Source organism: Saccoglossus kowalevskii, chromosome 5 (assembly GCF_978046115.1).
Source record: "Saccoglossus kowalevskii chromosome 5, keSacKowa6.1, whole genome shotgun sequence".
NCBI lineage: Eukaryota > Metazoa > Hemichordata > Enteropneusta > Harrimaniidae > Saccoglossus > Saccoglossus kowalevskii.
In genome coordinates, this window is record NC_140645.1 from 40556376 (window position 1) to 40628464 (window position 72089).

A 72089-nucleotide genomic window follows, 5' to 3' on the forward strand; every position below is an offset into this window, starting at 1 on the left:
TGCAGCAACTCCACTATTCATTTCTTGATATGCAAATTAGTGTATATATTTGTTTTAATTCTGACATCAAACTGATCAATCAAATGAGTACTACTCAGCAGGCACACATCAGGTCTTTTCACTTTTTTCGGGGATTGTTGATGGAATTTACATAATCATAGGAATCATAGCGATTTCTTTTATTTCACTCTCTGAATTTAAACAACCGCTTCCACCGATGCAAAAACTAAAAATTTGAAAGAAACAAACTGTTGTGTTTCTAATGTTTTATTCTATATTGTGGTTTCATTTTTTTACAGTACTCATTTGAATCTTCAACAAAGCATTCATTTACATAGCAGTCACATGACCACATGAACATATATAGTTTGATATGATTTAAAATAATTCTTCTATGTAAATAATTTGTGTGAATTTTACTCGTAAATTTTACTAATTTTAAACCTCTACTATATCCTTAAACCGGCAATAGCTGTCGATCTTTTTTCTCCGATTTGTATTTTTAATAAAACATTCCGGGTGTCATTAGTGTCTAATTGTAACGGAAATCGCAAAAATGTGGAAACGGAAACATAGTATATAGAGTATAGCGGCGTTGTACATTAAATCACTTGCAAGTGAAAAAACGAGGGCTGTAGGGTTGCGTCAGGGTCTCCAGAGGCGTAATCTATTGAAATACATTTTTTTCAAGCGAACCTAAGGATTAAAGTACAAGATTACAACTTACCGAAGGCCCTGGGAAAATGTTAAATGTGACTTCATCTTGAGTGACTAAGCCTCTGTCTGATGGCCTCTCACTTAAGCGTGTATGTGCATCTAATGATGTGCGTTGTGCACATATTTACGAACCCAATCACATGACGACAAAATGAAGACTACTCGAATCTTAGTTTTCACATAGAATTCCATGCGACATAAGCCTTGTGTAGGGTCACATTCAAGTTATCCTTGCAATTGTGTCTAAAACAATATTCCGGTTTGACGGTCATAGTCAAACAAAAATGTCACAGTTATTTCATCTCTGAATGGTGAAAAAACTGATCACAATTTTATTATTGAATGTTGGACAGATTCAGTTCCTTTTCAAATATTCAGTCATAACACTACACTTACAGCGAAAATATTATCGAAAACAATCGTTTTGAAAAGTGTTACGAACTCGTCCTTGTCATATTTCAATGCCCGACCATGAAGCACGTGACTGAAATATAGCACGTCAACGAACGCTGAAACAATGGGGCAGGCATCAACCTTTGTCGTTGTCATTTCGGGCTATTATTTCCAAATAAATTATTGGTACATACAGGATATAATATAATAATACGGTTACCATGAGAATATCGCAAAATATGAACTTGTGCAGTACGGGTTCTCATCGGCTAAGGCGTACATTCCCGTACGATGGTATTTGTAAAATAACCTCATACGATATAGAGATGACAATATCTGACCTTTTTTATTTTCGACGAGTATTATGTTCAGGATTATATATCCTAGCGTTAATAATCAGTTTAATGGCTGTGTAGAGCATTTTGATATTTGCAAAGAGGATTATTGGTAGTTTAATGATTATTTTATTACTATCATTGAGTCTTAGGATTATTTATTGAAATATTGATGGGCACACAAGAATAATTCCAAATCCCTATATTGTCATCCATACCGCCTTTCAAGTTATCAATGATTTGATATTGCTCTTGTTGATTGTAAAAATAATAGCTACTCTATGAAAGCTGAATAATATACAACACATATTTTCAGCTTGATAAGATGATTGGTCATCAATAAACCGTCGATTGTTGCCTCATAACTCACTTAATGCTATAACAACCCGAATATATATTTCCGTAATGGTGTATGCATAATTTATCGTTTAATTTTGGCATAGTCATTTACGTGGAAAACACGTGAATATAAATAGTAGGAAATCGCATGTACAATAATAATGACAATCCAACAGCTGTCGCTTTGTTAGTTTCTATGTTGATTCTGATGATTAAAATTCAATGAGACAAACTCGGTATTTTAATTTTTTGCATGAATAATTAATATTATTTAAATCGACTCCATCAGCATATCATATTACTTAGATATACATTACTATCTTTCCCTTGGACGTATACAGTCAAAGGATTGACCAATCACATGCCAACATAAGGTGAATATAGTTTTACTTTGAAGTCAAATTTGAGACCAACAGTCTCCCATCATCTTTTTCTTATTATCATGTTTTTCTCATCGAACTTTCATCTTGGTAAAACAGCTATTGTTCTATATCAGTCCTCCACCTTATCCCAATTTGGTAACATGGAAGGTTAAACTCTTTATTATCAATATGCGGTGTGTGCTATAACTGTGTCATAGATTTAAACCATGATGGTCTGATCAATTATTTTCTTGTGAGCCGTCATTGATCACTTTAACTTGCATTTTTGCACTTCAATAAATATATATATATATATGATATGATAGTTGTTGAAAATTGACAGGTGTCTGCAATATCGTTACCCTGTACAAAGACGCGCATCCATATTTAATTACCAACTGTCTTAGTGTTCAATAACCATTTAAATGGACCATATACCTTTCCCCGGTGAATTCCCCGGGATATCTTAACTTTATTTCATGGCCTCATCAATTATATACATACAGGCTTTTGATACAGTTCTCTGTTCAACCAAGTCATCAATTATGCAAACATACAATTTAAAATAGCAGACACGGCATACACGTCACGCATGATATAAAATCGACCGGAGATTGTCTGTCAATGATAAATGGCCCAATAAACACTTTCTTTTCTCAATTACCTGCCATTATATTTTGCACAAAGAGCAGTGTATCATTTGTCAATGCTATAGAGATGTTTTACAGGAAAGATCAATCTAGCATCGACTGGACATCTACTAGTAACCTCACACTAACTCATAATAAATATGTAGTAACCATTTGAATTACATTTAAGTTTGAATTAAGTTTAAGTTTGTTTGGATTACCTTTTTCACTACCGAAATTGATATAATTAGATGACGATGAAATAGTAGAGTGAACACCACAACTGTCAAAAAATACTGACTGTATAATCCAAATTGAATTTTATATTGCTAACATAAACAATCATTAACAATTTTATATTGTAGATAAAATATATACTAACTAATGTATTAAACAGCTTCTCTTTATGGATGATGTGTAACTTTAACGACGTCAACGCTCGACATTTTAGATACTGGAATTGATGACCTATATAGTGTATATATGCTAAAATATGTTTTGTTTTTGACAAGAAACTGTAACAAAACGTGACATCAATGTAATTTTCGAAAACGTTAATGAAAATCAGGAATTATATCGTAATACCTGTCAATGTAATACAACCCTAATACTATGCATACATTATACATGTTGTAATTGTTAGTATTTGGATTCCGAGGCCAAAACCCATAAACTAAGTTGACGCTAAATATGTCTGTCCACGTATCTGTACACCCCTAATAAGATCATGTGGCTCCATTAACCTTATGTGTGTCTAGTTACAGACTTCAATTAGTGTACAGCTTAGTTTTTGGTAAATTGCAGAACCATGTATCGATCTATTCGGTTTGATAGATAGATGGTTTTTCAGTGATAATATAAAAATAGAAACACTCGAAAAGGTAATATATATATAACATCATTTATCTATGGAAGGCAACAAATAATCGTTAATTTGTTAATCTGTGATATTTCCTAAAAAATGTGTATAATATTTGAAATCCCATACATTTTGTTGACAAATGACATTTTCCTACAAGATTAGGTAACACGAACTCAATTAATCATTATACATGTATACATACATGTATTATACCTTGATTATGGTAGTAATAACGTACTTTATTTTATAGGCTTCATTTACTTAAATGAATATTTTATGAGCAATGGCAATCGTTCGTAGTGAAATTATACGTATGAATAAACACAATTTTAAAATCTGAATTTGGGAATTTCTAAGGCTGGACAAAACCCATTGGTGAGAACCCTTATCGCTGGGTTGCCCAATTCTGACTCAATGTTTCGTCCAGATAGTTGTAATTATAATTGGTATAGTATACATATAATAGCCGTCATGCTTGCGTGTCAGAAATAATATTGTGATAAAATATTAGCATGACGCATAAGTACACTGCTTTTCTGTGAACCTTTGTGTCTATGAAGATATATTATATTTCATTAATTCCTATACTTTGTGACCAAGACTGTGCAAATTATACGCTCTATTAGAATGGATGTATCATAAGGAAATCAAAGTCTAATCGGACCTTATAGTGAATGAATCTTTTAACGGGTAAAACCCAAAGTATCTGACCTGCATCAAGCAAAGACAAAATACTCAGTTTTATGTAAATTGTAGCATGTGTATAGGTTAAATCACCAGAACAAACTTGATACGTAATGTGCACGTGACATGCAATTAGATGATTTGATTGGATGGTTGAGGGTTTGAATATATAGAACGCACTTCGTGACTCACGTACAGTGTTCTTTTCATAGATCTATGTTCGTTTGTTGAAAAATCACACAATACAATATGATTTTTTTGCACGCACCCGTGTGTTTTGTGTGTGTCTGGTTGATAGTACATACATGACAATACACAATTGTATACGACTAATTACAGTATGTGTAGTATTTATCAGTTCATTATATACATATCATATATTTATTTATATGTATTTATTCTTCGCGCAAATTTGAGCACGTCCTGATTGATTTGATTAAGCCATTCTCTGACCAACCTGTCAACAAACCCGGAATTTCTGAAATATTTTTATTCAAAAGAATAAATTTACCTCTATCGTTATGAAGATGGTCAGTTGAATAATTTTTCACTTTTACAGTTGCTCGGCCACTGAGCAAAGGCCTACAAAACTCAACGCGAAAACATCCCTGTTTATATCCTAACTCAAAAAGTCTAATATAACCGATGAGAAGTTAATATGCAAATATATCGACTGCAAAATGCGCGAATCTGATTGGCTGATGGGGTTATGAGATATATATTAAATATATTAATATTAATATATTATCCTATATTAGTTATACACGTTCACGTGCCTGATATGTTTATGATATTGCACAAGATAGTCTATATTGACAATGTCACTACATTATTTAGCATATATTGTGAAGATCATGATTATTCTGACCTAGAATAATAGTGTTGATCAGATTATCTAGGAACAATAAAATCAGTTGATATCATTGCTCATAGTAGTCTATGGGCAAGGCCTAAATCAGTCATACGAATCAGATACTTGGCTTCTAGCTTAAATTGGAGAATGTGTCTCAAATTTCTACTACATTATGACTTGCAAAGTAAGATTTGGGAAAGTTTTTTTAGACTCATGACTAATGCTGATGAAAATATACAATTTGTTCCAACAAAATAACTAGTGATTTGATTTTGTGAAAAGCTAGTTGTGTATGGTCTACACCATACACATTCTCATTCTATAACCAGGTCATCATCAATATTTTAGTCACACTAATTGCAAAATTTAAACAATTTAGCAAACTGCACATTAATAGACAATTAGTAAAATATGGTGTGATAAATATTTTAATGCTTATTTACACACAGCGTTCTGGTTGTGACTGGTATATAGCTTATACCCGAGCCACTATAATAAACGGTTCTCCGTGTGACATTTGTAATTCAAACGGCTACCACCCATAAACACATCAACAGGCGCGAGTGTTGAAACACCTGAATAAATCACCTGACAGTGTTTGAAACATTGCACGTCACGCCACATAGTCAATAAACCCGCCAGTTACTGATTACTTACAACAATACTGAGTAATATAATGAATTAAAAATGCAGATAACATTTAGGCAAATATTTCTATCTCGCGGCTGAGACGAAGCACATCATTTCGTTAAAAAAATCCGTCTTGGTCAGATAAACATCCAAATTAAAACTGTCATCATCCTTGGTTACTTCTGCATTCTGAACATTGTAGCCGCTCATATGAATATAGCTGTTGCCGGCTAATAGTAAATATCCAGAAAAAATATTAATTTGATAAAAAAAATATGTGCGCCTTTGAGGAAATATTATGCAAAATAAAAATATAGTCTTATTACAAATACATATTTAGAACAGAAAATGTAGACAAGCATACAGACTAGAAACTATACTGTGAAAAAGAAAACGTTCAATTGTAGAAAATAAAACTCCCATTCCTTGAGAATATGATTGACACGGTACAGCAATTATTAAACCCATTAAAAATAAAATTATTTTGAAAAAGTTATCTCAGGACTGCCGTATAGCAGAGCAACTGGATTCACCGTAGTTATATAGCAAATACACATGATAAACGGTATAGGTTAATGTACACATCAAGGTCACATCAACTTGAATATCAATAAATCATACTTGACTTTATATATATATATATATTTATATATATATATATATATATATATATAAATATATATGTACATACGTGGACAGAGAAATTAAGACACGACTACATGAGTAAAGTTCACTCTACAGTACTGTTTCGTAAGGTACATGAAGTACCTCACTCATCAGGAGTTAAGACTTTATTAAATAAACCACCGAAACAGACTACGTTATAAGCGCAACAGATTTGCATAACAATGGAGTGTGTTTACGATATTAAAACTAGTTATTGCATAGCAACGATTTGGCTCTGTGTCTACAGGAAGAAAACAGCTCATTTCTTTTATTTAAACTACAGTAATGTGGTTGGAAAATTATAATATATTTCTCTCTAATACATAAGTTGCAACGTTTGCTTGAAGTATTGTATGGTGCAGCACGCGATAACACTCTCCATTTGATGTCGTAATCGATGTTATTGTCTTTTAATGACCAAGCGTATTTACTGAGCTCTGTTGCGTTTCTCAATGATTGGTTGCGTAGCGATGCTGTGTGGTTTCTGTACCGGGTTTTAAATTCATTTCCTATATATATATATATATATATATATATATATATATATAAATATCAAGTGACTAATACACATTTTGACTAATTCCAATCTCTGATCAACTTATCCCCGCAAGTGCTACAGTAATCACACTTACTGTAATGGTTCAGTTGTCGGTCGATGCCAACATCGTTTGTTATTCTGCTTGCTTGTTGCAATAGAAATAGTCCTACCTTTCAAATTAAATCCGTGTACTTAAGTCCATGTAATCACAAGATTGGAATAGGGTATACCTAAATTGAATTACAAATTAATGATCTGCTGTTCAAAGAAGTATCTTGATAGCTTATATAACTCTACTCTTCAAGATGTATAGTGGGAAAGTAATCTGATCAAAAGTAAAGTTGATAATAAACAGAGAGCTCTATATGTATGTTATATGTCAAAAGCAATTGATTGTACAAGAGCTGAAAAAAATTAAAGATGTCATGATCCAAACTAGTTTATTTAGAAATTGTTATGATTGTAGTGTTATGCGTATACAACACCCACAGTCTATGTTGATGATATACATTTCATAACCCATTCGGTTAATTTCTTGACTAATACATCTTTGCGTGTGGGTGTGTCCATAGTAATCATTGATATATCAATAGCAACATGGCCCATCACTTGCAACATGATTGCTTGCAAGCCGATCACTGCTGCATGCAGCTGTATTTTACATATTAAAATTATTATTGTTATTTATATGTCATTATATTCCAGCACACAATAGAATAATTTGCTCCAATCTAATGTATTGGATTCACACTGCTGAAGGGCAACAATGATTGAAGGATCACTTAATCAATTATTCCTTGCAAGTCATTGTATTTTATTTCCTTCCTAGTCCTTTTTTATCTCTGCGTCATAGAATCCCATCATGCATAACTTCTTTATTAAAACGACAAGGGATGATCACGTGACTCGGTTAGAATTACTCGACGCATGCATGTGAGGCTTGTTGCAGATATCTGCTTGCAGCTGTGGACTCCGTGGAACTACGCCACGCTGGGTTGTATCTATTTGTGTCTGATGTTGTCGAGATATTCAGTCACAACGATACGGAAAATTGTTCGATATTACATCACCGCCGTCTGCTGTACCACATTTTACGGAGGGAGCTAGGTATTCACGTACGCATCGAATATTCAAACTGTGAGTACAACTTTATGTTATTATATCGTTCTCATTGCAAATGGAAGAATAATTCACCAAAAATCAACTCTTGCCATGCCTAGCTATGTAATAACAGTAAATACAATATTAACACAATACTCGGCATGGCGACGTTCCGTGTCCATGACATCGCTACAATATATTTAGTCATCGATTTTATCTAGTTCACCGCTATACGCGTACCATAGTAGCTATGTAGTGTAGAGTTGTCTATTGTTGATATTTTAATGCGGTAACATGATACATACATTATTGATGACTTTTCATGCGATGCCATTCTGTGTATTTGATAAAATTAGAACAGAGGAAACAGCCGGGCTTATCAGGGTTAATATATGCACATGTCGTCGGATGTGTTGTGTGGTACACGGTGCATAAAGGTCAGTGCGTATTTCAATAATAGAAGCGTTGTGTCTTTGTTACACTATTTTAAAGTGAATTGAATATAACATAGTATCATGTCAAATTAATTGTTTTGGCAGCACGTGTCATACCATATAACTCACATAGAGGTAAATTGGTCGTGGAATAAACTTGTCATGCGTTTTTTTATCCTTGTAAAATTCTGTCCTTATTTGGTTGATTGAGGATGAGGGGGGGGGGTCTAGATTTCATATGCATCGAGACTGGCTAAAATAATATATATTATAATAACCTCATATCAACCACGAATGTGGTGGAATCCTTGGTTATTGAAATGTTAGTTTATTCAACAGATCCAAGAGAATATCTAACAAAGGATACTCTCAGTGTAATTTTATTGGATTACAGAGTCAGTCAATACAGAGTGAATAGCATATCACATATGATATAATGACACATACTGAGTGTTTCCCGCGTGGATGGAGACGTGTTAATTCACCTACAGCGTGTCTCATGATGATTGAACTATATATCCGAAATATACGTAATACAGCAGCCAACAATGTCAATACGTTTCACATTTAACGATTCCCATTATATTGCGATGCAAAACTCTTCTTAATACCGTCTATATAAACAACTGGTGATGTATTTTGTATCAATATCATTTAGGCATGCAGTTGACAATTGTCGAAGAATCATTAATCAGAAACACATTCCGTACAGTGTCGGGAGTCGTTTCATGAGCCGTAAAATTGTCACTGACATGTAGGGAAGATATTTACGGTTAATAATACCTTTATATCAATTTTACGGAAATAAGAACGGATTTATGATAAGCCGAGTTGCGTCTGCTATGTATTATGCTGCAATATGATATATTGCGTTATATGTTTGGACTTTTTTACATTACCTGTATAAAATTCATCAGTCATGTAATTCCAGGAACCTAGCTCACACGTGACGTTAGTTTATGACGGGATCTCAAATAAGATATTTACAGAGTAAATAGTAGACATATAAGTAGGCGATTCAGAGTATGGTGCATGATATACAGTGACTATCATCATTGCGACGCGATCTTTTGAATTTGAACGACGCGAAGCCCAGAAGTAAAATAAAATATAAACGAATGCGAGAAGAATGCCTAATTTGGGTATTTTTTCAAAGTTTGTTCACGCTAATGATTACAGTGTCTGTAACACTTACATGAGAGTTCCATGTTTGTATATATGTAGTAAATAATATGAAGAATCTAACGTCTTATGTTTATACTGACTTACAATTTTCAGTGGTTTATTCCACTTGTTACATAGTTTTATGATTTTAATACAGTGACGCAAAACAAAAAATTGAGGCCTAGGAATCGGAATTTCTGCCTTAAGAAATTTACAATTTAACCAGACATATTAATGAGGAGCTTCAGCATTAAAACACACACATATAAATTCATACATTACTAATTAGTATGCATAGCCACGTGTAGTAAGAACGCTACATTTCCTACCTGGAAATAGCATTCATATTTACTACCCACCATGCGTGATAAAATGATATGTATAGGACCATATGTGCAAATAACCTCCCGTCGTTGTTTGTTTAGTTCCACTGCAAGTGATTGTTAACACAGAGTGCAATCACATTTAAATTGTTAATAATGGCTTGTATCAAATTATAGTAGTTGACCCAGTTTTAGTTATACGAGGCATAATGAAACTGAAACAACATTGAAACATATTAATCGCTATGGTCTGTTTGATCAACGATAATGTTTTTGAGTTTTATAATTACATCCATCTAATGAAGGTACAAGAGTCGGAGATATTTAAATTGGCAATTATTATTCAATATCCCGGATTATGCAGGATGTACTATAGTATGAAACCATAATATTATTTTATATAAATATGAAGGTTTGCATCGAACATTGGTAATTAATTGCAATATAGGCGCGATATACTTTACTCTAAATTCCAATTACAAATAATCGCCCGCGGCTTTTATTTCCAACAGATACACATAATAAAAAGAAACGAGGACGTAAATTAGCTTCCATATAAAAAAAATCTCAAGTAAGATTCCGTGTGACAGCGTAATGTCCATAGAAGTAACTGCTGGCTAAATTAGTATCAATGGATTGTAACCCATGGTTTAAGTCGGCGTCTTCATAGCGGGGGGGGGGGGGTCCGCGATTAAACATTGTAATATAATCGAAACTCAAATAAGATGATTTATATATTCATGCATGCAAGGACAGCTTACTGAATAATGTTGTGTCGAATGTCGATAGATTGTTCACATTATCTGGTGCAGTTATATTTTCGACACTCTTGCATTGGGGCAATAATGCACTGAAATCAATGCAATAGCTATATATCATCCTTGCCAATAGCGAAACGTTGCCAAGCAGTTCTGTTGATTCTTTCTGATTTCTTTAATCAGGATATCATCAAGTAAGCGAATCGGACGCGGGATTCATCGAGGATTAAAAACATGAGCATTTTTCATTATTATTAGCCTGACTTTACACTCGGTCTGAGTTTTGAGTGGCTTCCCATATAGCAATATAACTTTTGAATGTTCAGGATGGTAATTTTACTCATCTTTGAACATCACGTACTTCGTAGGTTGTTCGAGTTTGGCGCGCACCCAAAGCAGACAATGCATGACGGAATTTATTGTTATGAACCACGGTAACTGGAAGACCGTTTAGTAAACTCTATTGTTAGATATGCTAATTACCATTGAATTCACTTTGATGCGTGTCCAACCACTGTGACGTCATCGCGTATATTGCTAGCGCCGATCGTTTTCTATGCGAGTCCACTAAATTGAAGAAAGAGAGCTCATTAAGCCGAGAGATTGACGTATAGGCGTCACCGACATCTGTGCAAATGTTGTGTGATACTAAGGGTTTCGTTGTTCTCGTAAAAAATGAAAATACTGGTAGTTTGTTTTGCTGACAGATTTGCCGTATGTGAATCGAAATTGACCATGACATTCTGTAACCCCCCAAAAAACTCTGGGAATGTTCTATAATGTTATTATTCGTTATTACGTCACGTTATTGTTTGGCTATAACCTTGAATTATAATCTGAGAGTATTTTATGAGAAAGTTATGATAGTTTAAACAATGTTAGTTTCATTTTATCGAGGTTTGCAGACATTTTAATCCCAGATAGCAATGTCGGCCATCTTTTTTTTCTGACCGCTGCCAGTGACAGTGTAAGTAACACAGGAAGTTGTATGCTTTCATAGTGCTGTTTTAATCTGAATATATATATATATATATATATATATATATATATATATATATATATATATATATATATATATATATTTTAGTGTTCATACAGTGTTTCTGCCAGGCTGAGTCATCGCGACATTCTCGCAAAATTCACAGCAATGACGCGTTATTTTACAAACCTAGGGCAACAGTTGACGCACTAAAATAGTGAGCCATGTCGCGCATTTTGCTTATCACTGGGTCATTGCCTTGGTATACCCAGTTATTTTCGTGATTGAGTCAATGTAAAGTAAACATTGCTGCGTTTTTTTTTACACAAAGTTGATTGACAGAAAGACGTCGAGAGTGTTCCCCAGTCACATTGTCAGGGATACAAGTAAAACTCTTAGTTGTTGTCGCGCATCTACCGAACGTGTAAGTCATAGCGGGTCGGCAACTTACGGCAGGGCGACAAAAGCGTATTACGCTTTCTTTTCCCAAGTAATGGGGCTTCAAATTTATTTCAGAAAAGATCCAAGTCATTAAGTAACCATGATCAATATGTCAGCAACGCCGAAACGACCGCCAAGTCGCCTGAAGTTCAAGTTGAACAAGGTGAACCTTCGTCTAAAAAGAAAAAGACGTTTGAACGCCGATATCAGGCTAGCTGGGAACAAAACCTGAAATATGGCATTTTTGTGGAAACTACTGTACACATAACACCGTGGCTTACTTCCTAATTTGCTTAAACTTGCGAAAATAGTTTTGGTTTTGCCAGTATAAACCGCTGATTGTGAACATGGATTTTCGGTACAAAATCAAATCAAAACAAAGACACAAAACCGCTTAGAAGCAGAGAGACTGCATGTATTGGCACTGATGTAATTTGATGTTGCCTTAAATGAATGGAGGCAGTTAAAACAGAGACGTATATTCAACAAAACGTCTTAACTGTTTCAGTCTTGGTAATTAATAACGCAATTGTGTGAATGAGAGCTCCCTGCGGAGGTTAACCAAAGGTCAGTCATTATGATAATGTACGTCTTACGATTATGTCACTTTTATTATTAGCTCTGCAAATGATGATACAACTTGACAAGTGGTCTTCACAATAACACAGTAAAAATTGCATGTTTATTTTTTTATTTGAGGTTGAAATTGATTTTGAACTGCTCTATTGTTGTCTCCCAAAAAAATGCAAATGTCTCACAAAATTAACGTGCATGGGACACATTGTCTCCTAACAAAAAAATCCTGGATTCAACACTGGTTCATATTCCTACTAAACCCTGACAATGCTGTATACATTTGTTACGAAAAACAATTACAGAAAACCCCAATCGATAGAATCGTCTTTGAACGAATATGTAATTTTATGCAAATTATGATCTCCGCAACGTCGGCAGTATGCTAATTCCCTTTGTTTTAAATGTTTACCGTGTGTGAATTAAGTGTTTCCGACAATACAACTCTTAAGTGATCCTGGTAGAAAACACATCCCAATTTATAATGATATTAACTTTCATCATTATTAGGTCATGACAGTATATGAAACAAAGTGAAAAATAAAATGGGATCACCAGATATTTTGTCGGGAAAAAAGAATTTGAAATTTCATAGAAAATGATTAAAATTGTTTTTTCTCGAAACCTTGCTCGGTGACATATATTATTTTTGATATAACTCTAATAATGTTAAAGATTTACCAATTAGCTTACATTTAACTTATTAAATTTTCCTGCTATAATATATTTCATATATGCACTGTAACATAATCTGTAGGATATTTCACATTATAAATGGACTTTGTACTATTCATATAGCATGTTTAGAAGATTAATATCCATACAGTTAATATTTATTATGATGATTTTGATACAGGATGCCGGTGGAGTTTGGCTGTAAGTTGGTTCATTCGAATCGCGAATCACAACACGTTTCCTCTCTATAAATACTAGCCTAAGGTGTATGGTTTCTACTCTAACTACAACCACAGGCTTTTCCCAATCTATGCATCAATAAATATTAAAGTCAATTGAACAAAAACTCAACACAATATGGAATCTGAGTGGCTCGGTATGCAAAGAATGATAATTACAATAACGGTAACACATTACTGCTCAACAATTGATCATTTTAAAATAGTGTAGTATAGCTGCGAAATTAGTAAGTACCTTGCATTAAATACATATCGGGCTGAGTAATCTGCAGTTAATTCTTCAAAAAAATATATATTTAACATTAATAATAGCAATTTCTTGCAATTTTTGTCCAACTGTGTATATTTTCAATAACGCAAGAAAAATACATTACACGAGCTCGATCAATGGCAAATCCTAAAAAGTTGTCACCTTCCATAAATCGGTGTATAAACGCAATATATTGTCATTTCAAAATCATCAGTTGTGACAGACATGCAAATAAAAATGTGTTTACAATGTTGTTCATATTAGATATATCCATAACATTAATTCTATAAATGTACTAATTAATTTTGTTTCATCATGTTTCCTACTTCATATTTGACTACATCAAGTTCTATAGAGTACACACAAGCAATTGCTACGTCCTTGAAACACATTGACTTTCTGAATTATTAAAAGAAATAGTATTGCTATTCATGTTACATAAATGTATTTATACAACGTCAGTGGTAGTAAAAAACAAAGTAGAGGCTGATATGACATTACAATGATGTCACATTGTTGCCTGTTATGTCAAAATATTAATATGTTAGAAGTTTGATGAATATGTCGTGATCTGAGATTCTGCATCCACTATGGGGCATTCTAATTACACAATCAATATGTGTCTGTTTGTGTCCAACACACCTGTGCCGTACCAAACCACTTGTCCTGTCTAGCGATTATTCATTATTTATAAAACTGTTATTCAAAAATAAACCAATTTTCATACTATATTTTACAAATTGTGAGGATCTTTGACAGGTTTTATAGGAATAGTACAATTATTGTTTCTTATTGTTTTATTCTCCGAACAAAAGTCAAATCAAGTTTTAACAATTATTGACAACTTGAGTGTAAAGTTGTAAATTATTTCGTTACACTATGTTATGATAAATTATTTCGTTTTACACTATTTTCATAAATATCATTGCGCATACTGAGAATCTGAAAGTAACACAATAATATGCCTAAGACGAAAACGGTGGCAGAAATATTGTTGGGAGTGAGTGTGTAATAATACTTGAGTCTCAAATAAACTTTCATTTTTTCCATCGTCGCGTTCGCCTCCATAAACCATGGTTACATACAGAGAATGAAACACGATTTGGTGGACAGCGACAACTAGATCACGGACGCCATTTAGGTTTAATGACAATTACATGTACTTATGTAATTTATAAGTAGGCTTCTGTAAACGTTCCTAATGATGAGCAACATTTAAACAGCATATTTTTATTCGCGAACTGTTACAATAGAATCCAACATAAACTAACTGGTAAAATACCTGCGTTCACATCATATCTCCGTTTATTCAATCACACAACACTTGGAGACATGAGTGTCCAGAACTTAATAAATTGTTTGTCGAATAGTTCATAGGTCAAAGTGACGCATCAATCAAATTAAGCCTTGGTATGTGTTTACCATATCCCCCTGTTAATGGTATACTATTAAATGTTATTCTTATGTAAACAAAAAAGCACGATATTTACATGACAATTGCAAATGCTAAAACGCTTTACAGCTGCAAGAGATATCCAGTATAATCCCTGACATATAATACGAAATAACATATTGAATGATCAAACAATTCACATATTCGAATATGAAATGTGAATGATATTTACTCAATATCCGACAGGTTAGAATATATCAGTAGCACTTATTAATATAATGAAGTTTTGCAGTAAAAAAACGGAAAGTCAAATCTATCAATTGGAATACGATTATCATATTACAACTATGTGTTATTCTTCTATTTTCATGAATCACGTACACAAGGTGTGAACATCAACCATTTACCTGAGGTCACTGCATATAACACGTCATTGCCAACTGACGAGCAGAACACTACGTGTAGAACATCTGTTGCTCTTAGCATGGCGTCGGGATTGTAAAACCCTGCATCTCATCAAACGGTTAATAGATGTACCATGATTTACACGTAGAACGAAATACATCGCCAGATTAATTCAGTGCTAAAGCTCAACAGTTTTTTTTCTTGATTCTTGGTGTTGGCTGATTAACAGTTTGTAGCGTTCAATGGAAAATTTAGAGTTATTGTGGTTCTTTGAATTTTTGATCAATTGAATTAATTTAAAAACGAAATAAACGCCAAAAAGCTCACAGTGTGCGCATATGTTGATGTGGTAAAGGCTGACTAAATATGTCCATGTATTACCATACGATTCAGTATTGTAGTTTTCAATCAACCCCAGTAATAGGGAACACTAATAAACAAAATTAACCATTTAATACTTGACCAGATACTGTTTGTCGAAGACATTGGTCTGCATGTTTCGCATCTAATTAATAATTGGCTATTACATTATCTACAGGTATTGTTAACAGTCAATAATAAAATTCATACCATATGGAGTCATAGACAATGTGTTATTATAAATATTAAATGCGAGTTGAATTGGAGATGCTTTGTTAAATAACTGTAAACGCCTTTTAATATATCTCAAAACTAAACCAACAATGGCATATAATCATTGTAATAGTCTTGATATGTTGGTCATTTATAATGCCTTCATAGGAAACGGAAATGTTAGTGGCGAGAGTATTGATAAGAAGGCAATCACGAGTAGTAAAATTAATAACGTTGTTAATTTCAGAAAGTGATACACCTAATACATACTCCCCATGTCGCTGTTGAATCCCCCTTACTCATTGCATTTTGCGACAAATACGTTCATATTGCTATGGTGATATCGAATGTTTAAACCCCGAGGCTATGTTCCTATGGATAATGAGTCTAGAGCAGGAAATGAATCTGGAAAAATAGCGGATGTGGAACATATATTTAAGAATGATGTTGGTGTGTTTGATTTGTGATTGTCATGAGTAAAACCTAGTTGACGAGTTGACTTGCGCACGATATATACTACTTAAGTGATCGATTCATAATGCGTATACATCCGATTGTGTTAAAGAAATTATAGCCAGTAGTATAATCATACTTCTTGAATAACAATTTGGACATATGGCGTCATTTAAATGTGCCTTGTGATATAACACATTCGTCCTAATTGTTATCGCCAATATCATTTATTTATTTATTTATTTATTTATTTATTTATTTATTTATTTATTTATTTATTTATTTATTTATTTATTTATTTATTTATTTATTTATTTATTTATTTATTTATTTATTTATTTATTTATTTATTTATTTATTTATTTATTTATTTATTTATTTATTTATTTATTTGTTTGTTTATTTGTTTATTTGTTTATTTATTTATTTATTTATTTATCAAGTATTTATTTATTTATCAAGTATTTATTTATTTATTTATCAAGTATTTATTTATCACGTATGGGATTGGAAAACGAGTACAATATATCATTGCATTCAAATAAAACAAAATGGCCCTTTCTTTACACAGATCCGCATTTTTTATATAAACAAATACATATATAAATGGAAAGAATGCATAGTTTATTCAAATGATGTGGTTTAGATAACATCGTGTTTGTGCATCTTAGTTTTTGATCGTCAATCTACAAGATGTAAATAATTTAAAATTCATTAGTCTTAACATGTATTCATTTTGTCAGTTAGATGTGACTTTAGCTTACAAACATTATTAGGTTATAGAATAATACAAGGGCCACATTAAGTTTGTGCATCTTTCACGGATGAATGCATTATTTTGATGTAGTTTTTGATTTTGTTGAATTTCAGTGTCAATAACAAAGGTCATTTAATATTCTATAGAATATTAATTCATCAGACTGCTTTACGTACGAAGCAAATATTGTTAATATAACCTAATACGACTTTCTAAACAAATCTCCGAACTTTGTATATTTATTGTCCACGTGTCTAATGACGTGTCATTCGCATATACAACCATTAGATTAAATCACACGGTCAGCATATATTCATCACGTCATTTTTTTTATTTATTCCAGGTTATATGTTATTCGATTATTGATGACAAGTTAGTTCCCGTTCGCTTTATTTTTTTCGGATCGCATTGAAAATGGCCGACTGGCGGCCTTTTTGTTTCACGACTGCTGTTTACTACTGACATGGCTAGACTACTCATTTCCAAAATAAACACATTTGCACATACATCTGTTTCACAAATCTAAATCAAGGTGGCTGATTGTCATTTTTGTGCTAGAAATACTTTATGATTGTCTGGCCCAATTTGTATCATGTTTGTCATGTGAGTTTAAATACGTTATTGGCACTATTGTTGACAGTCATCGAACCTGAACGGGGATTTGTCATTGATAATTACTTTTTATTGTATATCGATTTTTGAAATATGTCTTTAAACAAACCAGACTTATATTATGTCAGTATTAGACGACTATGTGTAATGTCATACTCAATTTCCAGAGAATTATTTGAGATTACCGAATATTATCATGTACCTTATTACGCTCTTTAGTTCAACATCACACAATGATCTAATTTTCTTTATGTTTATAATTGTATGTGTAGCGTAGTCTTCAAGCACTTCCGGTTGTACAAAGTCCCACAATGTAGTACATAAATGAACTGTGATAATTCGTTTTCTGGATACTCTTCTTTGTTTCCATGGTAACAACTGGAGTATGTTATCGTGAAGCTTTAAAGTGAAGTCATTTGTATCACACAGAGCGTCATTTGTATGAAGGCGATTCTTGCGAGGGATTAGGTATCCTAATATCAGAATATAAACTAAACACCGTCAATAATAGAAAAAGAAGTTCATTTTGCATTGCATGAATGGTTAAAAGGAATAGTCTTAGTTTTGCGTTACCATAGAGATATGCATCAATAAAGCATTGTCAACATAAATATAAGATGGTCAGTTGGGAAGGTAAATATATTGTGTCGTCTACAATGCCAACAATTACCCCTTGATACGTCCAGTATCACCGTAATACTGACAAAGAATATTGCTAAAGTAGACATTTTTTCAAGTAGGTTATGAAGATGTAAAACGCGTACTGAGCTGAAGTGTCAATCAATACGCATGACTGTGTATTTGCCAGTTTGGTAGCCAAGCTCTTCAGTTGGTTTATTTGCATGACATTTTTATATTCGTTCCTAGCCTTTCGGTGCTGTATTTCTATTCTTTTGTGTGAGTATGTGCGTACTTTGATGCCTATTTTGATGCCTATTTGATGCCAGTTTTGTGGTTACAATCAGAGACAGTTCCTTCGGGTCGTATACTCATAACGATATGGGTCTGCTCTGACATCAAGCTAAATTATCAGAGCAGTTTTAAAATGTACTGTGAGTTTTGAATGCACTTCCTGGGGTCATGCTCCCTATTACATGTATTTATTATCATGTGTTTATCGCACTGTAAAATTCGTTTGAGTGAAAAGACTGCAACCTGTAAATACACCCGGGGTATTTTTTTCACTATATTTTTATACTTTATATAGTGTTATATATCCGTCAAACTATCACAGTAGGAGTTTATGCGTTAAATGTTACGCAATTCTACTCATCTGCTCTCAGTATAACAAAAGTAATTGTCATATAGTGTATAATTCTTTGCTGATAGTATCCGCGTATTTATTACAATAATTGAGAGAACAAAAATTGCACATGACAAAGTAATGAATTATTAATGGATTCAGGTACACACCTGCATCTCCCTAAAGGCAATCAGCATTTCAAGGTTACTTTACATTTACCGTTATTCATAGGTCACCCACGGGTAACTTACTGTTAGTTTCCACTTCGTTCAATTCATGATGACATGCTTTGATTTCGCTAATATTACATCTGTTCTCTCTTCGCCATACAAGGTAGGTGCATTGTATTCCTTGTAACTGATCACGTACTTAGCTTCAGGACGTGTAGATTTCATATAATTTACGCGGACTACGCTTTGCTTCTATGTTTCGCTTTTTATTTTCAATAAAGAATGTACCTGTAACCATGTGCTGGTACAAAACGTGGCATGTGTTTCATGAACGATTATTGTTGTTTTTACCAAAATTCAAAGTACGTATGTGCCTGGTGCCGATTCAGTTGTATTATTTTATTTTTAAATTCACCAGAGGTCCCTGATTTGCAAAGAGTTTCTCTTCTAACAGTTTCATAAAAAGATGAAATTTCAAGTACGTAATTCTTCTTACCAAAGATGAACAATGTCATCGTCATCATGTGTAAGATAACTAACTATAATATCCAAAATCTAATATAGACAATAATAATTGGTAAGAAGCATAAGCCCTTAAGCGCATCGTTTGTCACTGGTCACTTTCGGTAATTGGTATATCATATGTCAAGGTCAAAACATATCTTCCCCGTTTCTGAATCCTTAATTTGTGCGTAGATATAAAATGCACTGCGGAGAAAGATATGAAACTGAGACACGTATATGATATATCCACACTTGCATGCGATGTAAAAACAAGTAAATCGGAAACAATCACGGCACATAATGACACGACCACCCACTTCTGTGTAAAGCATTAATCCGTGGTGATTACTTCACGCGCCGGTGATCATCAAATACAGTATGATAGAATATTTATTGAAGAATCAATGGCGGCATTATGGATGTTTTGGTGTATGTGGAAAAGTAATGTTAAATCAATGTTGGCTTCAAGTGGGTAGAAACACTAATATGGTCAAACGACAGTACCAAGATGATAAGTTACATTTGCTCAATAGATACTGGGATGTATAATACAATTACAACAACACGTATAGCAACAGCAGTCATAACAACCAATCTACATTCAATTACGCTACGAGTACACTGCTTAATATAAATCCGTTCCACCCTTTTGAGAATTTAACGATCAATTCAGACAGCATCAGGATTTGTACAAAATAATGAATTAAGATGCTATATTTATTTACCTTGTTTTATCTGTAGATAAAATTAAGTAGTAAAGTGGAACTTAGAGATAAATTATTTAGTAAGCACTAAACTAAGGTAATATAATAAAGTCGGCTCCAGTTTTCTTCCGTACCTGTGTTTGTACTACGTATTGGCCAGAAGTTTGAACATTGGTTGATAATACATTCAAATTTAAAATAATGACGTTTATACAAAAAAAACAGTGCGGCGAACAAGATATTTACGATGTTTACGTTCCTATAAATATTAACCTATACGTAAGCGTCAATACCTACCTAGATTGAACGTCAACGAATATATAAAATAAAGAGGCCATAATTGCACGTATTGTAAATCAATCCTTGGTTTCTGTCCACCAATGTATGTATTCTATCGGACATGGTTGACATCCTGATAGCGTATATCGCATTATAATACCGTTATGATATGAAGACAATCATAACACATTTTCGCTTCAATACATGGAATATATTCGTGCGACAACATGCATGGTTTGTATCATTGGCTCTGGCAATGACTCATGTCTTAAACAATCAATTTCTTGATAAATGAATATGTATTATTATTACAAACGTTTTATGACGTACCGATATTTTAATAGCTAGCTAAATACACTTAATCATTAATTTATAAAAAAAATGTTTGCGTCCACGACGTATCAGCCGTTTTTATGTTCTCGAGTCACGCTGCTCAGCTTTAATGGTGAGAGCAGGGTATTATTATCCATGGTAGCATTACCCGGTATAACCAATCATTTGCCATTTAATACTGTATGGGGATATTCGATGGATTTTCAAGCCTCATTTACATTAATGTTAGCGACTGTCAATCAAATGGTTCAGCTGTCATCAAATTAGAGTAATCTTTTCCTAACACCATACTTATCAATATACTGCTTTGCAATCCATTCCTGTTTAGATGTGTATGGATTACTAATAACAGAAGGTTTAATATTCAATTTTAATTTTCCGTTGAAGAATTTCTCTGATCGCCATGACAGAAATGTGTTTTAACACACATACGAGATCAGATCAGCAACAAGGGCATAAGGTAAAAAAAATAATATGTAATATATGCAATGGGTTACAGAGTAAAATAAAACAGCATGAAGAACATTGTGTAAAGATAGTGAAAAAACTAACTACCATTGTGTAAAAAAGGTAAAAATTTACCTGATCACCTAGCGTTAATCCACATTTGTCAATATTGATTTAATGGATTAATGCTTTTCAACATTTGAAAACCATTTTACAATAATAAGATTTGAACTGGTTGTTCGCGTTTATTAGAATGCGTGTTCCGTTGTCGCGATCGAAGCAAGCGTCTTCTGGCTCTGTGTTGGTATTCAAATTATCACACAGCTTCTGCGAATGATATGTTGATGCATCACAATGAACAAAGCATACCCATTTCAATATGATAAATTGTCAATGAAGTCAACAATAAAACACTAGTCTGTTGAAGTCTGATTGATATATACCCGGGGCATTTGTATCCGGGTTTTGCTAGTCCGACGTGTGCAATTTATCGATTCAAAAGTGAATGCAGACACATGAAACGCGATATGTACATTTTAAAAAATATAAAATCGAGATGTTTTTTTGAATTAGAAAGTGGCTATGAAATTATATACAAGTCATGTAACTACACTCATGTATATCGACAGCTGTAGATAAAGTGGGGCGTATTCTAACTCCGGTTGAACCATTGTTCTCAAATCAGTTAAGTGGATTTTTTTCCAAATTAATCTAATCAGACATTATGCCTTGTCGCAGCTGTCCCGCATTATGGGTAGCAGTCAAATGTGTCGTAATTCAATATTTTAACCAGCTTATCTCGAAATTCGTTGAATCGAAAGTGGTCCATAAATCACGCTAGCATTTCGTTCACTGATGTTAGAAATGTAGAATTCTTGAATAAGTAATTATAAAATAATGAGCATTACTCGTACCACACAATCATATTTGAGTAAAAAACGTCTACAATAATTGTTCGCATCTCTGGAAACAACTCGACCAAGCGTACATGTTTGTTATGCAGAATGTAGTGAGTATGCTCAATTCTAGTTGTGCTGTGATTTAAGCGATGTAACTGTCAATGGTTCCCCTGTATCTTGCAATCTGATTCTGACAGTAACACACCAATTCCATTAGTGGCTGTCTCACTGGACTGAATAAACGCATCAATCATTTATTACCATTATGTCAATAAGATTCCCACCTGAATTTATGAAATCCTTTTGTCCTTTTGATTTTCCTTGTTATATCAATAAACTCCACTCTTGCAATCAATTATCATTACAAAAAAGAACACCTAGCTTGTCGCCTAAATGTGATATCTCTCTGAAATTTGTTTTGAATTGTGCTGAATAATTTCATAACGAAGCTTTATTTTTAATTTGCATCCATCATGTAATGTGATGGCAGTGTAATGGAATATGTGGAACAGCAGCAAAACTGTTTTTGTTTGCTACTACATGATCATATTCACAATATAGTGTGTCGTTTTATTTTTACCATTTATTTGTAAATACATTTTCCACTAGTGGTTGTGTTTATAGGGTGTACCACAAACAATTAGCCGCTTACGGCAATGGGATAAGTCTAAAGTGACCTAAATAATATATGATAAAATGTAAATGCTCTTCGAAAAACCGAGATCAGGGTCATTGCATTAAGCAATCGATTCAATTTTATCTGGCACGACAGATTAAAATTAACACATTTTTTTACAAGAAATACCGTTCAAAAAGGGGTTTGACTGAATATTAAACTTACAGCAAATCGATGGATTTTTACTGCCATGCATGAACGGTAATTGTGATTTAAGTAAATCCGTGCTAAAATATTATCACGATAATGTATAATTGAATAGATGCTTTCACAGCATCGGGATAATCGTTCGAAGCAAAGAATACGTGGTGTATTGATTAAAATCAAGTTCTTCACTGAACTCTCACATATAAAAAAATGGGATTAGTTAATAGATTTTGTTCCACTTGTATACAATCGCCGAAATAGACCACAGATATGTGTAGCTATTAAACTGTAGAAATTACACTGTGCATATGAAAACAAGTTTGCCCAGTTTACGAGTAGCATAAAGGCAAAGGGACATAATTATGTTGATTTACAAAAACTACTAGAACAATGGATCACATGTCCAAAAGTGGTATAATGATTTACTAGTAATGCATATATTGGGATTGAAAAGATGGTTACACTATATGCGATAACAAACAACCAACCGCTATAAACGGACATATAGCAAACATCGCAAATAAATTATAGATAGTTTATAAGAATTGAATAATAAAATTATGTTACGAGGAAAAAATCACAGCACTATAGAGCAGACAGATATACGATTAATCACATACTAGCATGCCTTGCTGTTGCTCATGCCAGCAAACAATTAGATGCTGCATCATCTTTAAAATGCTCATGATCACCAACTCGTGATATTGCCCTCACAAACGTGTTTTATTTAACTACACCCCCCGCCCCTAGGACCGTCGATGTAATTAACAACGATTTGCGGTACCTGCCATTAAATCTATATTACTTTCACAATGCTATGCTTTATTAATCTTTTATATTTTGGGGGCCTTTATTATTATTTTGTGATAGGATATATCCGAATATCTAAAGATTTGTATAACGTAAAGTTAGCTAGATATTGATTCGTAATATTGTCACTGCCATATGCAATAAAATATTCCCACATATCAAAAACGTACGAATAACATTTTACCATATTAAAAAAATGCGAAAACAGAGTTGCATTAAAAGCTAAACTAAAAACATATATATTATATAATGCGATGGAAATTCCCCATATGATAGCAATTATGTCAACATTTGAATTATATCTTTCGTAACACAAGTCAATCGGAGGCCAAACGTCTGAAAACAAATATTTCGCATATAATATATAATGTCGTATAAAGTATTTCGAAAGTTCTGAAAAACAAAACATTTAGTTTTGTCAGGTGTCATATATGAAAAGTACCCTAAACTTTATTTCCAATGCACACAATAGAATAGTTGCTATGGCACAATGCTATAGATTTAATATCAACGTATACATTCTATATTCGATTCTACTTAATAAAAAGAACATAATATCCGCTCGAATAGGTTTTAATCTGGCATTTGTGGAATAACTCTCCCCTTTTCTACTCAAATTAAATTGTGTTTGTCTTTGGTCTCGCATATATTAAAGTGTGACATTTCAGGATTTAATTCAATGGCCAGCTACAGGGGGGTTGCATATTGGCTAGACAGTTCACGAACGTCTAACCAATCAACGGACACTTTGTGTATTGCGTGCAAGGTCAATCCAATTGTTTGCTGGTATAAACTCGGCGACTCGCTTCATTTGAATTCAAACATACCTAGTAGGTACTTAGCTGATTATCCCAGGGTTATGGCACGACACTTTTAAAGAGAAATATGATTCATCATCCGTCGGGCGATTAATTCGTGAGTATTTTTCTTCCCGGAGTCATTCCATCTCCTCGATCTTCCTTCTATTTTTGAAATTACGATCATCCATCCTTGCATGAATTCTTTGTATTTAAGCCGGCTGATGAGTATGTGTATCCTTGCGGAACATAAATTGCGGTCACTTTGTTGTTGTAATTTGCCAAGATTTTTTTAATACGTGACATTGACCGTTTCAGAGCGCTCTCTTGTCAAAATGTTTGACTACGATAATTTATATTTGTGCCGAATCCTTGGTTTGGAACAAGTAAAAATTATCAACGAAGGTCAGCGCGGTAATATAGGCTAATGTATTCAGTATAACACTCGCATAACAGCGCCACAGTTGACAGGCGGCGAACGTTCGATTATTAAGTATGTAAACAAACAAAGTATTGTACACGCGGCTTATACGTCGCACGTGACCCGTAACGAGACACAGTACGACGACTATGACGATTTGACGTTTGTGTAAATCAAAAGCGGTGTGCATTTCTGTGGTTGGGACGAGTCAGCTTTATTTGCAGGTATTTGTTTAGAAGAATTTGAACTATATGCGTCATTTTTTTCAGATACTAATGAGTTGCATTACAATATTGTAAGTTGACTATATATGCATGTGTGGTGATGTTTTGTGAATCGACGATAGTAGTGCACTTATAACGGTGTTGTTGTACATGCATAATAGTGGACTCATAACGTAATGGCAATTTCCCCATATAACATATTCGCCGTTATATATGCTTCCAGGAATGTCGGATGTAGTCATGTCGATGTAGTCACAAATTAATAACATTTTTTTGACCTGACAGAAATTAGATATATATGACCGTCTGTTAAACGTCGCGAGGCGAGCACACTGTTTGTTCACGTTATCAGTGTTGCAACTGATTTGGGCACTACAAACGTACTGTAATAAAACCATTGATATTGTGAGATGCGTAATACTAAAATGATACCCGCACTCACATGTCCGTGGTGTTGCCATAGAAACCCTTGCGTATCTGTAAAAAATAAGATTGTATCTTAACTTAGCTGCAGCTTTCTCACCTCGAATTCAAAGAATGTTTAGAAGTGTTTACGGAGCAAAACATTCAGCTATACTGTGACATTCAGAAAGTTCAAAGTTCATCATATACTAGTAGTCTGATTCTATTCTATCAGAAATAAGATGTCACTTTCGTTTTTTTTATGAGTAGAGTACAAGGCGATTGCCGAGATAAACATCTAGTAATCGGCTCCCACTACGTACTCAGGTAATCTATTTCGTTTCTCGTCTTCTAAGCTGTTTTGACACAAATTGCCCGCAGTAAGGTTTAACCCAAATGTTGGGTAATTAGAGTTTTATGTCCCCTTCTCTATCCTCTGCGTTCGCCAATCATGCTACACTGACAGATACACTCTACCCACAAGCATTTGGAGCCTAGTGGCTGGAGAGAGACCTAGCTCGAGCCATTCCATTAGAGCGCGTCCGTTCCATTAGAGAGCGTTCCATTAGAGAGCGGTCACGTGACGTGTGATCACCTGACAAGTGCTGGATACACGCTCTAACGGAAAATACCGTGAGGTTTAGCGAATTTACGAACCGTTACGAAAGAGTTTGCTCGTTCGAAGACCGTTTTTGTAAAAGCGACAGCCTTGGTCGATACACTGTTCATTTACACAATCTTTCCTGGCACCATACGCACTCACACTGTTAGCGGCGGAGTGAAACGCGCCCATGTCATGCCATTAACCGATTACTGACGTCTATGTATTTCATGTCTTTCATGCGTTTCACTCCGCTGCTAACAGTGTGAGTGCGTATGGTGCCAGGAAAGATTGTGTAAATGAACAGTGTATCGACCAAGGCTGTCGCTTTTACAAAAAACGGTCTTCGAACGAGCAAACTCTTTCGTAACGGTTCGTAAATTCTCTAAACATAACGGTATTTTCCGTTAGAGCGTGTATCCAGCACTTGTCAGGTGATCACACGTCACGTGACCGCTCTCTAATGGAACGCTCTCTAATGGAACGACGCGCTCTAATGGAATGGCTCGAGCTAGGTCTATTCGAGTGGCTGCGGCATGGGGAGCAGAGGGGACTATCGCCCCATCGAAAAAATGTTGGGGCGTCGCTCCTCCAAAATCAAGCTGAAACCCGTTGTGTCAGCAAAATATGTCCCTCAAAATGCAGGTCTAGATGGAAATTTTCTTAAGGGGGAGTAAGGCGCGAGATTGGTGAGCAGATCTCGTCTCAATGCAAAACTTGGTGCCGCCGCCCGCCTCTGGGAGCTAACATTAAGTGTAAGTGAACACACATCTAGAGTGTACTATGTTAATACTATAATAATATTGTTAGGTATTGGATTGTATTCGACTATTTTGAACACGACTATTTTGTGCGAGGTGACATCTAATACAAGTTGACTGGTTCAACAGAATAACAACATGTACGATTTATTTACGCGTATGAGAAGTGAAATTGACAATCGTCTTAGATTCAACTGATGATAATAAATTAAACATTACAGCTCTAATGAAAATATATAAGTAACATTTTGTGTGTCGACGCTTTGACAAAATGCTAAAACATATATAATAATTTAACAGAAATCAGCATGACTACTACTTGATATATCCTTACATTTTATTTGATATAAATAAACTATACCCACACTCTATACAATCGATAAGTTCAAAGGTTGTTGCTCTCGAATTGCGACTGCTTGTTTTTTGAGCGTGCTTATTCGCATACGATGTTTTGGTGTTTTTATGACGTGTTGATAACATGTTCACAAGTCTTATTAAATTCTGAACGAGAAATAAACGTGGCTTGTCGGTCTGTTTTCAAACTGTTCTTGTATATATGATTGTTTCGCTTAAGACATACTCAACAGGTAATGAAAAAAAAAACACAAGCGTTTCTTTGCATTGAATTCAATATAGCGGTTTGTTATATTTGCTATATAATTGGGGTTTTGTGGAAAACATTCAGCGTATTTTGATATAAAAATGTATACGCAAAGACATCGACGCGCATAGTAAGTAAATTTCACGCCTAGTTTGCGTTTTTTAACTCTGGTGCACAATATATATCATACCTAGACAAAACTAACGTCAAGGCATTATAAATTATAGTATATATTCAAGTTATATATATATAATAACATTATATATATATAACATTACAATGAAATGTTACCATAACACTAAGTAGTATTCATTTGTCAAGCCCCTTACCCTCGCCAACTAAAGTCGCAAATAACACTATTTTATGTGGTGCGGGAAACCTAAATATTGCTGTTATATGTCTAGATGAAATTGATACTTGAGAACTAGATAGAAACAAATTACATAATATTGTATAAATCTAGTAGAGACAAATCAGGGTTGGATAAATGTTGAGGAATGAAGCAAGGTTCAATGTCACACGATTAACACCACCAGGTTCAATGGCATGTGATCCCATACGAGTGTTCTTTCAGAGGATGAGGGGATAACCAAGCATAAACGTTTCATATTACACGATTTATATCATTTTCTATTGATTGAACTACTTTGTTAATACAAATTAAAATAACTGCGGAGTGTAAATGGCGTATTTTAGGTTAATTTTATTTCAAAACAGGTCATAATTATTACAAAATGCGCAGGTATCATTTCTCACCACCGTTTACATTGCCGCGTCACAGTAAGCGAAACAGTAAACGCCATTTTGAACGTTGCATGCTGGGTTTAATTATGCAGGGCGAGTAATCTAATTGCAATTCTGATACGTGTTCAGTCGTAGCAGTGTCCGGCACACAGTTACACAATCTCAGTCGTAAAGACTGAACATATTTGAATGCAACTGGATGTTAATTTGAGTTACTCGAATGGAATGCGCTGGGACGAGCAGAGGCAAGTGTGCGGTGAACATAATCAAATTAGGGTTGAATCGATCAGTTACTATTACGTAAACAGTAAATGTATTGTTTTTTTTTTAAAACAGGTCACTCGGCTTGTATCTTAAGAATTGTAATATTTCGTTCATGAAACTCATTTCCATTTAAACATAGTACCACTCTAATATAATGAGTGTTGCGAATGTACTACACGTGAAAGAAGCTTTATCTGTGCACACAAGAGACTACAGTACATACTGTGTTCCCTTGTGATGACAGCAAGGCTAGATAATGTAATCCTCTTCAAATAGAAATTTGAATATTCATAATAAGATATGGCACCCGGATGTCACTGCGATCAATCTTATCGGTGTTGCTTTCATCACAGAAAGCCAATCAGCATTGTTCGGATTCTATATTAAATGGCATTCGCTGTCTGCTACTTTCACGCCTCGTCTAGTGCAAAGCAACTCATTGATGCATTAACGAAGTTCGTACGCTTCAGATTAATGAATTGGGCAGAAACGTTCGATTTGTTACATTCTTTGGCAAACAATAAAGATTGTGCTAATATCAACCTACTATGACCACGTGTTCATAAAGACGAATATTGAAAAGCATAAACTACTACTACTACTAATTACTATAGTAATTCAGGCTATCGTTTATTGAATTATTGCCACACAATTATTCATAAGAAGACGATATACAGTTTAAAATGACGTCATATTTATCGAATCAAATCAAGTTTTAAATGTTAACACCGTTAAGCAACTGCAAATAGAATTTCCAAACGTCCACCTGTTAGATTCGTCATAAAACTATTTCCCTTTCCAGCCCCGATCATCTGCTTTATATCTTCTTACAAACTACAGTGAAAACAGTAAACGATATTCTGAAATACAAAACCAATCATATGGAAAAAGACTGACAAGTGTAGCTTGAAGCAATACATCCTAACCAAATGAGCCAATAAAATTGCGATGTTTTATGTCGTTTTTGATCAATTTCCTTCTGAAACAACTCTTGTACAGATATATTATCTGTCTTCTTCATTCGTATATGATTTTGTCGATCACACTATAAAACGTCACTGTTCACTAGCATCCAGAGACGGTTTTAAAAAATGGCTTAAAGGAAAAATTGTTTCTTGGAACTCCTAACCTCGTTCCAGACGAATCCTATCAATCCCAAGCGAGTAATGAAAGATATATTAATGCATTATTCTGAATATCTTTAAGCATTTTTGTTTTTTTAATACTCATTTTAAAAATTTCAGGTTGATATACACTTGGGCGATGAACAAAGATTATTGTGTTAGCCCATGACTATTGTAGATATTATTCTTTCTGCTGAATTTTCACTTAGTATAAATTATCGTAGTACATTCTTGCCTTGCCATCAAACACAGCGCGTTGGACCTATTTGATGATGAACAATAAATAAATAAATAAATACATAAATAAATAAATAAATAAATAAATAAATAAATAAATAAATAAATAAATAAATAAATAAATAAATAAATAAATAAATAAATAAATAAATAAATAAATAAATAAATAAATAAATAAATAAATAAATAAATAAATAAATAAATAAATAAATAAATAAATAAATAAATAAATAAATAAATAAACCAAGATGGTTACCTCAGATGTTCAAAAATGCTCTGTCGCTACATAGACTGCTACTATTCTACATTTGATATGTCACGTGACATAACTGAAAGTGTAATCAACACAATGTCAATTTCTCACTTTGCTATATACGAGATGGGTTTTTTTTCCCGAATAGTGGCTTATGTGGTCATTTTCATTTCTTTGTTTGCTTAATCTAATTTATCTTGCACAAATTCATAGTAGTCGTTGCACTATATATCATCATTCAATATGAAATCACGTGATGAACAATTTATAATCGGTAACCATGGCGAAATCGCGTTTCTTCATACTAATGCTTAATTTAATACGATAATATGCATCGATAAAGTCGTTAAGCTAAATGCATGACGTTAACGATTAATCTAATGGTGAAGCGGGATTATACTTAGGTAGCTGCTATTTACGTCACTGAGACAAAACCATAACATACATCGGGTGTTTTCGATGAATATTTCATAGAGTACTGAGTGTAGGACAACACACCACTGACTTCTACATACACATAGTACAATGGACAAGCGTTGACATTTAGCCAAGATTACATCTACGTATGAGCTCTCGCCTTATTAGTGTTATGGTTTGGTATTGTGAATAAGTTCATTTCCATTAAATCTGTCTTTTACCTCCATGTTTATATCCATGCAGACTTAATGTCGTATCAAGGTGGCGTCCTATTTACAGATGACAGCGTGTGTTCATCTCCAAAAAACGACATCGTAACAATATATGCTTCAAGCGTGAGTGAAGAGTGTGAATATGTCATTTGAACGAGACCTTTAACTGGGAAGATGTCTGAAATGTTTCGCACTATCGTTCAACACTCTTGTGTTGTATTCCACATTTGCGCAAATATCTTCTTCACAGTTAAAGCAGGAGGGTCGTCACCTGCGCACGCGCGGGAATTGGGTCCCAAGCTAAAACGCTCGTTTGTAAACAATGACACGCTATGGCTATCTGACGCATGCGCAGGTGACTTATACTAGTATACCAACTGAATTATTTTGCGAGTTTGAAGACATTGTTAAAATGAGAATAAACGCAACAACAACAAAAATCTGTATTGCGGGCACGTCGGATCGGTTACTAATTTGTACATATATTTCGTTTCTCAGGTTTCTGTTGCACGTTGGATTATTGACAAGAATTATTACGGCTGTAAGATGATGTCACCCTGATTGTTACTGAAGATGAACGGTGAGAGGCTTCGATATTCTCGCGACGGTATTCGGAAATTGTCAGGAATAAAAAGTCGAAGTTTTCCGGAAACAGACGATATAGTGATTAATGCAGTGTCATCGGTATCGAAATTTTCCAACGTCGACCGACCAATTTCGTTTTACGGGAGGCAACGCCCTCAGTCTGGAAAACCGTCTTGTGATGAAGCATCGATTTCGAAACATATAAATGAAAACGGTAACCAATGGAACGAGCGACCGTCATCGTCCTACGGAAGATTTCGACAAAGTCGGGCCTTCACGAACACGCAATCTAATAATGATAACAATATTCAGAAAAATTACGTTAAAGTTGACGAGAGTACGATTGTATGTGACTCGGAAAAGGAAGATAATAGACTATTTAAAAAACGACACAGACCGAAATCGTCATACGGTAGTCGTACACCGACACCGGTGCCACCGGACGTTGGATATTCAGACAGATCTGTACGTAATTTAAAGAACAGTGGTCGTGAAGGGAGAAATAGAAAAGATAATAAAAACAGCGACAGAGTTAGATTTAGAGGGCGCATGTTTCCAAACCGAACTGATACACTGAAAGAAGAACCTGTTGAAGTGCTGTCGCCGGGAAAAGATGGAGGGCGCATATCGAATGCATTTTCTCTAGACTATGAAAATAATAAACGGTCGGGATCTCCATCAGTGATTCATAGTTCGCCTTCGGACTCGGAATGTGGTTCGGTTGATGAAATCGACATTGATGTTTTTATTGATCAAAATGCGGACGAGTTTGACCCCGAAGAAGAAAATTTAGAGATGTTTATGACAGTGCATTCGGGTGCTAGGCAACGAAATGTTTCTTGTGATACGGGTATTTCCAAGTTTGGTTGCACAAAATCACTCTTTGAGGAGCAGAGTGTAATGGATTTATATCGCCCTAAATTGCCGGCAAAGAAAGCGTACAGACTCACCCCTTTAAACGAGTTAGGACGCCAGCTACGGTCAGCGAGTGAAAGTGACGCCGACGTTCTGCTTAGTGTCAATTATGCTACATGCCAGGGAACGATTGACCCGTTCTTGAATCGGTTAGTGAAAGATGCGAATGCTCCACTAAGTCCAATTATAACTGAAAAGAGAACAGGATTTTCTAATGAAGCCGCAGCGGATACAGAGGACGAAACTATTACCGACAACGTCAGTTGCATGAAATCCAATGAACATTACGTCGCGCTGAAATCACCGCGCATGTGCGAACCCGTGCCTCACAGTATCGATAATTCTTATTTTAATAAATCGTCGCCATGGTTACAGAGTCAGCCTATTGAAACCGTTGTGCGTCTAGATCATTTATCAATACAAAACAGCAGCGCAGCACGGGTGTACACGGAGAACATCGATCTGAGTCTGCAACAGTATTCTGAAGAGCAGGCAAAGAGTGACACATTTGACGGTAACCCCCAACGCAAAGACCGTTGTTCAGTACGCAGCTATCGACAGTATTGCGAAAAGGAAAACGACGACGACGTATTTATCAACCCACCGACACCGCCGAGGGATTTGCCACCTCCGAATCGAGTATCATCAAAATTACATGCCCGGCGTTTGCTGCGAGGTCGCAGCTGTGATGAGATTCTGCCTTCATACCCTGTAATAATTGCCAACGGAAAAACTATTCGTGCTTCAAGCAAAGACTCTGACTCTTCTGAACCCACTACCCCAACTTCACCATTAGATTACAACATGGACGATAAATTGGAACGAAGCGGATCACAGAAAAGCCGCACCCCATTCGCAAGCACTCCTACCCCGCGACCTGGATCATCTGCGTCGTCACGTCCGGGGTCCGCCCTCGCTGACCGCCCACGTACGGGTGCTGGGTCGCGTTCTGGCTCAGGAAGAGACTCTGCACGCCCGGCAAGATCGATCGCACAGCTCAAGAAACTAAGCATGGAAGAAATTGATGATCTAAAAGACGGGAAGCGATCGAAACTGTTGCGAGCACAATCACTTCCGGAGGGAGGAATGGGCATTGGGCCGAAACCCTCGTTAGCGGAAATGATGGACGAAATAAAAGAATGCCGTTATATTCGCAAACAAGATCGCGAAGATAAATAAATCGATCTGAATAATTGGTTCGTAACCACAACACTAGCTACGGGATTACTATCATTGTTATTGACCGAGAAAGTTGCTGGTAATCAAGAAAAATAAATCTAATTGATTTCAGCGAGCTACAATGCGGTGAGTGCTCATTTGAACATCCGCTCAGGAACAATATGCTAAGACAGATATGGACGTAGGAAAGTAGAAAGACAATTATAATGTGGCTACACACACGTCTTAAACATGTGGTGTGAAGCAGAAACGTATATTCCACGAACCGCTGTGTCACAAAGCTGTTATTGAATACAATATAGTAAATCCTCCCGTTTATTACAACATATTTTAATCAGGTTACCTAACATATGATCATATTATTTATTACTACTCCGTATTTAAGAACTCTCTTATAATCAACATGTTACAGTGGTGCTGAAAATTGCGTTTATCTGTCACGGACAGTCGCTGATCTAAGCGTGTACTTATGGTGGGATTTACACAGCTAGCATAATGACGACACACGCTCTCATGGGTTGACTTGTTTTCACTTTAAGTATTATACTTGTGTAAACTATCGAGCTATCTTTTTTCAGCTCCATGTTTCAACATTTTAAAATTGAACTTTGACTTTTGATCAAATTGTACCTATCCTATTGTGAGTCGATTGTACTATGAGCATTATCTCACGATCGCCGTTTTTGCTATGCGAGGTTTAAATCTCGATACAATGCGTTACGTGCGGTAATACATTCTCAACTTATTATATGCCACATCAATCATGTATGCGTCACTGCACATATCGTTTTATAAATACCAATTTGTATTTCATAATTGACGAGAATTACCATTGTTCTTTTTTCCACTAAAAGAGCAACTCCATGCCGAAATTGTGGATACGATTTTCTTTGTATATTTCGATGTAACGCTTAAATCAAAATAACATACATTAAAAAAACAAAAACAACGTCTAGACAGAATCGCGTATTCCCAAATTCAGGGTGCTATATTCAAACAGTAACATTTCGAGTGATTCTATTTTTATCCTTATCTGTAGGTTTTAATATCAAAACTACATAACTGTAATGACATCAATGTTGTCGACGGAGAAATCTGAGTGCATGCATGTGTTTAATCTGCCATGTAATTCGTTCCTAAGCTATTGAAGTGAATGTACAATATGTTTATTTTGAATATTGACGTCTGAAACTAACATTGCTGTAATGTCCATGTCAGTTCATGACGTACGAAGAAAGGATAATTACGTTTTTCGAGAAATCCGAAGTAAAATTTTCTTATATTGGCAAATTGTATTTGTTAATTACTGCCATTGCTATATCCGTTCACGCTTCCATTGCTTTTAAGTTAAGGAAACATAACAAATTTTGCGGTAATATGTTGATAGTACAATCCGTGACGGTGATATCTGTATGCTTCAATCGTGGTTTCACTCAGTGACGCACGTCCCTGTGGTACAGTAAATATAGAAGACATATTCTTAACCATAGCGTAAACACAGCAGCCTGTCAGTCTCATTTTTAATGAGATCTATAGTCATTTCAATTTATACTTTGCATTATACATTATGTTCTGCAACGATATATACAGATACGATACTGTGTGTTATGTGCTGTATGCTCTTAGCAAGTGCACGACGCGTGTATAACGCGATCTATATACTGTGAGCTATAACAAAAACAGTAAAAGGTCTATTGGAAAAACATATTCGCCTGAGACGTTATTTTGAAAATGTCGCGCAAACAACCTTTCGATCGAGACTCGTTCAATCTCTGTACTAGCTGGATAGCGAATTTAATATACAAGGCAGGAGATTGGAATTTGATATAAATTGCGGAAGGTTGAAATTTAAAGTTTAATAATGACTAATCTTTTCTACTGAGAATAAACGAAATATTGTCACATGATCTAGTTTTGTGTTTGCATCAATAAATAAATAAAAAAACTTAATAATAGCTACTTAATAATCAAGGAAACATGGTATTTTACCTCAACCACACATATGTGTTCGGTAAATACAAATGCAACAAAACAAATTTATTCAAACAATTTGCTACTTCAAAAGCCCGTGAATAAATTGGGGTCTGAAAGGAAGTGGAAAAATTGACGATTTGGCAATGATGACGATTTACCATTAGTTGGCGGAAAAGAGAAGAAAATGACATAGCTCGTGACATGCACAACTCATGTCCATGTTCATTATAAAACAACAGTTGATACTTGCTGGAGGCACTGTTAGATTGATTGGAGCTATTGAGGTTTTGTGCACGGTTCTTTGCGAAACAAAATCTTTAGAAATACATGTATATGCAAGTTGGTGGACACTAGTCCAAAAATAATGTTGTTGTTTCTTTTTTAATATTTAGACAGTATTGGCTACATACAGTTCGAACGTTTGAAACCCGAAGACAAGTAGAACATAATAAACAAAAAGTGATTTTAATATATATCAAAACACTATGATAAACATGATTTTTGTTTTAAAATGGACACTAAGTTTTGGTCATCGATTGTGTCTAATGAAATGTTCGCATTATTTAAGTGGTGTGTTTTTCAAGAAAAGTATGTACCATTGTTTGTTCTCAAACTTCGATGTCAGAAGTCTTAAATACTTTTGTAGTCTTAATGACATGATTAATGCCATGGTTTAACGTTGAACTATTATGACCAACAACAAAACGCAAGTTGGGGAAATCATTTGTATAATCATTCACCCAGTACATATTTTACATACACATATACTAATGTGGACACATCGCTCACATAAACATGTCGATTACTGTTTTGTAAAATGTAATTAAATAGGAAAATAAATGCAGATTCTGGCATCAGCTTTTTGCAGCAAAATTATACTTTTCAATAAATATGTACATTCTTGCAAATTATGCAGTACATGTGGTTGTTTTTTAGTATTTTGTGATAGAGCTCCAAAATTGTGACAGCGTGAAGCCAAAACTGTCTACACAGCCGAAATGCAAAATATGTTTCGGGTTCATGAGCCCGCATTAAAATCTTAAACACTTCTACTGCCCAGTCGTACATGCACATACAGGATTTAGGAGTCATTATGGATCACTGACAACCAACGCCATTTAATTCCCTTGCGGCGACGTCTCCTATTCTACTTATTCCACTTGTAGAAATGATTGACAGAATTTTAATTAGTCATCCATATGAATCATTTCGAAGCACACCTGCTATACACAACAATATATTTCATGAATAATAAACAGCTATATTTCTTTTTGCTTTTTGAAGTTTCGAGCAAACAGACCTCGAAGTACACAATCCTACGTTAGTGTAGCAGATGCCATACAATCTGTTGTTTATATGTATTTTTAATTGCATAAATCACCAATGCAAAATAAATCATTGTAATAATAGCTTGCACGTTGCTACTAAAAGATATTTGCCAATAAAATGAACGAAACGAATTACAATAACGGTTATTATATACATTTAATAAAATTTAGCTTTGCTGATTTCTGGCACATTGATTTAAATAACTGGAGTTGAACATCACATTACGTCACATCCTATTAGATTCAATAATATGGAACATCATTTTTACGTTTTGCTTGCCCATGGATCATAACGTAATGTGTAATCGGTATATTTGTTATATGCGTATTTAATCAGCGAAAATTGGAATATATACTGCACGCCTATGTGTCTCACAATCGTACACTGAGAACACTATGTGATATGATTTAATTATAAACACCGGTACAAGTGGGTTATATGGTATTGTCTAAATATAGTTTGAGCGTACCTTGGCACCAGTAATAATGAATGTGTATTTGTACAGAATAAAGAAGTTTTTTTAACGTCAGCAATAAATCATCTGTCTATGCTTTACGGCAATGCCGATAATATATCATCGTGGTAGGCTAAAAAAACACCCCCCCCCTACAAACAGAAATAGAAACCACTATGGAATAATCCGGAAATCGAACACACAGCCGTCAGATGCCGTCTTGTCAAATCCGTTATGCGCTTAAAACATAATGACACAAATATCGACTAGTTGCCATATTTATGCCATATTTTCATTTGATTAAATGATACACGACCTTTCAGTCTCGTTGTAATATCAACCATAGTTGCGTAATAGCCATTTCGACGTTTACTATTTCGAACAATTTGTCGTAACACGGAGACTCGTTCGTTTTGATATACATCATTTTTACATATTAGTATATTGATTTTTTTGAAAGCTGTCGTTCATTTCCTAGCGACAGTTCCTGCTGCGGTAGATGCGGGGAAATAATGCATGTACTGATTAAAGAATACCGATCACAATATCTGGTATGGCGTGGAAATGTTTTCTGCTTAATAATAAAAGAGTTTGACCTTGTAAGTTAATTAACTAATTTTACGGCATCTGTATTTCAAGAGGTCGGTAAATATGTGTAGCAACCTTTAGTGCAGCAACTGTACATGTGTACGTGTACATGTGGATGTCGGGCGGCATAACAATTTTGTGACGGGGGTTTGAATGACTCGAAATTAAAGACGCAAAATGTTGATGAAGACGATGACCTAAAATTACTGCAACAGTTTTCAAAACATCATTTTTATTTCAAAACCAGCGACATATTTTTAAACACTATAAATTTATATATTTTCAAGATATTATCGCTTGTAAATACAATTCTCGCAACAATGTGAAACCACTTAGGTTTGCAAAACAGTTTTCATTAATAATGTACGTCATTATCTCGATGATTCTAATTGAGAAAAAGGTAATTAATTGAATTGAGTGCCTAATTGTTCTCCCTTTGTTTGCTATTTTGTCATATGCTGTATTATAATGATGGTAATACACGTTTATAACGCAAAGAAAATTGTGCTCATTTGCGGCAGTTATTTCTCTAATACGTGATATGACCTGAAAGCCTTGCTGAAGAAAACAAAACTCGTTTCAATCCCCGAGGGTTCTGATCTTGTTTTGTTGTTTCCTTTAATGATGTCACTTTCCCGACATTATACAACGGTTAAAGTAGAACTTTGGCAAATGAAAGTGAAAACTGTTTTTTTTTCTAATCCCAGGCAGTTAGTATCATAGATGACACGAGGTTAGTGACTGCGTGTGGTTGCGATGCTAATAGTTTATATCGTTACGACACACTTCAGCAAAGCTATTTTATGGCGTTTACATGACCTCTTATTGCATTGAAAGCATGTAAACACATAGTAGCATTTCCACTTCGTTATCGGTAGCCATTACCGAAATTCTATTGAGTCGCTGGAGCAATAATTTCTATAAGAGATTTGTGTGGATATCGAGGCTAGCATAAAAGATTAGATGGAAGCTTTTTCTATGGTACAAAGAGCGGGTCTCAGTTCTTCTCAGCTAATTTAGAAAATACATTAGGTTGTTGCCATGACAACGAGCTTCCGTGCTACTCTACGGGGATTGGACAAACCAAAAAAAAATCACATCGCTGCGTTTTTCTCATTATTCTCATTATTATATTTGCTGAATAGATTAAACATAACATAGATGTGAATATAGAATCTGTCCATTAACAACGTCATAACTGTGTAAAACGCCTTGCTAATTTCCTATTCAATTTTTTCTCTAGGGTCGTCTAGTTGTATTCAACTAAACAATATATTATTTCTGGTGTAGCATATATGCTCCTTTTGATAATTTAAAATTATTGTTATACACATTTCTTTTCTGTAGTTGTTTCTAAGGCCTCTGGGTCTCATATGTGTCTCGTTTACTTATTCCCGCTTATCATGATGTCTATACATATAATTACAGTGAATAATAAATCTTCTGCGCATTTACATGATTCGTACCATCTATTCACATGTTTGAATACTAATTATCTTAACATACATTGTATTAAAATACAGGAATTTTACAAATGTCACGTTCTCGTGATACGTTTTTGAGTGACAGTGATAAATATACGCTTTATGTACGGATGTATGCATCCCTATAATTATTTTCAGAAATAAACAGAGTTTAAAAGACATTGCGTCGTGTTGTGTTGTATCCCAGGATGCATTATCGATATCACGTGACAATACGTATTAGGTTGTTGACATTGTGACCTCAATTTCGTGGATCGATCACTTCTTATCGATTGTTTATCTCACCATCTCCAACAGCAGTGTAGAGCATATCAGACGCGACGACATCTTAAAATATTATTCTGTATTTTCAAAGGATAACGTAATATTGTGCAGATACTATGTGTTGAGCTCATTTTAGTCAGTTTTATTTTGTTTTATACATGTTGTTTTTTTAAATTCGGCGTGATCTGAATATACTGATTAAGTTTACAGGGACAGTTATGACTTGTAATAGTAACTGTATATTTTATACACGAATTTCATTCACGAATTCGTCTACACATCAAGCGTGATAGCAAAGTGTAAGAAATTCATGAATAATTCATGGTACGACATTACGTAAGTCATAATAAGTATGTCGGATGATATTTCAATTGTTGTGAAGGAGCGACGGTTTAGTTACTCGATAATAGCCACAAGTGTACTTTTAAAAACAGAGATGATAAACAATACAGTAAATCAGTTCCCATAGTTACAGCAACATGTGACCTATTATAATAAAAATATGTTTTATTAGTTGCCATTATAGAAGTAAATATCAATTATGCCGTGAGCCACTGTATATGGTCGATATTAAATGACCCAGTGCTAGGAAATGCAATTTTTGCGAGAACTGGTTGTATAATTACAGGGTATTATACTACTTTGTGTACTTTTTAGTCTCTGAACATCTCACAGGAAACTCAGGGGGAATAGTGCCCATCCCTAGAGTAACTGATTCCATAACGACGTCTGCGTGATTTGATTGCAATCCAATTCCCGAGATTATTATCCTTATTTCGTCGGTAGTAATAATTTCATTCGCCAAACTAGAAGGTTGCAATGATCGCAAAGTAAACTGACACAGTTCCTAAAAGAACTGTCGTGCAGTGCGATTTCATGTTACGTACCAATAGCTAGACAAAGTATTCTCAGGTTTGTTGACTGACTGATAAGTGTGAACAATCAAATCAACCACGTCTAAAAAGAATGGACACAGGTGTCATGGTGATATTGTGTTTGATCAGAAAGCTCGGAAATGCGTTTCCCTTTGTCATTAATCACGTAGAAGTGTAAAGGAGGTGGCAATCGTGTATATAGCATGCGATAAAATATGAAAAGAGCATGTTGAAAACAGCAGAAGAGACTAAACAACGAGACAGAAAACATGTAAGATGCAGAATGTGGATACAACTGTTTTAACAATACGAATTAACAAAATACAAAATTCGCTGTGATCGTACCGGAAATATACGTGTAATCAAAGCCGGTATGATATTGCAATACTCGGTATATAATATAAAATAACATATGGTAATGATATTCGTCTGTTTTCATTGCGGTTCTTTTGAAGGGGTTATCAATATACATCGTCCCGATATCATCTTCGCGCAAATATCGATCCTAGATGCGTGCTGTAGATCTACCATTGGAGTGGATACGATGACGCAGAATATAAGACTCGTTTGTGGTAATTGAAAATACACTATTGAACACGTTGAGTTTTCCCCCAAATACGCGCTATCTTTTATTCAAATATAGTGAGCATATTATAATTATGCATCAAATTGTTAACAACCGTTGCCGTCTCTATATCATCACGTTTTATTTGATTACATAAAGCCTCTGTAGACCAGCGCGATCATAATAAATGTAATTTCATCTCATATGATGAAATATAATAACCACATAGGAAATTATGTTTAAACGTGTCATTAGCGTGGAGTTTTGTAATATCTATTACGGGGAGTGGTCTGACTGGAAATGAAGGTGATATTATGACTGCCTATACTCTAGAGTTAAAATTAAAAAAAAAAAAAAAAAACTTGATTTATACAGAAACGTGCAGACATTGTTATGTTACATAAACACTCAATATATCACGTAGTTTCAGTGCATTTGGATATTAATAGTGAAGAGATAACACGATTGAGAAATTGTTACACAGTAATAGTATTACACCATCATTAACACTGAGTGTTTAGAGACAATTTGCGACATGTTTAATGATACGAATATGAACATGAGTTATGAATATATTGCAAGTAATATACTGTAAAAAAGTTAATTATTCACGGGTTATTAATTTTGCTTATTTCGCTGACTGGAAAATGCGCTAAATTAAAACCCAGTGAATATGTGAAATTTAGTATAGAACACACTATCTAAATGATCAAACCGTGAATTTAAAACCAACTGAATATGTCTGAAATAGCAAATCAGCGAAATTTCAGCCCAGTGAAAATTAGTCATATTACAGTATATATATATTACTGGTGATATTTAGGCATTTACTGCTGAGACCCGTATATTCTTATCTTTATATTTGTACTTAATATATATGTATTAGCTCATTAATTCTAAATAGCATAGCATCACATATATTTCTATAGACTGTCTGAGAACACCACTGTTCACACGCTGTAATGTACACATTTGAGTATTGACAATACAATTAACACGGCAACTTTAATATACGTGGTGTCACGTTACTGCTTAATAACAATTCATTATTGATCCGTGGGCCGTGCAAACTATTTTGCCAGAACTAAACCAGTACATAGTATTCACTGTGTGTTATTTGGCACGCCCGGTATCATGTGATAGAAATATGACAGCATTGAAAATTCTCGTCAAAGTTAGTGCGGGTTCTGATCAAATTGACGTGTTATTTGTAATGTTTGTCTTATTTTAATTTTTATTAGTTTATGACGTCGCCATGTGAAAATGAAGTAAAGTAAAGTGAAACCTAATTTAGTTACATGAAACTTTATCTAAAAGTGAAATCTTGTATGATATAATTTTTGTTCTGAATATATTTCTTCATATCCCAGCATTTTGCTCAATGGGCTACAAATGTAGCATATTGTTATGAATTATGATATTCGTAAACATTCTGATTTAAACATAATACTTCTTTGCATGATGTATTCCGTGACTTGGAAGTAGTATGCTTAATACTGCAACATTTAACTCAAACTTCACTCAAAAGACGTATATTCCAGTCGATTATAAATAATATCGACCATTGTCTTCACATTAGAATATATAGAATAAATTGAATATAAGTTGTCAATATTTGCCATTGCATTGAAAATCTGATATAGTTGAATCACTCCCCGTGGATTAATTGGAATGATAAAACAGTGAATACCATATATTTATAAGATATTACAAAAATGCTTATAATGTATGCGATGTTGCATGCTATTGTGATGATTCAGAATTAATAATTGCTTAAAATGATGAATAGCAAAGTAATCATTGCTTGAAAGAAATATCTCCTACAACATAAGTCGAAACAACTTAATCAAACTTCCATATTGGCATAACAGTTCTTGAGTTGTTTACGTGGGGTGTTTATTCAATATTTCACTTGAACAAAATGTATCTATATTATTCTATCATGATAGTTAAAACAACTTAAATTTTCGGACTACAGTGCAGTGACTGTAGTTTAATAATTACAGTGCTAATAAGGGACTGTTGTTTGTTGGTTACGTATATGAAGTATCCTACGTTTAACAATAATATGATTGGCATTAGATAATATTCAGCTCACGATAATACTTGTATGTATATTGAAATACTTTTACGACAGATCGATATACTTATACATGATGCTGACATGACAAACACCTACGCTTATTTCACTGTTATTTACACTAACATACGTTTTATCTACATTTATATTAACAATATTTATTTTCAATTTGGTGAATCATTAATGTTTAAAATAAACATATGCTGCCATGGCGCGTTAATATGGAATTGCGAGATGGTGGGCTAATAGAAATTATATGATCTTATATGTAAGATTCTGATATATATGAAATTAGAAGATACTGTATAATAACTATGAAATATGTGTGATGATATGAACGCTATTAGTTATTATAAATCTATATTTACACCATATGAACTCTTTGATAGCGCTCGTTAGATATAAGGACGCCAACGATAAATAGTACAGAACGTTTTTAGCTAAGAATATATTTTTTTTTCACAACCATGTGATTCCTAAATTAATGTATATGAAGGACAAAAACAATAAACGTAGACCAACTTGATTAGTGTATTATTATTCATTAGTCTAATACAAAACACGAACGAATAATAAAAGGAATTTATAATTTAAATATGACCGCTAGTGGTCATTACTTCTTGAGAAATTGTATGGTGACCTCTATTTGTTCACGACAACGCCTTTTTTTGGCCTATAGTACAATATAATGAATTTAATTTTATTTTGTAACTATCCACTGCCATTTAAGATATGAGAATATGACACTGTCATTCTGATCTAGCTACATCTAGTACTTAGACATGTTTTATATTACAGTTTGTTAACTGTTCAATCACTCAAGCTGAACACTTAATTCCTTAGAAGCTTATTCACTTTATTCTTTTCTACTTGTGTAGAAAATAAAAGAAAAACAATTTAAGTAATGAGTTTAGTGTTATGTTTTGCCCGTTTTCACTGTAGTTTACCCAGCCAGGTGGGGAATAATGTGTTACACTTTCTATATGCAAATGAGGACAAACCAACTAATTTTCTAAGCAAACTTCATCAATCAATTGTGTGTACACAATATAATTGATATTTCATGGTCAAACCATCGATTATATTACATTTGGGAGAAATGATATTTTATTTTGTGAAACTTATTAGCTTGGTTAATTGCGCATGCTCAGATTACATACTGTGCAGTGCAATACATGTATTAGTGTATTTATTGGGCATGTACAAAGAACCGCTTCCGTGTAACTGTCACAAGTGAGCTGAATGCAATACTGTTCACTTATAATAATTATGATTAATTTCATTATCAGAAACTGAGTAAAAATAATCCGAATAACATACTATGAATTTTGAAATTCCACACAGGATTTCGTTTCATTAAAACACGAATGAAAACATTTTTTTTTTTTTGCAAATTTAGTAGGTACATAAACAAATCAAAGCCATCTCGCACGATTTCGTTATTCTCCATCATATCAATCGCGCGTGTATCCCGGATTGAGGGTACGATTAACACTCATCTCATTAATAAACCCGATCGAATTCGTAAATGGCCGCCGAGATATCATTGAGAGCGAGAGTCACGTTTATCAACACATACTGTCGCACATGCGCGGCGAGACGACCACCGTTCTTTAAGAAAGAAATGGAAAAATGTTAGAAATCAAAACAACACACGTTAAAATACACATTCATGGGCACTCGGAGCCCTAAATAATTGTTCTGGTTTTTTTTTCTCATATTTAAGCAATCTCGGCTTCACACTATTAAATTTCCGAAAATTTCCACAAGTAAAACTACCAACATAAACAATCAAATTACCGGAAAAGCGCCAATTATAGTTTGAATACCCGGTATACTTTACAAGACGTATATAAATAATGGACGGAATAATTTGGTTGTAAAAGGCGATGCCGGAAACCTCCATATCCTTCACTATAAATAACATTTTTAAAGTAATCGATCTGTTTATGTAACAGTTATATCACTGTAGACCATTTCATCATAAATGTCTGGGAGAACGATAACACAAAATCTATTTTGTGTTTTAAAGTTGGCAAAGAAATCACGAACTTGACTATCTCCTACAGGACGGTATATATTTGTTTACCGTGACACTTTCACACTAAGTAGGATGGTTGTTAAACTATAAAAAGTCTGGTGTTTAATAATGCGTTTTGTTCTCCTGTATCAATGTGTCAGACAGGATATATATATAGTCAATCTGTCTAAATATAACAAAGCGAAATAATGCACAACTTCGAGTCCCCATGAGCCTGTATATACTATCTATATATACCATTTAAGTTGGAAAACACTGCGATGCTTAATTACTATTTAGAACTCTTATTCCCACAGATCCATATTAGATAAAAAAAACGATTCGTCGCCCAATTTTGGAACTGAGCGTTTATTATTACAAGAGAGCATTCTACTTTTGTCGACCACAGCAACATTAATTTACACGAAAAAAAACTGTTGAGAAGCAATAAAGCAATTCAAGCACATTGTCGCAAGTCAACGAGATAACACCTGACCAATTAACAGATGATTTGTCCAAGTCTCCGTGTATAATTTGATGTTCATCAAGTTTCACAGTCGATAACACTGACTTGAAAAAGAATTTCCAGTTGCTCAATAAATTGGGAATTCTAATGCAATTATTCCCAAGAAATCTGTGTGATACTACCGCCACATGTATGCGCCCTGGGCGTGCTATAGAAACGCAAAATTTCGTGCCATGTACGATAAACCACTGACGGCTAAAATATATTAAATTTTTATTCACGACTCCCTGCCATTCTTATATTGCCCTTGCAATATAATAACTGAAATATAGGCTACATTTGTACTGAGGTAAATGGGTTGAATTAAAAATATTGGTATGAGGTTACCTCATAGTGAACATTCTTGTAGGGAATTATGGAACTCGGTCGTAACAACAATATATATATACATACGTGGACAGAGAAATTAAGACACGACTACATGAGTAAAGTAAAGTACATGGAGTACCTCACTCATCAGGAGTTAAGACTTTATTAAATAAACCACCGAAACAGACTACGTTATAAGCGCTACAGATTTGCATAACAATGGAGTGTGTTTACGATATTAAAACTAGTTGTTGCATAGCAGTGATTTGGCTCTGTGTCTACAGGAAGAAAAAAGCTCATTTCTTTTATTTAAACTACAGTAATGTGGTTGGAAAATGATAATATATTTCTCTCTAATACATAAGTTGCAACGTTTGCTTGAAGTATTGTATGGTGCAGCACGCGATAACACTCTCCATTTGATGTCCTAATCGATGTTATTGTCTTTTAATGACCAAGCGTATTTACTGAGCTCTGTTGCGTTTCTCAATGATTGGTTGCGTAACGATGCAGTGTGGTTTCTGTACCGGGTTTTAAATTCATTTCCTGTTAGTCCCACATATGTTTCACACTTGTTGTTGTCTTGCTGTTTGATATTAGCTTGGTAAACCAAGGCCGATTGTAAACAATTTCCGTCTAAGGGGCATTCAGATTTCTTACGGCAGTTACATAATCTGTTGATCTCGGTGCTGGGTGTATTGGTGTTGGCCGCTGTAAGTTGTTGTTTGTTTTGATTGCGGATTATTTGCTTCACTGACAGCTCTTACAATCCATATATTAAACTCAATAGCCACCCACTATACGTACATAGAGAGAGCAACCACCCACCCTCCATCACAAAGAATATACCGGCAGGAATCAACAAACGATTGTCATATCTTTCATCAGACGAAAAACACTTTGATCTAGCCGCGCCACCTTACCAGACAGCTCTAAATCAAAGTGGATATGATTATCACCTCAAATTCGAACCCCCCACGGAAAGAAGAAGAACAAACAGACCTCGTAACAACATCCTCTGGTTTAACCCTCCCTTCAGTAAAAATGTCACTAACAGCGTCGGGAGAAGATTCCTCACCCTGGTTGATAAGTGTTTCCAACAGGGAAACAAACTCAGGAAAATTTTCAGCGATAACACCATCAAATTGAGCTACAGTTGTACGAATAACATGAAGCAAATAATCTGATGAGTGAGGTACTCCATGTACCTTACGAAACAGTACTGTAGAGTGAACTTTACTCATGATTTCCAGAATCGAATTACTGGTCATCTCATCCACTTACACGTATTGACAGGCTTCCATGGCATTACACTCAGCCGGGTGTACATCATTACCGAGTCTTTAACTGAATGACTGCTACAATCATGACAAGCGTATGTGCTTGAGTCGATCTCATCTATGTTAATTCGAAGTGTTCTTAGTGCAGTGAATTGTAACGACATCTTTCAATACGCGAATGAATGAATGAATGAATGAATGAATGAATATTATAGTGTTTTTTTATTGACAGTCGGCTAAGATCAAAGCAATATCGAGGATGTGAGTTACCTTTCTGAAGTCATTTATATTACAAAAACATTGTCTTTGTGATTCACATCAGGGTTTATCGCCATTATGCTTAGTTTAAAAGAAGCCACACCAGTAATCTACTTGGGATAGGGCAGTTTTTATAACATAGATTGCAACTAACTAATGTAATGCAGCCTTCAAATGCCAATATAATATATTTTTATTTTTACAATTTTATTTTATTTTTAATAATTATTTTTTATTTATTGTTTTTATTTTCAATCAATCACATACCCACAAAAATATGGCTGCTTACTGTTAGCAAGATGTGTGCCCATTATTAACTGGTACGGGTATTGAGGTGTACTTATAATTAGTTTGCGGCTAGTGGGTCATTTTTTGCGTGTTTTTTTTTTTATTTTGAGCCGTTACTGCGATAATGCAGTGAGCTTTCACAATTACAAATACTTAAAACAACTACCAGCAAATAAACAGTCAAGTAAAGTATAATATATGAAAAACTAATTAAATACTAATAAAAAAATAGGATTACAAAAGTTTACATAGCGTGCACTGGTCGAAATGCGAGTTTGTACGCAACACATGGGTATTTTAATAATTTATAACAAAATGGTTGCCTCATTCTTTGTACTCAGACCGTCATTGATTCTATTACTATATAACATATGGAGAAGACATCAACTGAAACGATACCGTAATATATCAGTGGGTCATGGAAATTAATCTGCTAAAAAGCACATATACTTAGGTAGAATTACCACAGTGAATGATGCAGACGACAGTCGTTTTATATGCCACATTCTATAAACTAACTTTTCCGTCAAGTACGTTTACCCATTTCTAGTTAAAGATTTTGCTGGTGTGGGAATTCAAACAAGCTCGAATGTACGGGAGAAAATAAAGGACTATTTAATGCAGTGATTGTCGATACTGCTATAAAATAAATTCGGTAATCAACTGGTAACTAACTCAAGCATCGAAAAATAGTAGAATAATTCCCCCAAATAGAAAAACCTATTCAAACAATAATATTCAAATTTCTCAGACATCTGTATCATATGTGTATAAATAAGAAACAAATTATGCATTTTTTTAATTTTAATAATCATATCGTTTGCTTTTATGTCAGTTCTAAAGTCGAAGTTGACACGAGCGATGAGATGTCACGACTACAACTCAGATATGCATATAATTTACATATTATTATCTGGAATAATTGGTATGGATAATTTAGCTTATGGCGTCAAATGAATGGAAATCCGTATCGCATTATTGCTTGATCGAGAAAATCGTGTATAAATGTATACATCCAGATTCGTTTCAATGAGGCGTGTAGGACTGTATAGATGTGCGATGAGATGGAACAAAGCCTCGTTACCGAAATCACGAAGCAGACGACCAAATGACCCTGGGAAATAGTTGGGTAAAATGCACAGTGAGTTGCTGAAATAATATAATTACAATTTCATGCAGGTTGTTGCGCAAAACAGTACTTCTTCAGGACTATTCGCTTCAAGTATGCAAATACAATCCCAAGTTGTTCGTTAAATTATCCAGGGTATCTACATAGGGATAAATAATGGACCATGGAGTAAAATAAGACCCATAAGTGGACTAATTACATCTCTGTAGAGCACAATTCTCGAGTCAATCCCGTCTCGTGGTTTATCACCAATCATATCAAACGTGGTTGTTTCATTATGCTCTTCTATGTAGACGTGTCAACACGTTCGAATGTCGATTTCCATGGCTATGATAGACGCATAATTACGAATGAAATGAGTATATTGAATCATCGGTGTACAAGGTCGTTGCATTCGCCACCGCAAATTATATAAACGAACCCAATTTCCCCATAGCAAATATGGACTACATTATTTAAGTATGTTTTTTATCAAAAGACAGCAATTTGAATTAAATCGAACCCCCGCTGCTAGGTGAAACCGTGCATAATGTCTGTACGTTTCTTTATAATTCGTAGAAGACATGTATTCGATAGTTTAATATAAATAACATTTGTTTTCGACATCCATGATTAAATCTCTTAAAAAGACAATGTGATCGAATATAGTATTAGTCCTCAAAATGGCGAATTCCAAACCGCTGGACACTTACAAGTTATATTACCGACATCTTTCCTTGTCGTCGAGTGATCTTCTACTAGTAAATTTCATATAATGAGGCCTGATTTTTGTTCTGTGACTTTTTTTTCTCAATTCTGTCTTGACCCGCCCTTCCCAAATATTCTAATCGTCAACCCCTAAGTGCAATGGCGCCATTTTGTTACCGTTGTTCGCGCGTGCAGTATTGAATGCGTAGACAACAGCGTACTTTACACGCGTTGCATTCGTCTCGTGGGATCCATTTCGAACATAACGAGGCGATACGACTACGACGTTTAACATTCGGCTACTATTCAATGCTTTCAGTTTATTGCGCTGCAAAACGTTTGTTTCGCTTATCGATAATAATATCACAATAAGTAGATCTCCAGCTGTAGCACAAAACCATTACTATAATGATCAAATTTATTTATAATGCATATTTAATATCGCCTGATGTCTTGGCATCTTTTTTCGTGGTTGTTGCATCTTTCCAGTACATAATTACCATCGACTAAATCGCCAAGGGTCGCTATGACAAGGAGATGAGGATATTCCGAATGCTGCAACATTGTGGTACTGTTATCCATACACTGATGGTTATTAATCAGATAAACATCGCCATTATAGACATTTGTAATTGGAAAAGGGGACGTCTCAAATCTCCATTTGACCTGCGTTACACAGCGAGTGGTGAGATTTGCGACGAGTCGTACGTATTCTTGTTTAATTGTATTTCATTGTGATAGGTTTTATGTAGTGGGTCTACATGCATAACAGTCGGCTCAATGTTGTTTTCAAACGCATTTCACGAGAGGATAGAAATTAGATCAGTATAATTTGATGATGTTCAATGTCAGTATTAACAACTCATCACTTTGTGGATGACGTCACACGGTATTCGAATTGACGCGCACAGCACGTGAAATAGCTCAACAGGAAGAAAGTGGCATGATGAGTGGGAAGTATCTCATATATCTTCTCGGCCTCATGAGTTCCCCACTCAATGATACGTTTATCGTAAGGATTAAGTAGTTGAAAGTGATATAGTGTACGTCGGCGCCATGTTTGATATGGGTCCCATACGACGTATCCAACATATGTAAAATATATTGTTTGTTAACACATTTCGAACTCGCTCTATACGACGACTTTACCTGAACCGACTGTAATATAGTGCTCTTATATTACTGCCTACTGCATTCACTGCATATTCATCACATGAATGAAGTCAAAATAGAAGAATTATCAAGCATGTATATTTAGATATAGTTAGGTACTTTACCAACGTATATGCTATCCCATTCATTTACTCAGTAATTTAAAATGAAGGATTCGTATGATGGTACCAGGTGACTTTCCCCGAAGACAGTGATTGACACTTTGACCTGAAAGCACTCTAAATAATTGAAAAGATGCTCTAAAACAAATTGGTACATTTCAAATAAAATGTACACGGTTAATCAAGGGATGGCTTATTTTCTTCTACGAAGGGCTGCATAGAGGATTTCTAGTACTGAATTACATGACATTGAACACTGTAATTCATTGCAGCGCAGTATTAGCAAGCGAGGTAATTTACAGTGGTTTTTACTATTTCCTTGAATTTCTCTGACTTTTCCGCCTTCGACGTTGATTTCCTGAGACGAGAAACGTACCTGGAAGAATATCATAACTGCATACTACAAATAAACAAATAACAAGAAAATGATGCCTGGTCTTAAGATGCTTAAAAATTATATAAACATAACTTCGCAGTTGTGACTTGCAGTTTAAAACTACTTATACATGTACATGTAACTACTGAGAATCATTTGACAAATCACGCGGGATCTCGTAAGGTTCGTGAAATTGCATATTAGAAACAGGCACTATCGTCACCATAAATTCCCCAGAGCGGGTAAACTTGCACGGGACTACAGGGGAAGAAGAACCTATGGAGATATGATTAAGGTCGCTTTCAGAAGGGTTTGCCTTGTTCACAAGTAACTAACCATCCCTACATAAATAATGGATCCCCCTTACATCATAAAATATTAATTATATATTCAGGCAACGAATAAAATAAACATAGAATAGTGTTTATCCTCACCATTCTAGTATTCGCGTCAGGCGCCAGTCTAATCAAATTGCCCAAAAATCTTTTTCCGAACATCCATCATTACAAATAAATACATTGATAACATGGAAGAAATCATGTTTGCATTTTGCATTTCTGAACGTCCAAAAGAACAAAAACATTCACTGTATCATATGTGACGTCATTGATGGACATAAGGTTGACTAAACACTCTAAGAGTACATCAAGTTGTATTCTGCAACAATCAGACAAGCCAATAAACGAGAGAGTAATATATTCTCAGCTGTCAGCGGCAATGTAATTTACTGACGTAATTTACATCATGAATTGCGATGAAACAATTAGTGATCCGTGAGGTGAATTGAGAAGCCATTATAAACCGCGTACTAACCAGAGAACTGAATCCACGCTATGAATCACTAAGAATAATTAAGCAATCTAATATGGCGGAGTAAGGTGTGGGAGATGTGGATGTCATAACGATGGATGCCCCCCAGCAATTCCGAATCCAGACATGTCAAATACACAATTCGGTATGAAGTAGAGCACCGTTACTTCCTGGGTTTTTTTTAACTAATTTTCGAATTCCACGGCGTTGTTACAGGCATGCCATTGCAATTACGAGATTTCGTGTTATTACCACGACACACCGAGTTATGATCACGAGATCTCGTATATAGACTTTTTGTTTTTAAATATAATTATGCTCACATAATTGTTCACGTAGAGTCAACGCAATGAGTTATGTTTACATGTTTTGTTTAATTGGAGAGTCGTCACCTACGCACGCGCGGAAATTGATTCCCAAGCGACGATAACAACACACGCTAAAAACGCAAATGGTAGACGCTTGTTTGTAAACAATGGTACGCTATGGCCATCTGACGCATGCGCTGGTGGAGACTCTCCCGCTTTAAAAGTGGATTGGTTTTTATTTTAAATCTGATGATAAACAGTAAGCGGTTGAACCGATCAAATGAGACGTATTCAACTACACTGATACTACCAATATTGAATAAGCTGACCCAGTTTGGAACTCAATCTAAAAGAAACAAAAGGCGTTGCTTGTCGTCCTATGGAAAATTGAAAAATGATGAGGTGACGCGGTTTTTATTTTTGTTTGTATAAAGATTACTTAATACCATAGCAACAAGATATATGTTTAATGTGTAACTGTTATTAAGGGTATAGTTGGATCGAAAAAAGAAACATCCTCTGAAACGGAAAACAAACATTTCACATTTTTACCGTACGTGGCGCACTTTACCGGTACGCAAAATCGCAATAAAAATGTGTAGGAGATAGGATTCAAATTGACGCGATGACGAGGGGCAAAACCTTGCTTGTTTGTTTTTTACCTTGTGTCAGACCTCAATTTCAAAATTTCCACTCACAGGATTGGTTATTCAGCTAGAAATATAAGCATATATACCCTTCCAAAAGTTGTTTTCAAAAATAGAGGAATTACATTCCACCCACAACTTGATACAAGTTTTAATCTCAGTGAGAGGCCTATTTATTCACTGAAACTCTTTTAAATATTACATTCATGCTGTATATCACTGATATTCTGCAATGAATTCTACATACATGTGGTCCCTCCATTCAGACTTCACCTAATGTTAAATAATGATCACGGGTGTGTATATAAACGGCGGCAAGTAATCCAAAATGTCCATTATACTTGTTTAATAACCTTACAGAGTAGATTTTGATCTACAGTTTTCATTGTTGGCGTCATTGCAAAAATACTGTCGTGAAAAAATAAATCTCTTTGATGAGAATTTAAGGTTTTATAGGAAAATCCCTCGATAATCGTTCTTGCACTGACTGTATGTAGCCATGGCGATTGATCATTCCAAGCATTATAAGTTGTTCGTCAATACACTATTTTGCACTCAATTTGTGTTTTGAATACTTCTGCAAAACATTTCTTTACAGCAAGCTTATTATTTTAGCTATTTCAAGATGTGGCTCATTCACAGTGTAGCTAATTCGCGGTGTATTCAAACTCACGATGACGCTAATTCGAATTAAGCGAATTAGCGGTGTAACTTATCCACGTTTTTTTAATGTTTTTGTGCCCAGCTACAGTCCTGGACAGTGTTGAATGTCACTGGTGTTCTCTCCTGACTTTTTTTGTGTATGTGCATGTTGCAAGTGCTGACACATAGTGCATTGTTGTCACAGAAGTCATATTCATCATGTTTGGGACTGCACACATGGTAGGGCTGTGAGACCATCTCTCTATCAAATGGCAATTGACTGCGCTATCCTGGCGTCAACCAGGCTCGGTCGAACACAAGCACAAGGTTGTCCCAAAGATACATTCATTAGTGAATGAATCTCGGCCAGTGGAATTAAATATTGGCTTTCTCATTGACTCTGTGGCACACTCACCCAGGGTAGGGGTCGACCCTTTTGATGTTCAGCCTAAGCTAGGATTTGAATTTGGGTCTACGGATCATGAGTCTGATGCAACAAACACTATGCTACCAGTGATCGGTTTAGTTAATGTTCGACGTAGCTAATTTAGGATGTAGGTATTTGACAATTTATTTCAAATTCACAAAGTAGCTGATTCGCAATATAGCAAATTCGCGGTTTAGCTTATTCACAATGTAATTAATTGACAAATAAGCAAATTTATAAAATGAATTCACAATATACTAATTTATATACATGTCATATAACACTCACTGGTGTAATGGCAAGCCTATAACACACACTGATGAAATAACATGTCCTATAATACTCACTTGTGAAATGACATGCCCTATAACACTCACTGGTGAAATGACATGCCTTATAATACTCACTGGTGTAATGACATGTCATATAATACTCACTGGTGAAATGACATGCCCTATAACACTCACTGGTGACATGACGTGTCATATAACACTCACTGGTGAAATAACATGTCCTATAACACTCACTGGTGACATGACGTGTCATATAACACTGGTGAAATGACATGCCCTATAACACTCACTGGTGACATGACGTGTCATATAACACACACTGGTGAAATAACATGTCCTATAATACTCACTGGTGAAATGACATGCCTTATAATACTCACTGGTGAAATGACATGCCTTATAATACTCACTGGTGTAATGACATGTCATATAATACTCACTGGTGAAATGACATGCCCTATAACACTCACTGGTGACATGACGTGTCATATAACACTCACTGGTGAAATAACATGTCCTATAACACTCACTGGTGACATGACGTGTCATATAACACTCACTGGTGAAATGACATGCCCTATAACACTCACTGGTGACATGACGTGTCATATAACACTCACTGGTGAAATAACATGTCCTATAATACTCACTGGTGAAATGACATGCCTTATAATACTCACTGGTGAAATGACATGCCTTATAACACTCACTGGTGACATGATGTGCCCTATAATACTCACTGGTGACATGACGTGCTCTATAACACTCGCTGGTGACATGACGTGTCATATAACACTCACTGGTGAAATAACATGTCCTATAATACTCACTGGTGAAATGACATGCCTTATAATACTCACTTGTGAAATGACATGCCCTATAACACTCACTGGTGAAATGACATGCCTTATAATACTCACTGGTGACATGATATGCCCTATAATACTCACTGGTTTAATAATATGTCCTATAACACTCGCTGGTGACATGACGTGTCATATAATACACACTGGTGAAACGACATGCCCTATAACACTCACTGGTGACGTGATATGCCCTATAATACTCACTGGTTTAATAATATGCCCTATAACACTCACTGGTGTAATGGCATGCCCTATAACACACACTGATGAAATAACATGTCCTATAATACTCACTTGTGAAATGACATGCCCTATAACACTCACTGGTGAAACGACATGCCTTATAATACTCACTGGTGTAATAACATGTCATATAATACTCACTGGTGAAATGACATGCCCTATAACACTCACTGGTGACATGACGTGTCATATAACACTCACTGGTGAAATAACATGTCCTATAACACTCACTGGTGACATGACGTGTCATATAACACTGGTGAAATGACATGCCCTATAACACTCACTGGTGACATGACGTGTCATATAACACACACTGGTGAAATAACATGTCCTATAATACTCACTGGTGAAATGACATGCCTTATAATACTCACTGGTGAAATGACATGCCTTATAATACTCACTGGTGTAATGACATGTCATATAATACTCACTGGTGAAATGACATGCCCTATAACACTCACTGGTGACATAACGTGTCATATAACACTCACTGGTGACATGACGTGTCATATAACACTCACTGGTGAAATGACATGCCCTATAACACTCACTGGTGACATGACGTGTCATATAACACTCACTGGTGAAATAACATGTCCTATAATACTCACTGGTGAAATGACGTGCCTTATAATACTCACTGGTGAAATGACATGCCTTATAACACTCACTGGTGACATGATGTGCCCTATAATACTCACTCGTGACATGACGTGCTCTATAACACTCACTGATGACATGACGTGTCATATAACACTCACTGGTGAAATAACATGTCCTATAATACTCACTGGTGAAATGACATGCCTTATAATACTCACTTGTGAAATGACATGCCCTATAACACTCACTGGTGAAATGACATGCCTTATAATACTCACTGGTGTAATGACATGTCATATAATACTCACTGGTGAAATGACATGCCTATAACACTCACTGGTGACATGACGTGTCATATAACACTCACTGGTGAAATGACATGCCCTATAACCCTCACTGGTGACATGACGTGTCATATAACACTCACTGGTGAAATAACATGTCCTATAATACTCACTGGTGAAATGACATGCCTTATAATACTCACTGGTGAAATGACATGCCTTATAACACTCACTGGTGACATGATGTGCCCTATAATACTCACTGGTGACATGACGTGCTCTATAACACTCACTGATGACATGACGTGTCATATAACACTCACTGGTGAAATAACATGTCCTATAATACTCACTGGTGAAATGACATGCCTTATAATACTCACTTGTGAAATGACATGCCCTATAACACTCACTGGTGAAATGACATGCCTTATAATACTCACTGGTGTAATGACATGTCATATAATACTCACTGGTGAAATGACATGCCTATAACACTCACTGGTGACATGACGTGTCATATAACACTCACTGGTGAAATAACATGTCCTATAACACTCACTGGTGACATGACGTGTCATATAACACTTACTGGTGAAATGACATGCCCTATAGCACTCACTGGTGACATGACGTGTCATATAATACTCACTGGTGAAATGACATGCCCTATAACACTCACTGGTGACATGACGTGTCACATAACACTCACCGGTGACATGACGTGTCATATAATATTCACTGGTGAAATAACATGTCCTATAATATTCACTGGTGAAATGACATGCCCTATAACACTCACTGGGGACATGACATGCCCTATAACACTCACTGGTGAAATAACATGTCCTATAACACTCACTGGTGACATGACGTGTCATATAACACTCACTGGTGAAATAACATGTCCTATAATACTCGCTGGTGAAATAACATGTACTATAATAGTCACTGGTGAAATGACATGCCCTATAACACTCACTGGTGAAATGACATGCCTTATAACCCTCACTGGTGACATGACGTGTCATATAACACTCACTGGTGAAATGACATGCCTTATAACACTCACTGGTGAAATAACATGTCCTATAATACTCGCTGGTGAAATAACATGTCCTATAATAGTCACTGGTGAAATGACATGTCCTATAACACTCACTGGTGAAATGACATGCCTTATAACACTCACTGGTGATATGACGTGTCTTATAATACTCACTTGTGAAATGACATGCCCTATAACACTCACTGGTGAAATGACATGCCTTATAATACTCACTGGTGTAATGACATGTCATATAATACTCACTGGGGAAAATGACATGCGTATAACACTCACTGGTGACATGACGTGTCATATAACACTCACTGGTGAAATAACATGTCCTATAACACTCACTGGTGACATGACGTGTCATATAACACTCACTGGTGAAATGACATGCCCTATAACACTCACTGGTGACATGACGTGTCATATAACACTCACTGGTGAAATAACATGTCCTATAATACTCACTGGTGAAATGACATGCCTTATAATACTCACTGGTGAAATGACATGCCTTATAACACTCACTGGTGACATGATGTGCCCTATATTACTCACTGGTGATATGACGTGCCCTATAATACTCACTGGTGAAATGACATACCCTATAGCACTCACTGGTGACATGACGTGTCATATAATACTCACTGGTGAAATGACATGCCCTATAACACTCACTGGTGACATGACGTGTCACATAACACTCACCGGTGACATGACGTGTCATATAATATTCACTGGTGAAATAACATGTCCTATAATATTCACTGGTGAAATGACATGCCCTATAACACTCACTGGGGACATGACATGCCCTATAACACTCACTGGTGAAATAACATGTCCTATAACACTCACTGGTGACATGACGTGTCATATAACACTCACTGGTGAAATAACATGTCCTATAATACTCGCTGGTGAAATAACATGTCCTATAATAGTCACTGGTGAAATGACATGCCCTATAACACTCACTGGTGAAATGACATGCCTTATAACCCTCACTGGTGACATGACGTGTCATATAACACTCACTGGTGAAATGACATGCCTTATAACACTCACTGGTGAAATAACATGTCCTATAATACTCGCTGGTGAAATAACATGTCCTATAATAGTCACTGGTGAAATGACATGTCCTATAACACTCACTGGTGAAATGACATGCCTTATAACACTCACTGGTGATATGACGTGTCATATAACACTCACTGGTGAAATGACATGCCTTATAACACTCACTGGTGACATGACATGCCCTATAATACTCACTGGTGAAATAACATGTCCTATAATACTCACTGGTGAAACGACATGCCTTATAATACTCACTGGTGTAATAATATGCCCTATAACACTCACTGGTGACATGACATGCCCTATAATACTCACTGGTGAAATAACATGTCCTATAACACTCACTGGTGAAATAACATGCATATGTCCTATAATACTCACTGGTGAAATAACATGAACTACAATACTCACTGGTGAAATAACATGTCCTATAACACTCACTGGTGAAATGACGTGCCTTATAACACTCACTGGTGAAATAACATGTCCTATAACACTCACTGGTGTAATAATATGCCCTATAACACTCACTGGTGAAATGATATGCCATATAACACCCACTGGTGAAATGACATGCCCTATAACACTCACTGGTGAAATAACATGTCCTATAACACTGGTGAAATGACATGCCTTATAACACTCACTGGTGAAATGACATACCTTATAATACTCACTGGTGTAATAATATGCCCTATAACACTCACTGGTGAAATGATATGCCCTATAACACTTACTGGTGAAATGACATGCCTTATAATACTCACTGGTGTAATAATATGCCCTATAACACTCACTGCTGAAATGATATGCCATATAACACCCACTGGTGAAATGACGTGCCCTATAACACTCACTGGTGACATGACGTGCCCTATAATACTCACTGGTGAAATAACATGTCCTATAATACTCACTGGTGAAATAACGTGTCCTATAATACTCGCTGGTGAAATAACATGTCCTATAATAGTCACTGGTGAAATGACATGTCCTATAACACTCACTGGTGAAATGACATGCCTTATAACACTCACTGGTGATATGACGTGTCATATAACACTCACTGGTGAAATGACATGCCTTATAACACTCACTGGTGACATGACATGCCCTATAATACTCACTGGTGAAATAACATGTCCTATAATACTCACTGGTGAAACGACATGCCTTATAATACTCACTGGTGTAATAATATGCCCTATAACACTCACTGGTGACATGACATGCCCTATAATACTCACTGGTGAAATAACATGTCCTATAACACTCACTGGTGAAATAACATGCATATGTCCTATAATACTCACTGGTGAAATAACATGAACTACAATACTCACTGGTGAAATAACATGTCCTATAACACTCACTGGTGAAATGACGTGCCTTATAACACTCACTGGTGAAATAACATGTCCTATAACACTCACTGGTGTTAGAATATGCCCTATAACACTCACTGGTGAAATGATATGCCATATAACACCCACTGGTGAAATGACATGCCCTATAACACTCACTGGTGAAATAACATGTCCTATAACACTCACTGGTGAAATGACATGCCTTATAACACTCACTGGTGAAATGACATGCCTTGTAATACTCACTGGTGTAATAATATGCCCTATAACACTCACTGGTGAAATGATATGCCCTATAACACTTACTGGTGAAATGACATGCCTTATAATACTCACTGGTGTAATAATATGCCCTATAACACTCACTGCTGAAATGATATGCCATATAACACCCACTGGTGAAATGACGTGCCCTATAACACTCACTGGTGACATGACGTGCCCTATAATACTCACTGGTGAAATAACATGTCCTATAATACTCACTGGTGAAATGACATGCCCTATAACACTCACTGGTGAAATGATATGCCATATAACAACCACTGGTGAAATAACATGTCCTATAACACTCACTGGTGAAATGACATGCCCTATAACACTCACTGGTGAAATGATATGCCCTATAACACTCACTGGTGACATGACATGCCCTATAACACTCACTGGTGAAATGATATGCCCTATAACACTCACTGGTGACATGACGTGTCATATAATACTCACTGGTGAAATGACATGCCCTATAACACTCACTGGTGACATGACGTGTCATATAACACTCACTGGTGAAATAACATGTTATATAACACTCACTGGTGACATGACGTGTCATATAACACTCACTGGTGAAATAACATATCCTATAACACTCACTGGTGAAATAACATGTCCTATAATAGTCACTGGTGACATGACGTGCCTTACAATACTCATTGGTGAAATGACATGCCTTATAACACTCACTGGTGACATGATGTGCCCTATAATACTCACTGGTGACATGACATGTCATATAATACTCACTGGTGAAATAACATGTCCTATAATACTCACTGGTGAAATGACATGCCTTATAACACTCACTGGTGACATGACGTGCCCTATAATACTCACTGGTGACATGACGTGCCCTATAATACTCACTGATGAAATAACATGTCATATAACACTCACTGGTGACATGACGTGTCATATAACACTCACTGGTGAAATAACATGTCCTATAATAGTCACTGGTGACATGACGTGCCTTATAATACTCACTGGTGGAATGGCATGCCTTATAATACTCACTGGTGACATGACGTGCCTTATAACACTCACTGGTGACATGACGTGTCATATAATACTCACTGGTGAAATAACATGTCCTATAACACTCACTGGTGACATGACGTGTCATATAATACTCACTGGTGAAATAACATGTCCTATAATACTCACTGGTGAAACGACATGCCTTATAATACTCACTGGTGTAATAATATGCCCTATAACACTCACTGGTGACATGACATGCCCTATAATACTCACTGGTGAAATAACATGTCCTATAACACTCACTGGTGAAATAACATGCATATGTCCTATAATACTCACTGGTGAAATAACATGAACTACAATACTCACTGGTGAAATAACATGTCCTATAACACTCACTGGTGAAATGACGTGCCTTATAACACTCACTGGTGAAATAACATGTCCTATAACACTCACTGGTGTAATAATATGCCCTATAACACTCACTGGTGAAATGATATGCCATATAACACCCACTGGTGAAATGACATGCCCTATAACACTCACTGGTGAAATAACATGTCCTATAACACTGGTGAAATGACATGCCTTATAACACTCACTGGTGAAATGACATACCTTATAATACTCACTGGTGTAATAATATGCCCTATAACACTCACTGGTGAAATGATATGCCCTATAACACTTACTGGTGAAATGACATGCCTTATAATACTCACTGGTGTAATAATATGCCCTATAACACTCACTGCTGAAATGATATGCCATATAACACCCACTGGTGAAATGACGTGCCCTATAACACTCACTGGTGACATGACGTGTCCTATAATACTCACTGGTGAAATAACATGTCCTATAATACTCACTGGTGAAATAACGTGTCCTATAATACTCGCTGGTGAAATAACATGTCCTATAATAGTCACTGGTGAAATGACATGTCCTATAACACTCACTGGTGAAATGACATGCCTTATAACACTCACTGGTGATATGACGTGTCATATAACACTCACTGGTGAAATGACATGCCTTATAACACTCACTGGTGACATGACATGCCCTATAATACTCACTGGTGAAATAACATGTCCTATAATACTCACTGGTGAAACGACATGCCTTATAATACTCACTGGTGTAATAATATGCCCTATAACACTCACTGGTGACATGACATGCCCTATAATACTCACTGGTGAAATAACATGTCCTATAACACTCACTGGTGAAATAACATGCATATGTCCTATAATACTCACTGGTGAAATAACATGAACTACAATACTCACTGGTGAAATAACATGTCCTATAACACTCACTGGTGAAATGACGTGCCTTATAACACTCACTGGTGAAATAACATGTCCTATAACACTCACTGGTGTTAGAATATGCCCTATAACACTCACTGGTGAAATGATATGCCATATAACACCCACTGGTGAAATGACATGCCCTATAACACTCACTGGTGAAATAACATGTCCTATAACACTCACTGGTGAAATGACATGCCTTATAACACTCACTGGTGAAATGACATGCCTTGTAATACTCACTGGTGTAATAATATGCCCTATAACACTCACTGGTGAAATGATATGCCCTATAACACTTACTGGTGAAATGACATGCCTTATAATACTCACTGGTGTAATAATATGCCCTATAACACTCACTGCTGAAATGATATGCCATATAACACCCACTGGTGAAATGACGTGCCCTATAACACTCACTGGTGACATGACGTGCCCTATAATACTCACTGGTGAAATAACATGTCCTATAATACTCACTGGTGAAATGACATGCCCTATAACACTCACTGGTGAAATGATATGCCATATAACAACCACTGGTGAAATAACATGTCCTATAACACTCACTGGTGAAATGACATGCCCTATAACACTCACTGGTGAAATGATATGCCCTATAACACTCACTGGTGACATGACATGCCCTATAACACTCACTGGTGAAATGATATGCCCTATAACACTCACTGGTGACATGACGTGTCATATAATACTCACTGGTGAAATGACATGCCCTATAACACTCACTGGTGACATGACGTGTCATATAACACTCACTGGTGAAATAACATGTCCTATAATAGTCACTGGTGACATGACGTGCCTTACAATACTCATTGGTGAAATGACATGCCTTATAACACTCACTGGTGACATGATGTGCCCTATAATACTCACTGGTGACATGACATGTCATATAATACTCACTGGTGAAATAACATGTCCTATAATACTCACTGGTGAAATGACATGCCTTATAACACTCACTGGTGACATGACGTGCCCTATAATACTCACTGGTGACATGACGTGCCCTATAATACTCACTGATGAAATAACATGTCATATAACACTCACTGGTGACATGACGTGTCATATAACACTCACTGGTGAAATAACATGTCCTATAATAGTCACTGGTGACATGACGTGCCTTATAATACTCACTGGTGGAATGGCATGCCTTATAATACTCACTGGTGACATGACGTGCCTTATAACACTCACTGGTGACATGACGTGTCATATAATACTCACTGGTGAAATAACATGTCCTATAACACTCACTGGTGACATGACGTGTCATATAATACTCACTGGTGAAATAACATGTCCTATAATAGTCACTGGTGACATGACGTGCCTTATAATACTCACTGGTGAAATAACATGTCCTATAATAGTCACTGGTGACATGACGTGCCTTATAATACTCACTGGTGAAATAACATGTCCTATAACACTCACTGGTGACATGACGTGTCATATAATACTCACTGGTGAAATAACATGTCCTATAATAGTCACTGGTGACATGACGTGCCTTATAATACTCACTGGTGGAATGACATGCCTTATAACACTCACTGGTGACATGACATTCCCTATAACACTCACTGGTGAAATAACATGTCATATAATACTCACTCTTGAAATAACATGTCCTATAATAGTCACTGGTGACATGACGTGCCTTATAATACTCACTGGTGGAATGACATGCCTTATAACACTCACTGGTGACATGACATTCCCTATAACACTCACTGGTGAAATAACATGTCATATAATACTCACTCGTGAAATAACATGTCCTATAATAGTCACTGGTGACATGACGTGCCTTATAATACTCACTGGTGGAAGGACATGCCTTATAACACTCACTGGTGACATGAAATGTCATATAACACTCACTGGTGAAATAACATGTCCTATAACACTCACTGGTGACATGAAATGTCATATAACACTCACTGGTGAAATGACGTGTCATATAACACTCACTGGTGAAATTATATGCCCTATAACACTCACTGGTAAAATGACATTCCCTATAACACTCACTGGTGAAATAACATGTCATATAACACTCACTAGTGAAATGACTTCCCTATAACACTCACTGGTGAAATAACATGTCCTATAACACTCACTGGTGACATGACGTGTCATATAATACTCACTGGTGAAATAACATGTCCTTTAACACTCACTGGTGACATGACGTGTCATATAATACTCACTGGTGAAATAACATGTCGTATAACACTCACTGGTGAAATGACATGCCCTATAACACTCACTGGTGAAATGACATGCCCTATAATGCTCACTGGTGAAATAACATGTCCTATAATAGTCACTGGTGAAATGACATGCCCTATAACACTCACTGGTGAAATGACATGCCCTATAATACTCACTGGTGAAATAAAATGCCCTATAACACTCACTGGTGAAATGACATGCCCTATAATACTCACTGGTGAAATAACATGTCATATAATACTCACTGGTGAAATGACGTGCCCTATAACACTCACTGGTGAAATGATATGCCCTATAACACTCACTGGTGAAATGATATGCCCTATCACACTCACTGGTGAAATGATATGCCCTATAACACTCACTGGTGTAATAACATGCCTTGTAACACTCACTGGTGTAATGACATGCCTTATAACACTCACTGTTGAAATGACATGCCCTATAACACTCACTGGTGACATGATATGCCCTATAATACTCATTGGTTTAATAATATGTCCTATAACACTCGCTGGTGACGTGACGTGTCATATAATACTCACTGGTTAAATAACATGTCCTATAACACTCACTGGTGACATGACGTGTCATATAATACTCACTGGTGAAATGACATGTCCTATAACACTCACTGGTGACATGACATGCCTTATAACACTCACTGGTGATATGACGTATCATATAACACTCACTGGTGAAATGACATGCCTTATAACACTCACTGGTGACATGACATGCCCTATAATACTCACTGGTGAAATAACATGTCCTATAATACTCACTGGTGAAACGACATGCCTTATAATACTCACTGGTGTAATAATATGCCCTATAACACTCACTGGTGACATGACATGCCCTATAATACTCACTGGTGAAATAACATGTCCTATAACACTCACTGGTGAAATAACATGCATATGTCCTATAATACTCACTGGTGAAATAACATGAACTACAATACTCACTGGTGAAATAACATGTCCTATAACACTCACTGGTGAAATGACGTGCCTTATAACACTCACTGGTGAAATAACATGTCCTATAACACTCACTGGTGTAATAATATGCCCTATAACACTCACTGGTGAAATGATATGCCATATAACACCCACTGGTGAAATGACATGCCCTATAACACTCACTGGTGAAATAACATGTCCTATAACACTGGTGAAATGACATGCCTTATAACACTCACTGGTGAAATGACATACCTTATAATACTCACTGGTGTAATAATATGCCCTATAACACTCACTGCTGAAATGATATGCCATATAACACCCACTGGTGAAATGACGTGCCCTATAACACTCACTGGTGACATGACGTGCCCTATAATACTCACTGGTGAAATAACATGTCCTATAATACTCACTGGTGAAATAACGTGTCCTATAATACTCGCTGGTGAAATAACATGTCCTATAATAGTCACTGGTGAAATGACATGTCCTATAACACTCACTGGTGAAATGACATGCCTTATAACACTCACTGGTGATATGACGTGTCATATAACACTCACTGGTGAAATGACATGCCTTATAACACTCACTGGTGACATGACATGCCCTATAATACTCACTGGTGAAATAACATGTCCTATAATACTCACTGGTGAAACGACATGCCTTATAATACTCACTGGTGTAATAATATGCCCTATAACACTCACTGGTGACATGACATGCCCTATAATACTCACTGGTGAAATAACATGTCCTATAACACTCACTGGTGAAATAACATGCATATGTCCTATAATACTCACTGGTGAAATAACATGAACTACAATACTCACTGGTGAAATAACATGTCCTATAACACTCACTGGTGAAATGACGTGCCTTATAACACTCACTGGTGAAATAACATGTCCTATAACACTCACTGGTGTAATAATATGCCCTATAACACTCACTGGTGAAATGATATGCCATATAACACCCACTGGTGAAATGACATGCCCTATAACACTCACTGGTGAAATAACATGTCCTATAACACTCACTGGTGAAATGACATGCCTTATAACACTCACTGGTGAAATGACATGCCTTATAATACTCACTGGTGTAATAATATGCCCTATAACACTCACTGGTGAAATGATATGCCCTATAACACTTACTGGTGAAATGACATGCCTTATAATACTCACTGGTGTAATAATATGCCCTATAACACTCACTGCTGAAATGATATGCCATATAACACCCACTGGTGAAATGACGTGCCCTATAACACTCACTGGTGACATGACGTGCCCTATAATACTCACTGGTGAAATAACATGTCCTATAATACTCACTGGTGAAATGACATGCCCTATAACACTCACTGGTGAAATGATATGCCATATAACAACCACTGGTGAAATAACATGTCCTATAACACTCACTGGTGAAATGACATGCCCTATAACACTCACTGGTGAAATGATATGCCCTATAACACTCACTGGTGACATGACATGCCCTATAACACTCACTGGTGAAATGATATGCCCTATAACACTCACTGGTGACATGACGTGTCATATAATACTCACTGGTGAAATGACATGCCCTATAACACTCACTGGTAACATGACGTGTCATATAACACTCACTGGTGAAATAACATGTCCTATAACACTCACTGGTGACATGACGTGTCATATAACACTCACTGGTGAAATAACATATCCTATAACACTCACTGGTGAAATAACATGTCCTATAATAGTCACTGGTGACATGACGTGCCTTACAATACTCACTGGTGAAATGACATGCCTTATAACACTCACTGGTGACATGATGTGCCCTATAATACTCACTGGTGACATGACATGTCATATAATACTCACTGGTGAAATAACATGTCCTATAATACTCACTGGTGAAATGACATGCCTTATAACACTCACTGGTGACATGACGTGCCCTATAATACTCACTGGTGACATGACGTGCCCTATAATACTCACTGGTGAAATAACATGTCATATAACACTCACTGGTGACATGACGTGTCATATAACACTCACTGGTGAAATAACATGTCCTATAATAGTCACTGGTGACATGACGTGCCTTATAATACTCACTGGTGGAATGGCATGCCTTATAATACTCACTGGTGACATGACGTGCCTTATAACACTCACTGGTGACATGACGTGTCTTATAATACTCACTGGTGAAATAACATGTCCTATAACACTCACTGGTGACATGACGTGTCATATAATACTCACTGGTGAAATAACATGTCCTATAATAGTCACTGGTGACATGACGTGCCTTATAATACTCACTGGTGAAATAACATGTCCTATAATAGTCACTGGTGACATGACGTGCCTTATAATACTCACTGGTGAAATAACATGTCCTATAACACTCACTGGTGACATGACGTGTTATATAATACTCACTGGTGAAATAACATGTCCTATAATAGTCACTGGTGACATGACGTGCCTTATAATACTCACTGGTGGAATGACATGCCTTATAACACTCACTGGTGACATGACATTCCCTATAACACTCACTGGTGAAATAACATGTCATATAATACTCACTCTTGAAATAACATGTCCTATAATAGTCACTGGTGACATGACGTGCCTTATAATACTCACTGGTGGAATGACATGCCTTATAACACTCACTGGTGACATGACATTCCCTATAACACTCACTGGTGAAATAACATATCATATAATACTCACTCGTGAAATAACATGTCCTATAATAGTCACTGGTGACATGACGTGCCTTATAATACTCACTGGTGGAATGACATGCCTTATAACACTCACTGGTGACATGAAATGTCATATAACACTCACTGGTGAAATAACATGTCCTATAACACTCACTGGTGACATGAAATGTCATATAACACTCACTGGTGAAATGACGTGTCATATAACACTCACTGGTGAAATTATATGCCCTATAACACTCACTGGTAAAATGACATTCCCTATAACACTCACTGGTGAAATAACATGTCATATAACACTCACTAGTGAAATGACATTCCCTATAACACTCACTGGTGAAATAACATGTCCTATAACACTCACTGGTGACATGACGTGTCATATAATACTCACTGGTGAAATAACATGTCCTTTAACACTCACTGGTGACATGACGTGTCATATAATACTCACTGGTGAAATAACATGTCGTATAACACTCACTGGTGAAATGACATGCCCTATAACACTCACTGGTGAAATGTCATGCCCTATAATGCTCACTGGTGAAATAACATGTCCTATAATAGTCACTGGTGAAATGACATGCCCTATAACACTCACTGGTGAAATGACATGCCCTATAATACTCACTGGTGAAATAAAATGCCCTATAACACTCACTGGTGAAATGACATGCCCTATAATACTCACTGGTGAAATAACATGTCATATAATACTCACTGGTGAAATGACGTGCCCTATAACACTCACTGGTGAAATGATATGCCCTATAACACTCACTGGTGAAATGATATGCCCTATAACACTCACTGGTGAAATGATATGCTCTATAACACTCACTGGTGTAATAACATGCCTTGTAACACTCACTGGTGTAATGACATGCCTTATAACACTCACTGTTGAAATGACATGCCCTATAACACTCACTGGTGACATGATATGCCCTATAATACTCATTGGTTTAATAATATGTCCTATAACACTCGCTGGTGACGTGACGTGTCATATAATACTCACTGGTTAAATAACATGTCCTATAACACTCACTGGTGACATGACGTGTCATATAATACTCACTGGTGAAATGACATGTCCTATAACACTCACTGGTGACATGACGTGTCATGTAATACTCACTGGTGAAATGACATGCCCTATAACACTCACTGGTGACATGACATGCCCTATAATACTCACTGGTTTAATAATATGCCCTATAACACTCACTGGTGAAATGATATGCCCTATAACACTCACTGGTGAAATGATATGCCCTATAACACTCACTGGTGTAATAACATGCCTTATAACACTCACTGGTGTAATGACATGCCTTATAACACTCACTGGTGAAATAACATGTCCTATAACACTCACTGGTGTAATAATATGCCCTATAACACTCACTGGTGAAATGATATGCCATATAACACCCACTGGTGAAATGACATGCCCTATAACACTCACTGGTGAAATAACATGTCCTATAACACTGGTGAAATGACATGCCTTATAACACTCACTGGTGAAATGACATACCTTATAATACTCACTGGTGTAATAATATGCCCTATAACACTCACTGGTGAAATGATATGCCCTATAACACTTACTGGTGAAATGACATGCCTTATAATACTCACTGGTGTAATAATATGCCCTATAACACTCACTGCTGAAATGATATGCCATATAACACCCACTGGTGAAATGACGTGCCCTATAACACTCACTGGTGACATGACGTGCCCTATAATACTCACTGGTGAAATAACATGTCCTATAATACTCACTGGTGAAATAACGTGTCCTATAATACTCGCTGGTGAAATAACATGTCCTATAATAGTCACTGGTGAAATGACATGTCCTATAACACTCACTGGTGAAATGACATGCCTTATAACACTCACTGGTGATATGACGTGTCATATAACACTCACTGGTGAAATGACATGCCTTATAACACTCACTGGTGACATGACATGCCCTATAATACTCACTGGTGAAATAACATGTCCTATAATACTCACTGGTGAAACGACATGCCTTATAATACTCACTGGTGTAATAATATGCCCTATAACACTCACTGGTGACATGACATGCCCTATAATACTCACTGGTGAAATAACATGTCCTATAACACTCACTGGTGAAATAACATGCATATGTCCTATAATACTCACTGGTGAAATAACATGAACTACAATACTCACTGGTGAAATAACATGTCCTATAACACTCACTGGTGAAATGACGTGCCTTATAACACTCACTGGTGAAATAACATGTCCTATAACACTCACTGGTGTAATAATATGCCCTATAACACTCACTGGTGAAATGATATGCCATATAACACCCACTGGTGAAATGACATGCCCTATATAACACTCACTGGTGAAATAACATGTCCTATAACACTCACTGGTGAAATGACATGCCTTATAACACTCACTGGTGAAATGACATGCCTTATAATACTCACTGGTGTAATAATATGCCCTATAACACTCACTGGTGAAATAACATGTCCTATAACACTCACTGGTGAAATGACATGCCTTATAACACTCACTGGTGAAATGACATGCCTTATAATACTCACTGGTGTAATAATATGCCCTATAACACTCACTGGTGAAATGATATGCCCTATAACACTTACTGGTGAAATGACATGCCTTATAATACTCACTGGTGTAATAATATGCCCTATAACACTCACTGCTGAAATGATATGCCATATAACACCCACTGGTGAAATGACGTGCCCTATAACACTCACTGGTGACATGACGTGCCCTATAATACTCACTGGTGAAATAACATGTCCTATAATACTCACTGGTGAAATGACATGCCCTATAACACTCACTGGTGAAATGATATGCCATATAACAACCACTGGTGAAATAACATGTCCTATAACACTCACTGGTGAAATGACGTGCCCTATAACACTCACTGGTGACATGACGTGCCCTATAATACTCACTGGT

At 35.8% G+C, this 72089-nt stretch overlaps 1 protein-coding gene across 2 annotated transcripts; it reads left to right on the plus strand.

The window, feature by feature from the left end:
* Window positions 1–7950: 7950 nt before the first annotated feature.
* Window positions 7951–36972, plus strand: LOC144348373 (uncharacterized). 2 transcript variants are annotated; one of them, XM_085499420.1, is made up of 3 exons: window positions 7951–8145; window positions 8466–8546; window positions 31907–36972. In XM_085499420.1, the coding sequence occupies exon 3, from the start codon at window positions 31982–31984 to the stop codon at window positions 34085–34087; it is 2106 nt and encodes a 701-aa protein (XP_085355546.1). In that variant the 5' UTR covers window positions 7951–8145; window positions 8466–8546; window positions 31907–31981; the 3' UTR covers window positions 34088–36972. The 2 variants fall into 2 exon arrangements, with proteins under 2 accessions (XP_085355546.1, XP_077863886.1); XM_078007760.2 differs by lacking the exon at window positions 8466–8546 and having other exon boundaries at window positions 8103–8145.
* Window positions 36973–72089: the final 35117 nt, after the last annotated feature.

Coding starts and splice junctions, on each gene's coding strand:
- LOC144348373 (XM_085499420.1), top strand. CDS start 31,982: ATGAACGGTGAGAGGCTTCGATATTCTCGCGACGGTATTCGGAAATTG.